We start from the raw sequence: 51845 nt of genomic DNA, 5'->3' as shown, positions 1-51845 counted from the left end.
CGTCGCTATAGAGACCGTATGGCGTCGCCCGGCCCTCTTTGTAACGGGCGCCTGCCCTACTGGTTGTATAGTAAAATGCGGGAGGGTGACGTCATGGGCTCCCCTCCAACCACATGGTAGAATGGCAGCTGTCAGTTTGGGAGGGGCCGCTGGCAGTGACGCTGGGGGGTGGGGCTTAGTTGTGTTGTGGAAGTTAGGGAGCATGATATGGAGAGGGTATGAATGGAGGCCGGGTGCTTGTTATGGTGAGTGGTCATCTGTCCTGCAGACAGCAGTGTGTGATGCTATTTATTTTATTACTAAATACTTCCTCTCTGTTACATTAAGTTTAAGCAGCCTGTGGCTCTCCATCTATTGTTGAATTGCAAACCCTAAACAGACCTACCAGCTTGTTGGGACTTGTAGTTGTACAATAGCTGGTAAGCTACAGCTTGTCTACCTGTTGACGATGATACTTCTACATATTATGACTCTAGAGCAGCAACCCTGCCCATAGACTGCTCACTATAAACCATAGTAGAAATTGTACTATGTGAGAATTTATGGGCAGCACTTTGTTTTCTATTTCATCCATTGGGGCTGCACTTTTTTAAAAAGTGTAGAAATGTTTTTATTATACCGAAGCAATGTTTACCTTGGATAAATAGGTACAACATTTGTATATCAGAAAATAATTATGTTCCTGCATCAATATAGGGTGTAAATGTATTAATTAGTAGATTGAAAATGGATCTGGTACATAGTTGTAGTTCCAGATGTATTTAGTGACTTTGTGAATACTTATCAAGAAATATGTCCACACACCTAATGGCATTGTATAAGGTCAATGTTCTTACACTCCAGTATTTATGTACCTGATAGAGGGCAATCTTGTAAGCCCCAAAACGTGTAATTTTTGTCATTTATCGGCACAATGAATATTGGAAAATCCTTTTTACCTATGTTGTAGCTGATGACATTTTTCTTCTTTAGGTGGAACTAGTACACATGTAATACTCGATTATAGGAGGTACTGAAAAAGAGAAAGTTTAGTTAACATTTGACATCTACAGAAGGGAGGGATTGAATGTGTATATTATTACATTTAACTAGAACTGACGGTCATGAAGGGCTGTAGACTATACCTACCTCTCTGCTGTTTCTTTATGTCAGGGCAGTGTGCTGACAGTATTTTTTGCTATGCAAATTATTATCAGAAATCTGTTGCTCTAATAGAAATTGCATTGTTTTCTTTAGAGCCATCTCTAATGAAATGGAATTGGATGTATCAAAATACAAAGCATTATTCACCATCACTCACTATTCTTGACAGGCAAAAAAAAAATATTAACAGTAATTAAAGATTTAGGAGTTCTGATATTCTGTACAGATTTTGTATTGTTAGTGAACAGTAGTTTTTTTGTATTATGCTGAAAAAATAGGGAATTTGTTCATGGAAATGTCTTACCAAGCAAGAGGCCTAAAGTGATGACATTGCATGAAACTTTTTTTCATAATTTATCATTTATTATGTCATACATAATCACAGCTTTAAAGTATGCTACCAATATTTATGAGCTGATTACTTATAACAACTGAAAATAATATTACATGTTCTAAATAAGTGAGTTGCTGAAAATATTTGGTAATCATGTATAATACATTTTGGGCCTGATTCATTAAGGAAAGGCTTAAATTAATGAGTAACTTTGAACATTGACAAAACCATGTTGTATTGGAGGGAGAAGTAAATGTAAAATGTAAAGATAACCGATTTATAATTGGGGTAGAGCATGTCCTAGATCAACTTTTAATGTCAGTGTAAAAATAAAGCTATTAAGTATTTGTGTCCTGCATGAAAAAGCAGCCAGTATTTTCCTTTTGTGCAAAATAACAAATTCATTTGCACCTCTTGCATTGCAACATGGTTTTGCCAAGGTTCAAAGTTCCTTTTTTTTTTTTTTTTGTTTCCTTAATGAATTGGGCCCTTTATGTTCAATAGTGTTAAAAGCGGTCTCATTTAAATAGCCTTTTAAAATGGTCTGTTATAGCTACAGTGCTCTTTTTGAGCCCTTTACTACCAGTTTTTGTACTTTATTATACATTTTATTTTGTAATTTTATGATGTCATTTATTATACATTGTGCCTCTGTTTATTTTCTGGCTTGCCTTTTATTGTATCAGTGACAGTGGGAGTGAGCACTCTCTGAGCAGAGCTCCCTTAGGTCTGACGTTAGAAGATCTTGAGCAGCCCAGTCACTGTGAGCCCAGGGAGAGTCTTCCTAAACAAAGGAACATGTTGTCACTAAATGGAGGGGATTCCCTAAGGAGAGCTCGAGATAAGGTGTGTCATTCCCTTCTTGCCACACAGTTAACTCTTAGGGGATATATTTACCAAGTGTCAGTTATGTAAAAACCGATGATACTCTGCCGTTTGCCGTCATTTTTTTCCAACAGCAATTTTATTAAAGACCAAACTCGATGGCCTTTGTCCTTAATAAAACAGCAGAGTATCATCAGTTTTACATAACTAGCACTTGATAAATGCACCCCTTGATGTACTGTACCTACCTCTGAATTAAATATATTAAGGCTTGGAAACTGTTACTTAACATTGGGTCATAATATTGATAATAATTTGGATAACCACTAACATGACAGTTTAATAACACACAAACCAGACATATAGGGGGGGTGGGGATTCTATTAGTTGCGAAGTGTCTCACGGACATTCCAGAAAAAACTTTGCAGCGGAGCGAGGAAAAATGAACGGAGATTTCTACCATAATTGCCGGCAATGTGCTCGGCGTGATGTTCGCGCGCCACATCGCCAGCAATTGAATTCCCCCCATAATATCCCTTGATGCTAGAAAACAGATGTTATACACATAGCAAACAATTCCTTATTGAGCAGAGACTTGTATCATAACACACTCGGTTCCAGCACAATCCTCACCATTTATTTATATAGCGCCACCAATTCCGCAGCGATGTACAGAGAATATTTGTCATTCACATCAGTCTCTGCCCTTTTGGAGCTTACATAGCTAGATTTACTAAGCTGCGGATTTGAAAAAGTGGGGATGTTGCCTATAGCATCCAATCAGATTCTAGCTTTCATTTATTTAGTGCTTTCTACAAAATGACAGCTAGAATCTGATTGGTTGCTATAGGCAACATCCCCACTTTTTCAATCCCGCAGCTTAGTAAATCTAGCCCCACAGTCTAAATTCCCTATCACACACACACACTAGTGGTAATTTTGATAGCAGCCAATTAACCTACCAGTATATTTTTGGAGTGTGGGAGGAAATCGAAGCACCCGGAGGAAACCCACGTAAACACAGGGAGAGCATACAAGCTTCACACAGATAAGGCCATGGTCGGGAATCAAACTCATGACCCCAGTGCTGTGAGGCAGAAGTGCTAACCACTAAGCCCCGTGCTGCCCTGTAATGTCTGATACGTGCTATTACTAACAAGTGCATTTAAAATATTATAAACAGCGTCTCTTGTATGGGATCAGCAAAGGTTCACTCTTGGGACCACTAACAGTACAATATTTTAAAGAGCTCATTAAACAAACTTAGAAGGTGCTCTCTCAATAGCAACATGCAAGTCATGTCATAAATCATCTCTAATAAAAGTGTCATTTGGATTTTAGCTGTTGTATTTCCAATTTAGATTTCATTCAAGGATTGGCATTAAATATAATAGTCAAATATAATTTTTCTCTTGTGTTTTTATATTGTTTTAAGATTGACTCACTGAGGAACCCTGAGCAAGAAAACAAGAAGTTGGGAGAGAAACTGAATTCTCTTTGGGAGCAAAATGCATCTTTGACCTCACAAAACCACTCTCTTCTGAGTAAACTAGAATCTGTGCAATTGGAACTTGCAAAATCCAAATCAAAGGTATTTCTCTAAATTACTTTTGATGTTATTTTGTTAAACTGCAATATGCTAGGTAAGAAAATATTTATATCGGTGATTCACCAAATTTACGTTTTAGGATTCTGACCACTATTGAATCCTATTACAAAATATTCAGCTGAATACCAAACCAAATGCCAACATTAGGGCTGGTTTCAGATGGAAGCTGTTGAAGGCGGAATTATTTATTTATTGTCTAAAGAAGTGACATATTCTGAAGATGATCAACAAGAGGAATAATTTGGAACTACTTGTTTTGAAAAGTTATACTGAAACTCCTCCATAGGAAACTCTGGGATTATGTCAGACAAAAGCTTCCAACTTGCTGGCTTATGTTGCTTAATTTTATTGATTGTAGTATGCAAATGAGAGGGATGGTAGAGATTGACAAGCACTGTGCTAGTGTAACGAATGGTAGCCCAAAGCCTCTGCATTGTATACATACAGCATCCTCTACAAAATTCCTTATTTGATGTAGATTCTCTATAAGGTACAGGGCTATTGGTTATGAACGCTTTGATGCTATGGTCACATAGCTTTAAACATAGTGCACCTTATGTACTAAAATGTCGAACAATGTTGATTCTGTTAATCAGAAGTTAGCAAGATTTTACTGACATGTATTTTCATTATTATCTATTTATAAATACAACAATTTTAACAGTTACTACTAAATACAATGCTCCCTCTATATGATGATCCTTTCATAACACCACCTTTCCTTACCACCTGCTATAGTCTCATACATTCAAACATATTTATTCCATTATATGCCATCTTTTATAATGCATTCCTTGCTATAGCACCAGTTTTCTATTGAAAGCTGATGTTTGTAAAGTGGGAGGTAGCAAAATAACAAACTTAGAAGTTACTGAGGACAGTTAAAGTTGCTAGTCTTAGAGAGATACAGTGTAAAAATAGTTACCAAGGAGGAGAGAGAGGTGTCTTTAAAGAGGCAGGTGTTTAGGTATCAGTTAAAGTTAAGCTGAAGTGAGTTTGATAGGGCTATAGAGAGGTCCACAGCGATGTAGCTGCGTGGGAGAAGTCCTGCAGCCATGCACAAAGTGGGTTATGAGAGGGGGAATAACATTAAGAGTTTACTAGAGTATTATAGATGGTAAATGGGTATTTATGGGTGAATTAAACATGTAGGTGGAATAGTCTTGTCACTAACAGGCCAGTAACAAGCAGGTTTCAGTATTTGAGGAAGGACATTATAAGGATCTGGTGATATTTGGCGTGAAGAAGGGACATATTCTGAAGATGGAAGAATTTGGAATTACTTGTTTGTGTATGTATTTTTTAAGTTAATAGGTATTGAAACACTGTTTATCAGGTGCGTTTTTACGGGTCTGCTCTTGGAACTCGCACGTCTAGACTTCCCGAGCTTCAGGAACAGATCGTGAGCTTGAAAGCAGAATCTGAAGTTCAGGAGAAAGCTCTGAGGTAACATGTTTGTGCTATTTTTGTATTGTGATTATATATATATGTTGAAGCATGCTTCCTTCAGGTAGTTTTGTTGCAGTAATAATGTAATTATGTATACATTTATCATACAACTTCTATTCCATGGATATTCTAACTCCAGTTTCTTACTGATTGTTTCTTAGAATTGCCGAAGATAAACTACTGGAAAGTCACTGTATAATGGCTGAAAAAGAACAAATCTTGCAAAAATTCCGAGAGGAAGTGAAAAAAATGAAAGGGGAGTTATGTGAATCTAACAAGCTATGTAAAAGGTGAGACATAAATACTAAAACGATTTTGATATTTCTTAGTAACAAGGTAAGGCTACTTTAAGCAATCACAAATCTTACCAAAAATTTTCGGACCAAAATCTATGAACATTATATGTACATTTATTTGAAAGAAGGGCCACTATTTATATGTAATTCTCTAAATTGGGCCATGTTATTATGTTGTGGCTGAGCATTTTCCATGTTTGCTACCCTTTATGGCTATGGTTGAAAAAAAAACACTATTGTTAACCTGCAAACCAGAGATAAAATGAGATGCACACATTTCCTAAAATTGCTACAATCTGGTTAGTCATTCCCCCATGCAGATGACCAATAACTCTTTAAATAAGTTTCTTAAAGGAACATTGAATCTAAAATCTAATTTGTTTTACATGAAAGAGGGTCTCATCATCATAATTATCGTTTATTTGTAAGGCGCCACAAATTCCACAGCATTGTACAGCAAGGGTATATCAATATAAAACAAATACAGTAATAATAAATAAATACAATAACTTGACATAAAAAACATAATACAGCAATACATGTAGCTAACATAGTATATAGCACAATACAGAATAGCATATGTAGTGTATAATGTAGCAGAGACATACAAACATAACCAATAGACAGGATAGAGAGGGTATAGAGGACCCTGCTCGTGAGCTTACGTTCTATATCAGGGCTGGCCACCCTGTAGCTCTCTCAGGTGTTGTGAAACTACAAGTCCCAGCATGCTTTGCCAGTCGATATCTGGCAGGGCATGCTGGGACTGCGTTATTGGCCAGGCCTGTATCTAAAGGCTCTATAAGCATTCACTTTTTCTACAATTTGAGGTCTGTTGACTATAATGTAATTTAACATTAAACATTTTAATTGTTTTATGTAAGAGTTCAATGCTAACAAATGTGATTCTTCTCATAGAGCTGAAAGACAGAGAAACGAGGCACTGCTTAATGCTGAAGAATTGACTCGAGCTTTCCAACAATACAAAAAAAATGTTGCAGAGAAGTTAGAAAGGGTAAGATATAGTAAGTTACATATAATGTTTACTTGCCACTGAAGTGGTATTTTTGTTTACATCACTTGTTTGCGCTGCAAGCCCCTATGCACCTAATTGTGTCTTGGAAAGTTTATATTTTGATTATTACTGACAAGATATTTATGTTGTCAATTATAGTGTCCTCACTCAAATCTAATTATGTTAGTATTATGTCTTTATTTCAGCTATTTACATTTCTTACGTGTTCAAACCTGTTAATGTACTGTACATTACAGGGGAACTTATTATTCATTCATTTTTTAAAGTTCCATCATATCAGCGCTATGCAATGAGGGAATTTTACACAATAGCGTAATGTAATAGAAGGTTATGGGAGTTTGGGTCAAATTAATTTAGATTCTAAAATGTGTAGGAAACTGTTAGGAGCCACGGGCAGCGCCGCAACTCACCTCTGACTCCGCCTGGCGTCCCAGCCATCTCCATGACGACCGGGACGTCACTGCCTTTAGTTGTTCCGACCGTTACAGAGCAGCCGGGCGCGCTTCTTCAAGCCTGCGGGCTGATTGATTTAGCCACTATTAATCAGTCCACTCCTGAGTGTTATTACAGGGCAAAGCCCTGATTGGCCAGCATTAGTATTTAAGGCGGGGAGGGTTTAGCCTCCCTGCCGGTTATAGCGCTTACTTACCAGTTTGCTGACCTGCTCCTGTCTTGTCTGTTGGACCCAGTTCCTGTGGATACTCTGCTATTGTATCTCCTGTTGTGACCTTCTGCCTGTACTTTGGACCCTGCCTGTTTGCCCGTGGCCCTGACCCTTTGGCCTGTACCTTGGACTCTGTTTCTTTGCCTGTGACCCTGACCCTTGGCGTGTTTACTGACTATTCTGCTTGCTTGTGACCCTTGACCTCGGCTGCCGTCTGACTCACCGCTGCCTTCTATTCAGCCTCCTGCCCTGCCGCTACGGGCCTGTATTACCAACTCACACTACGTCTGGAGTTAAGTCCTGGGGGCATCTGAGTGCCGGTGAGCGTATAAAGCTCTACGGGAAAGGAGTCTGCAATAGGTGAAGACCTCCGCCATCTGGTTAACAGAAACACAGAGCTTTAGGTGGGGCAATTCTGCCAGCAGCCAGTGGCCAATGAAATAGATGAGTAAGTGTGAGGTTAGAAGTAGATATGGGGCACTCTATTCAATGTGAGTTGCCTCGCATGTCATTTATTCCCTCCGAATGCTGGGGGAGCTATACATTTCCGTTACTCCTGAAACCATGAGCAAAAATGAACATAAACAAGCTTTATTTCCAGTTGTGACTAGCATTGCGAATCCCAGAACTGAACAGCTCCCCCAGCATTTGGCAAATGACGTGCTGAATTATATCGCCCCCAATGAGAGTTGGAGGTTGAGGAAATGGAACTTCTAGGGACACTTGTTGATTTTTAGTTTTAGAGATAATTGAATGAGATGAGTAAGCAAGTTCCATAAATGTGGAGAAATCTTGCAGTTGTAAGGCTAGGTACACACTGGAGCATCTTCATCCAATAATCGGGCAAATCAGTCGATATCCGACCATTTGATCATATATCGTGTGAGTGTGTATACCTACACGATGATCCAAAGTCGTCCCAAAGTGCCAGTCATCGTTTCATTTGGTTGGTAGTACTGTTTAATGACCAATCACCTTCCGATCCTGCAGTATGTATGCACTTGCAGTCATGGCCAAAAGTTTTGAGAATGACACAAATATTGGCTTTCACACAGTTTGCTGCCTCAGTGTTTTTAGACCTTTTTGACAGATGTTGCTATGATATACTGAAGTAAATTTACAAGCATTTCATAAGTGTCAAAGGCTTTTATTAACAATTACATTAAGTTTATGCAAAGAGTCAATATTTGCAGCGTTGACCCTTTTTTTTGAAGACCTCTGCAATTCACCCTGGCATGCTGCCAATCACCTTCTGGGCCACATACTGACTGATGGCCACTCATTCTTGCCTAATCAATGCTTGGAGTTTGTCAGAAAATGTTGGTTTTTGTTTGTCCACCCGCCTCTTGTGGATTGACCACAAGTTCTCAATGGGATTAAGGTCTGGGGAGTTTCCTGGCCATGGACCCAAAAGTTCGTTGTTTTGATGCCAGAGCCACTTTTGCCTTATGGCAAGGTGCTCCATCATGTTTGAAAAGGCATCAGTGTAATTCTTCTGTTTGCAGCGTCTTGTATCATCTAATACACTGACAGTGCACAGACACAGCAGCACTCAGACACACTGACGTACCTCAAACAGCTCCGCTCACTTGCCGACAAGTGTCAACTCAAATGACAAATGAAGAGCACCTATCGTTATAAAATCAATATAGTGTGTACATGGGAATCGGCATGCTGATAGGGACTTTTTTTTTTTTTTCTTTTTTCTGTCGTTGCTAAAATTGGTGAAACTATTGCATCTGGATAATTTTCTTGCAGTCTGTAGCTAGCCTTTGTGGGGAGAGGCAATAATAAGTAAAGAGGTTAGTAGAAGAGGGTGAGAGTTCATCTTTAATGCTAAATATTTTGTGTGTTTGTTTTAGATTCAGGCAGAAGGAGAGCTGCTTAACAAGAACTTCCAATACTGTGAAAAAGAGCGTCTGGAATCACAGGAAAAATGTACAAAGCTGGAAACCGAACTTGGAAATGCGAGAGAGCATTTAAGGTACAATCATGCTGGTAGCAGTCAGCATTACTGCCAGATATCGGTGACCGTTTGTAGCAATTTCAGTGAACTGTAGTGGAAAAATATAGATTTATTGCTACAGATAGAATATATTTGAAATACTTTCTTTTCCCACTCTAGGAACTTGATATCTGAAAAGACTGATGAACAAGAGAAGCAGAAATGTAATGAAATGAAAAATACAGAGCTTATATCACTTCTCACCCAGTCTAATCAGAGAGTTCTCAGACTTGAGAGTGAACTTGAAAATAAAGAGAAAGTGCTTGAAGAAAACAGAAGCCTTGTACATGAGACTAAGGAATTAAAACAGCGCCTGGCTGAAATCGAAGACCTCAAGAAAATTATACCATGTGGGTCTGAGTCTGGTGGCGTCAGGCCAGTGTCACAATTAAAGGTAAAACCAATTCACGATTTGTGGAGTAAGAACAGGCATGGGGTTAGTTTTCCTGGCCAACTGCTTTCTGTTATCTAGAATCTATCTCCTTTCAGAGTTCTACTGTCCATCTAAATAAGATTTGAGGGTAAATGTATCAAGCTGAGATTTTTTTCAGCGATTTCAAATTGCTCGAGATCACCAGCGATTTTATGCGCACAGTCACCATATGTATTCACCTGTGATTTTGACATTCCAAAATCCGATCACTGGCGATGTGTGTCGATTTTAAAACACCTAGCAGGGTTTAGTCAACCTTGCCGGCGATTCAGCAGAGGCAGAACCTCGCCGGCGATTGAGCTTAAGAAAAAAAAAAAGCATGTTGTTAGAGCTATCTGGCCATTCTTAACGTTACAGGAGGCACAATACATGTTTTAATTATGAGGGTAATCATGATTTCTTGTTTAGAGAGGGCTAAACTTATTATTATAAGTGTTGCCACATCAGAAAATCACATCAGACTGAAATTTGGCCCACTAATTTATTTATAAAATAATTTGGCCACGTAAGATAATTAATTAATAGTTTTGCCCCTCTAAACAACAAATCATGATTACCCTCTTCATTAAAACTTGTATTATGCCTTCTGTTATATTAACATTGGCCAGCAGTGGAAAGTTGATGTGTTTGCTAATCTTGTCTAGCCAAAGCATTGTGTTGATTCTGGCGTTTTTTCACAGCAATCTTGGGCGAGTTTACAAAATCCCAGCTTCAGACATATAGTGACGAGGATTTGTAGCATGTCGATTTTGGTTACCTCACTTTACTGGCGATTTACGATCAACTCGCACTTCCACACATTGTCGGCACAAAAAGGCAGATCACAGCTTGATACATTTTGCCCTTGATATGCTCTCCCTGGGTCTTGACCCGATATTTTCCGCTCCGTGGCTGACAGGTGGCCTCGGATTCCTTAGCGATAGAACTCGCTTGTCTACATTTCCTACATTTTTCAATCTCCAAACCTCCCAAAAATTTTTGGGGTATTTAAAAGAATATAATGCTAGCAGTGCAGGTATTTCTAGCTTAATGTTGGCTGTTCACATAATTTCTCTCACATTCAGCTCTTCAGAATTGGTCAGTCTATACCAGTGTTGGCTAACCTATGACACTCCAGGTATTGTGAAACTACAAAGCCCAGCATGCTTTGTCAATATATAACAGCTTATTGCTGGAAGGGTATGCTGGGACTTGTAGTTTCACAACACCTGGAGTGTCACAGGTTAGCCAACACTGATCTATACTCTGCACATATTTGTGCTGTATAATAAGTATTATGTAGTCACAACAAGCACTGTTTATCTCAGTGCTGTTATCTTGGTGGTTTCAGCTCTCTCTGATTCTACTCATAAGTGATATTCTGCAGTTGGTTACATTGTCTGTAATTGTATTGATATATCTAACAAATACACCTAACCTTCTAATGAGAGGTCTTCACACGTGTATTTTATGCTGTTTTGTTGTTAACATTATCTTTTTATGTACTTGGAATCACAGTATCACCAGACAACTCTTCAGTTTAAAAAAGATAATGTTTTGGAAGATGTAAACAAATCTGATCTGGATGACAGCAGATTGCTCATCATGGAACTAAGGTACCTCTATATATACACATGTAAACTGTGCTAAACCTGCAGATGTAGTTATGAAAACAAATGGAGACTCGTTTTACTTGTCTTTTAGGGCACAACTGTCGGTGAAAGAAGCAGAAAATAGAGAAGTTCAAGCTAAGCTTTTGAGTGCATATAGCGGGGACGCACTTGATTCAGAACCAGTAAAATTAAGCTTCCAGCAAATAGGTAATTGTGCTATATTTATGTGAATATTTCCCTGCACCAATCTTTTATAATTTACTTAATCAGGAGGTTTGACCAGCAGTTACAATTCTTAACATCCTATAGTAGTTTGTAGAGTTTCCTTGATACCATTTTTTTCTTTGCAACTTTCATTTGAACTTTATCCACGTTAAAATAAAGTATATTTGTGTGTGTATGTATGTATGTGTGTATTGTTATGTTCATTTCATCGCTACCAATGTGATTATTGTGGTTCCAACGCACAAAGAGATGTAATTGCAAAACATAGCAGGATTTACAGCAAGCCATTATGACGCATAAAAAGGTATAACAATAACACAAAGTATAAAAACCGAATACATTACATTTTCGCTAGCGCTTCACCTGGGCCCAGGTCCATGTAGTCTGCAGTCAGGGAGGTAGAGGATTTACAATGACCCAGTAGCTTGCTTATATGCAGTCTCAGTTAACAAAAATCACTGATTATGTCACTATGTACACAGATAACAATTAGAGAGGTCTTCATTGGTCCAGGGTTAACGATGCTCCAGTTGTCTGCTGGTCATAGGTCTGTTCATTTGATCATCAACAAAGGGTGGGGGAGCTATTTCCCTCAGCTGTTGTCTACATGTCTTCCCACCAAATAACCAGTTTAAACTGACCCAAAAGCAAAATACTTTTGAGTACTAATCTCATATTGCTTATAACTTGCGACCGCTAGATGCGATCAATACTTGTCGAAACTGGGTTAATGCAGGTGAAATAAGCTTTAATATGAGACTAAATTCTTTACCTTTTAGGGGACCTGAACCATTAATACCTTTTGCTACTATTATTATTATTATCTTTAACTTATAAGGCGCCACAAAGGGTCCGCAGCGCCGTACATTACATATGCAGAAAACAGAGAACCAAGATACAACATGATACAGAAAGAACACAAATATATACAAACACAGGTAACAAGGTAAAGCAAATCGGATTATTTCTAGGACAGATAGTGAAAATGATGGTAGAAATCAGTGAGAAGTAGGCCGAAGCTTAGGAAAACAGGGCTAGGGAAGCAGGCCAAGAGGTACAGAGGGTGATGGAATAGTAGAAGGAGCACACAAGGAAAGAGGGCCCTGCTCCTGAGAGCTTACATCCTAAAGGGAAGGGGGAGACACAAATAGGGTGGTACTAACTGGGGGAGAGAGCCAGGACAAGGGAGTTAGGAGGAGGACTGATAGACTTGAATAAAGAAATGAGTCTTAAGGGCACGCTTGTATGAATAATCTCTAAAACATATTACTGCGACTGTAAATGTGTGTTGTCAATCCGTGCGATTGTGTCATTACATGTGGCGTACCGATCGCAATCGCACGGTAAAACAATATTAGTCAATCTAGTTTACTTCATCCAATAATTTGACTTTCACAGTGTGTGTGTGTGTGTGTGTATATATATTATGAACACTGCAAACTACACCTCCCACCGTGCAGCAGGAGAAGGCTCACATGACACTCTGGTCCTAATTGGCTTTGAAGTATCAGGTGACAGATGGAGCGATTTAGCATAGCAGCTACTCGGCTCCACCACAGCACAAAGCAGGGTGGAGAGTAGAAGCATGGTGGACAGATAAGAAAACCCTTCAGGTTGCAATTACCTACAGACACACAGGTGGGAGCCCACATCATAGCCCTAATTATCCATGCTGTGTCATATCCTCTCCTGCCTAGGTTCTGATCCTGTCTGCACTACCGTTAGCGGGTACATTATGTTCAAGTGAAATAAAAGTACAGTACAAAATTAATCACAAGTTATTAGCCATGTTTAATTTTTTCCCTTTTATCTAAATCACAATTAATTGTAAACTATTACAATCAGTTTTATCATTATCAAGATGTATATATTGGTTATAATTGCTGCTAAGGTAAAAATTAATTTACAACCATTACGATAATTGGCCTGAAAAAGTGCCTGTTGCAGGCTTATGGCAGTAAGGTTTTGTTTTGTTTTTTATTTTATTTATTCCAAAATCAAGCGTTTGGTAACCACCCCTCTAGAAATCCTTTGTTTGCCCCTGTACAGGACATTGTAGTGAAAACCAAGTTAGAAGAGGAAATACAAATCTATTTTGTGACTGACAGAGATCTTTCTGCCAAATGTATGGTAAAAGGCTTTCTTATTACCCATAGTGCCTGGCTTATCTGTAAGGTGCACAATAATTACCATGGGCATCTCCAGAATACATTTCCAATAGCTGTTGCAAGATAATATGAGTTCAGCAATAAATATTTCAGGTTGCTGGTGAAATGAAGCGCAGAAATAAGTCTATGCTTTCTACCATTTATTATATAGCACAAGGTTTTAGAGACTACCAAGAGCAGTTTTGACTAACCTGTGACACTCCAGGTGTTTGTGAAACTACAAGTCCCAGCATACCCTTCCAGCAATAAGCTGCTATATATTGGCAAAGCATGCTGGGACTTGTAGTTTCACAACACCTGGAGTGTCACAGGTTAGCCAACACTGAGCTAGCGTGTTAAATTCATACCGTTTTTGGAGAAGGAGCAGGTCTCCCCACAGGAGGATATATCAGAGGCCAGGTTAAGTTCCTGGATAAAGGAGAAACATTCTGGAAAGAATACTTGTAGGACAAGAGTTTAATACTTGTCCCATATTGGTTTTGAATTGTTGAATATTTTCATTTCACTACAGAAGCAGAGAAATACCTGCATCTAGAGACTGTAGGCAAACAGTTAGAAGCAGAGAATGAGAGACTGACTGACGCCATGAAAGAACTGCAGAGGAAGCTTGGTAAAGCTCAAGCTGAAACTACCAAAACCAAACTCTCTATGGCGCAGAGAACCAATCAGTTTCAGCTCATCCAGGAAGAGCTGCTGGAGAAAGCTTCCAAAACAACCAAACTAGAGCAGGAAGTAAGTAGTAAGTAGTAAGTAGTAAGTATAGATCATACATACATCACTCATGTATGTCACAATAGCCGTCCTGAAATCTAATGTATTTATCCGCAAGTACTTATATAAATAGTGTATATGTGTGTAAATGTATATATGTGTGTGTGTGTGTGTATATGTATATATATATATATATATATATATATGTGTGTGTGTGTGTATATATATATATATATATATATATATATATATATATATATATATATATATATATATATATATATATGTGTGTGTGTGTATATATATATATATATATATATATATATATATATATATATATGTGTGTGTGTATATATATATATATATATATATATATATATATTACACGCACACACATATATTACACACACACACACACACATTATACACACACACAGTTTTATTATAGAATGCTGGTTGGCAAGGGACAAGAGGAGCACTGGGACTGCATTGTGGGTGCTGGACATGTAATGGTCATACATGCAATTTTTATAACCTTGACATCTCAAACAATTTTAATTGTATCAAAGGAAAAACCATCTAAATACTTCACTTAATAATTCCCAGTATTGCATATTGCAAACTAGTAAGATACATGCATTCATTGTGCACATGCTGTTGGCATCATTTGTGTAAAAGGTAAGTCCACCTATATTTGTGAGAAGCCTCCTTCCTTTTTTTTATCTTTTTTATTCTTTTTTACCATATGGTCAGTCCAAAAAACTCTTTCAAATCTGTATATTGCTAGAAAATGTATGAATGTGTCATTTAAAAACACTACTTGGATGCCTTTGCTCTCAATGCCAGTAGCTAATCCAATACAATATGGCAGCTACCACGTACAGTAAATGCCAAGCTGTGACCTATGCACATATATTTTGCTTTCTGTGATCTTCCACAAAGTAAATCCTTGTTATAAGGTATATGTTTTGGGCCTCATTTAGTATGTAGTAAATCAGTCTAGAAGGTGCAATTCAGAAAAAACATGTTTATAATAGGTTAAAATCAAGATAAAGGAAGTATGTAGTGACAAATGTGTTACCTCTCCTCTGCCTGGCTGAGGAAGACAGGTTTCACTTGGCAAACAGCAGAAGCCATTATAATAATTATTATTGTTTATTTAGCGCCAATCATATAATGCCGCCTCCCTTTCCCATTGGTACTTCCCATCTAAATTCCCTAACACATACACACGTCCATTTTGACAAGACAGTTCACCTACTCTTATGTGGGACTGTGGGAGGAAACCCGCTCAAACACAGGGAGAACATACAAACTCCACACAGATAGGGCTCTGGGCGGAATCAAACTCATGACCCCAGCGCATTGCTAACCACTGTGCCACCTTGGTTCACATTACAGCCTAGACCGTGTTACATGTCAGTGCAGCGGGGATGTTACAATGTAAATAGTTAATGTACCCTGTGACATTTTACGTACAGTATTTTTAGAAACTTATAGAAATACTGTGATTTTGGAAATATATTTGCAGATGACAAAGAAATCTTTGAAAATGACCTCGCTCCAGAGACTGTTGGAAGAGAAGACTCAGGCTTACGCGTCCGCTGCAGATAGGAATGCAGAGCTAGAACAGGAGCTCATGGTAAATCTTATTTTCTGCCGACAGATGCTTTTTGTGAAAAATAATTGTACTTTCAGAAAGAAAGGGTCATTTATTTATGCCTAGTGTCACCATTTTCATCAATCTGACCACCATAGTACTTGCCGGAAGTATTGGGTTTTCATGATATTTTTTCATATTTTCCAGGATTTTAAATCTCAAATACATCACTTGGAAGAAAGCATTAGTAAAGAACACAGAGAGGTGCATTTGGCATTTGAAAAATCTAAAAATATCCACCTCATTCAGCACAATGAACTCTTGAAACAGATTGAGCAGGTAAGATCATCAGACGGGTCATTGTAAATGATGAGATTAATCTGAAAGTGTCTTTGTCATAATAGCTTCATGTAATGTTATATCAGAATGAATACTTGGCTAACACAGCCAGCTCTGCTTCCTCTTAGCTAGGTGCAGTCAATCAGGGAAAGGCTGGTAACATTTGGCCTTGAGTCAGGTTCCAGTAAGTGGTTCATAGTTCAGCAGCCCTTTCCCAGCATTCAGTGCGTCCTTTACAGCACATAACCAAGAATCTCGTTGAACCTGAAAATTATTTAAAAATAGTTGATGCATTCCATTGATAACACCAGATCCTCTAGTTTTAAATTCTCCTTTATGAAAGAACCAATTGCATTAAATGAAACCTTGATCATTACATCTAATTATGACCAGTCATATTGCTAGCATTATTTGTGTATTCTATCTTGTTATCTGTGTGTAAATATAGACACATCATATTCTGTATATTTCTCTGTCCTCCACTTTGGGGACACTGCTAGCTGGGGCTATAGAGTGCTGCCACTTAGTTTGAATACTTGGAAGCTGTTTATAACAGAAGCTCCTCCCCTTTTATACCCCTCCACCAACTGCTTCTCATTTTTCTTATAGTGGTGTTCTCTGAGAACACTGCTTAGTCTCTGAAGCGGGTCTTTAGGCACTGCTTCTTCTACCACCTCCACATCCAGATGGTAAGACTCTCACTGAGGTCACCTGGTCATCTGTGTTTGATCAGTAACCGGGGACCCGATTATCATCATTGCTGAGCGATTCCATTCTCTTTGCATTCTGTTCAACAGTCTGCACTCTGGGAGCTATGGCATCTGACATTACAGCCCCAGTCTATTCTTATTACAGACTGAGACAGGGCTTACATTGATCACCCCTGGTTGCTGCGTCCTGCATTAGAAGCACAGTGTAGGACCTGCGGTGACCGGGGTGAGGTGGGGGATACTATTGATTTTAACCCCACACAATAGGCAAAAAAGGCAGTGGAACCTGTCCTATCAGGACAATGTCATGTTTGTACTGGGCCAGTGGGAGCAGGTGCTTATCTTCAGCACTTGTCACCGCCTCCTAACTAGATTAGATGTATCAACTTTCACATTTTGTATTAAAAACTGCATTTCATCTAAGATGCTGGCGCTGGTCTTTGGAGTGTGTGCTTCAGTGATTGTATTGTCAGTTTTCCTGTCAATGTACTAAATTTGTGTATTGTTGAATTTTCCATTGTTTGTTTCTGCACCAGGGCTTTCCCCATTCCGCTGTTGTGTAGTTGCAATTTATATTTACAATAGTATTTAGTTATTGTCTGTAAGTTCACTTTCCTTTTTTTAGACTGGGTTCTACAGCTATTCTTCCTGTTGTTCATCTGCTATCCTGTCAGATAAGGGATACAGTTCCAAATGTAAGTCTGCTAGAGGAAAATCCGTTCTATACTTTACCTGCTCCAAATACCAGGCAAAATTACCTAATGGATGGGGGAGTCTTGTGAGGCTGAGGACCACGGTTCAATCACGACTGGGGGTGGGATACAGTCGAAATGGCGGAACCGGCCTGGGTGAAGTTGACAGCCCAATCCATCGCAGAGCTAAGCTGCTCGCCATGTTTCCTCAGGAGGTAAGTGACAGAGGTCCTCCTGTCCCCCCTCAGGGCCCAAGCAGCTTATCCCCATTCATGGTGTTTTCCCAGGGGTCACCAGAAGCAGTGGTACAGGAACTATCTTGGAAATATCTGTTCAGGTGTAAGTGTCCTGTTCACTGGAGAGAATACTTCGATCTTCTTCAGCTCAGGAGCCTTGCAAGTGCCATGGCTCAGCCCAGGTTCAGTCTTTTGGGGTCTCCGAATCTGAATTTTCTTTTGAGGATGAAGGTGAGATCGCAGACTGCTCAGATTTTGGGGACCAAACAAAGGTTGGTTCCGCAAACAGACAGCGCAGCGGTGAGCTAGTATTAACTATACGACCCTTAATATTCAGGACCTTGAGAAACTGGAAGCTCCGGAGTTTTCTTTATTTAAGAAGATAAAGCGCTACACAATTTATTTTCTCTCTTCTCTCCGATTATCTGAGCTTTTGAGAGAAGCCTGGTAAAAATGTGACAGGAAGTTTCAAGTTCCTTGCAAGTTTCAGGTTAACTATTCCCTCCCTGAGGATTACAATGAGACGTTCCACCCAAGGTGGCTGCCCCCAATTGCACTTCCTTCCAAATTTCTCTGCAGTTCCGATTCCAAATGCTACTTCTTTAAATGACGGCGTAGATTGGTTGGAAGTGCGAGTTTATTTTAAGATCCATTTTTGTTGGATTCTTGGTGAATGCCTTTATGGTCCTGTTGAACAGTCCACTGATTTATCGTTTCCCACTGATTGCCATGCTAGCTCAGGTATTAAAGGAGGCCTAGAGGGTGGGTGTCCATTAATTTATAGCCAAGGTAACTCAAGTAATTCTAGACTTACCTTGGCAGACTGTAAAGGCAAGGCTGTTGAAGCCATGATCCATAGGGGGAAGGGTCTTTCAGAGGGGGTCATTCAAACCATGTTTAAAGCCAGTTTCTGCAAAAAACTACCACAGAGTGCGGATTGCTTGCATTTCTTGGTCAGAGGTAAATGTGTACACACTGCTTCCTTTAACTTGGCGCTCCTCCTGTCCTCCTTGCAGAATGGTCTGGACAGCTACCTTGGACTAGCTTCCCTTAAGGTCCAGGTTTCAACCCTGTCATTAATTTCAAAAGAAATTGGGTATTATTCTGTAAATTCATATGTCCTTGCAAGGGGTTCTACATGTCCAGCCACCTTACGTTCCAGCTCATTAAGACCTAAATTTGGTTCTCTCAGCCCTGCAGCAAACACTGTTTGAGCCTTTTAGATTCGGTTGATTTCATACCTTACATGAAAAGTCACAATCTTACTGGACATTCCCTGAGCAAAAAGAGTAGCTGCATTGGCCGCCCTATCTTGAAGGTCACCAATTCTTTTTTTTTTTTTTTTTTATAGCATACCGAACCTTCCTTCCAACCCAAGGTGGTGTCAAAATTTCACTTGAACTAAGACGTTGTTATACCCGCTCTAGACCAGAACTCATCCTCGGGAGGTTAAGTCACTGCAGAGAGGTTGACCAGTGACAAAAGAATACATTGCCAGATGGATTAAGGTTATGATTTGGCAGGCCTATATTTCTGCAGGGAAGCCTCTTCCTGAGAATGTTACAGCTCATTCTATGCGTAACCTGTCTTCCGTCCATACTTCTGCAAAATTCTACTTGTTAAATGTATTTGTATCCAAAGAATCTAGCTGTGGACAAAAAGTTTTGCGCACAGCTGCACCTGAGCGTACACTCCCCTAGGGGCAGTTTTGGAACATCCCCAAGGTAGCAGTGTCCCCCAAAGTGGAATAAAGAGACAGAGGATTTTTATACTTGCATTAAATCAATTTTCCGGACTCCATTTTTGGGGACACTGCATTCCTGTCCCTTTTACACTCTGTTTTCTTGATTCAGTTTCGTTTCCATTAGAAAATGGTAATTGTTTGTTTGGTTCTTCTGTTCTATCCATTGGCGCTTTGTTATTATTATTATTATTATTATTATTATTATTTATTTATATAGCACCACTAATTCCGCAGTGCTGTACAGAGAACTTACTCACATCAGTCCCTGCCCCATTAGTGCTTACAGTCTAAATTCCCCAATACACACACACAGACAGACACACAGACTAGGGTCAATTTGTTAGCAGCCTATTAACCTACCAGTATGTTTTTGGAGTGTGGGAGGAAACCGGAGCACCCGGAGGAAACCCACACATACATGGGGAGAACATACAAACTCCACACAGATAAGGCCATGTTTGGGAATTGAACTCATGACCCCAGTGCTGTGAAGCAGAAGTGCTAACCACTTAGCCACCGTGCTGCCCCGTGCTGTTTTGTTAGTTTAAAAAAAAAAAAAAAGAGAAACTTTTGGTGGAGGGGGGAGAGCTTCACTTTCAAACAGTTTTCAAGAATTCATACTAAGTTCCCTCAAATGGAATTAGAAAAATGGATTTAACGCAAGCAAAAAAATCCTCTTATTTGTAACATAGTCTGCATTAAACTCCTATCACCGTGCTACCTTTACCACAGTTACTTGATGCCACTGTCCTGCAGTTATGACCTTTAGAGTAGCAGAAACATGAAATGACTAATAACATGTTTGTTTAAGGTATTTTAAAATAATATATAATTAAAGGCTAATTATCTTAAACTATACGCCTATCAAATTGTTATTTATTTAATGAAAAGTCATACATAGTTTATTTATTTTGGCAAATACAGAGTGTACCTGATGTCAGCATTGTACTGAGCATTTATTCATGTTGCCAGGTAAAAGCATCGCTGTTCATGAGGCCAGTGGTGTAACACTCAGGCTTCAAAGTCCCAATTCCAGCATCCTCACACTCTCATCCCAAAACCATATATACTGTATGTGATTGAGGGTGGAGAGGTCAAGTCGTTGGAGCATGCACTATAGTGTTTTTATGGCATGGGCCCTTGCAGACACAACATGGTTAATGTATGCCAGTGTGGGAGATTGCTGTCATTAGCACGTCACTCCTGTGATGTCACGTGGCTTTAGCTCTCAGTGTGAATAGTCTTCTGATAGATGTATTGATAAAGGAGCAGCGCAGGAGCCTTATGCACTCATTCCCGTACAGCCATTCCAGGTCCCAGCACTGAGACCTGATGTTACTTATTTTGCTCACCTTCCCTCATGTTAGTAATGTGATCTCTATTTTTGATGTTTTGATACTTGCAGCTCCAGTGTCAGCTGGAAATGAAGAACCTTCAAGTAGCTGAACATGAGTTTACCATAAAGACCCTGCAAGAAGACACTGTATCAACACAGCAGCAGCTTGAATCTCTGGATAACTTGCTGATAGAGACAAGAAGGGTACATTCAGTATCTCTTTTCCAGGCTGTGACATTATATTGTTGAGCTAGGCTAGGTACACACTAGAGGATTTACAGCCAATTCACGGGCCAATCACCTAATAAATGACCGCTCAGCCACATACTGCATTAGTGTGTATACTTACACGATGAACAACAGTCGTTCCAAAGTGCAGATTGTAGTTCCATTTGGTTGGTCATAGTGGTTAATAATCTTCCGATCTTGTATTGTGTATGCATTCATGATCATGATCTCCATAGAGTCTTCAGAGTAATGTTTTTTTCAGCCGATGCCGGCAATGAACATGTCCTGGGGACTAAATGTAGAGAGTGCTGTAGATGGAATAATTTGCTCGTTCCGAGACTGAATATTTAGTTTCAGAGTCACAGAAGCTAATGACATGTGGATAGCTATAACAAGGTGGTTAATCAGTGTGACAGGAATGTGCTATCATTTTCTAAACGACTATAGGACCAGTTGAAGAGCACAGATCTGAAAGTAAACCGTCTGTAGTGTGCCCGACCGGTCGTAGGTACAATCGTTGTAGATAAAAGATTGGTCGGAAACTTCTCCAGTGTGTATCTAGCCTTAGGGTTTGATTCAATAAATGGCCAAAAACTGTAACCACATTTTTCACAACTTAACTGTACATCTGTCCCTCTGTAACACTGAAGGAATATATATATCTTGTTGTTCTCATGGAGCACTGGACGTTGGACCTCCTCCTACTTTCCAGACATAAGACATCCAATCAAAGGAAAACATAATGGGAATCCATAATTACTCCCCAGTGCTCCACGACACCATGCCAAGAATCAACTTTCTCCTAAGTGGAGAACCTTTGTGTTTGTAGCGCACATGAGTAAAGCAGATATGTGAATTGTAGCTATATATATATATATATATTTGTTCTTGTTGTTATTTTTTACATATTAGGAGCACACAACATTCACTTACACCAGGGTTTCCCAAACCCAGTCCTCAGGGCTCCCCAACAGTGCAGGTTTTCCATATCTCCTTGCTGGAGCACAGGTGTATTCATTACTGACTGACACATTGTAACAGATCCACAGGTGGTCCTAATTATGTCACATGTGATCCGGAAAACCTGCCCTGTTGGGGAGCCCTGAGGACTGGGTTTGGGAAACCCTGACTTACATTGATTGTGCAACAATTTGGCATAAGCAGATTGTAATTATGAATATGAGTAAAGGACATAATGCAATGGGATCTACCAGCAGTGTACATTTATCATATATGTAGCTGTTTGAGTGGTAGGATAAATGTATTCTTAACATCACAAATAGCATAATAAATTTGTAATATTTTATTACAGTTCTTCTCAATAATTATTATTATACATTATTTTTGTTTTTTGGCAAGTTTATTCTTCTAAAGTCTCTGTTGCCTAATTAAAGAAATGTAATCCTTTGCCCTTCACTGATTTTTCTGCACTCTGTGTCTTCACAGTTCATCCTCACCTTTCTCATTACTATTTCTCATTCTGCCTTATTGTCTATTATTACTGACGTGTGTCTCTTTTATATAAAGGAAATGGACCTTCAAACAAAAATTACAGCAGATGCAATGAAAGTACTTGAGAAGCAAGTGGAGGATGAAACTGCAAAGGTGAGTTATGTATATACAGTAGTGTACTGTAGAAATAACACCATATTCATATTTGCAGCACATTACTGCCCCTTGTGGCAGCTATCAGATGTTTTCATGTTGTGTGAACTCAATAAGTTGATCCTAATTGTATGTATCTGATTTACAGGTGAGACAGCTTGAAACAGCCCTAGTGGTATGCAAAGAAGAACTGGGGTTGTATTTACAACAGCTAGAAGACAACAGGAAACACTTTGAAAATCAGGTCAAGAAAAAAGCAGAAGAGGTAAATATTATTAAAATGATCACATGATTTACTTTCGGTTGTTATGAGTACATTGAATTCATGTGTTTCTTGCTACCTGAGTTGTGAATCAAATCTACATAATTTTTGCATTAATTATGTATAGTATTTGTTTAGAAAAAACATTTTTATTATTAAACACAATTTTTATATTTCACATTTGACTGTTGGGTGTTTATGGTTTTTTTGGTTTTTTTTCTTTATTTCACTTTAACTCGGCAGGGCAAGCAGTATTTCCTCTCTTGCCCATAAAAAAATGCTAATCATCTATAATAAAAACACGATACTACCCAAAACTAAATGTTTTTGTTTTTGGTGTCATTCAAAGAGTTAACATAAAAGATTGTACTTACTGTCGATTCTCAGTTTGGCAGAAACACCATGTGACCGTTACAGCAGTCATGGACCAATCTCTGCACTCCTTTGTCCTCTTACAACTCAGCCTGTTTGAAACAGTCAGAGTGGATGTTGATGCCAGTGGAAAGTTCACAGCGTTTAAAACAGTCTGAGCAGTAAGAGGAGAGGTGAGGGTAATTTTGGGACCAAAACAGCCATTGGGGTCCTTTCTGATCTGACAGCTTATCCACAGAAAGTACAAGTTTATTTTTATTTTTTTTAAATTAACTCATTGGGTGCTAACAAACTTAATTTCTTGTTTTGCTAAGATTTGTTCTTTAAATTGTATTTGCAGAATAATATTTTACTGTATATTTAAGAAATAAATATACTAGATATAAACCCAACTTACATGGCTGTAAAGTATCTTCAAAGATCCCCCACATGTTCAGCTCTCTGTATGTATACGTGTCTCCCCTTACAAGAATACTTGTTACTTGTTGCCTATTCAGTAACTGACTAGAAGGAATACGTAGAAGGTTGTTACATCTAATCATTGTTCTTTTGCAATCCTTCAAGGTTCTGCTTTTGCAAAAGGAAATCAAATTAAAGACTCAAAGCCTTCAGGACACCAATGAAGAAAATCTGCTTTTGCAGCAAACCCTTCAACAGCAGCAGCAGATGTTACAGCAGGGGAACGCACGTATCGGGGACCTAGAGGAAACCCAGGGAGAGCTAGAGAAACAGGTGCATTACTTGTCCTCATGAAGCCTTTGTTGTCACTTGTATCACACTGCTTCATTCTGGTACTTTTAAAATGGGTTAAGAAGAGAAAGCTTCAGGTAGTCCGCTGCTACAAGAAGAGTTCACTATGGATTACTACAGTATGAATAGTGTGAGCCAAGAGCTTAAATAGGAAATAAAGTTGTTATTTTAGATTAAAATTTATCAAAGGCTAAGTTGATTGAACATGAAAGAACTGGGGGTAAATGTATCAAGCTGCGAGTTACTGGCGGGTTTGAGAAGTGTAGATGTTGCCTATAGCAACCAATCAGATTCTAGGTGTCATTTTGTAGAATGTACTAAATAAATAACTAGAATGTGATTGGTTGCTATAGGCAACATCTCCACTTTTTAAACCCGCTGGAAATCCTGCAGCTTGATAACTTCAGGGGGTAAATTTTTCATATGTAATTAAATATGTCCACCTATATGCAGCAGGTGGCCATGTTAGGAGGGAGGTACTTCTGTAACTAAACAATGCCTCAGACTATATGTGCAGAAATGTGCTGTACGCATTGGTTAATTCATGGGAAAGACCAGTCATGGCAACACAGCACAAATGACAGTAGTCTCAGCTGTTAGAATTCCACCAGATCCCATTAGGACACAGTCTGTAATGGAGTGTGGCTGAAATACTGTATTTTGTATTAGAGCTGCAGTGCAAAGTCATTTTAATACTGAACAATGAATATTACTTTCTTGTTTCATATTTGGAAACATCTATTTCGGGTTTAGTGGTCCTCTAACCTTAATATATATCTAACCTCTAACCTTAATATATATATTTATTTCAACAATTGTAAAAATAGTACACACCATAAAATGTATAAACAATGTAAAATAATATCAATCAAACCTAAAATGTGTGATGGTTACATAAGCCGTAATCATCCATATATATGTAAACCCCACTAAAATAATACCATGACATTTAAATAAAAAAATGACTAGGTATGAACCCAAAACCATTAATAATAGAAATTCACTCAGCAGATGACAAGTGGCTGAATACAACACTGTCCCTCCTAAATGGTGTTATTAAGTATAGAAAGTGTTATATAAAGTTATATATATATATATCTCTATCTATCTACTATATAAAAGCCTAGTGGCATGTGTGGGGGGAAAAAAAAACCAAGCTGCAGCGCCACCTGCTGGGCAGAGTTATACACTGACCTATATATTTCTTGAAGGAGAAGTGACAGTTGGGAGTGGTTGGTGGTTGCCGGGGGTGACAGTGAGGAGTTTTTAACACCTTAAGTAGCTTGATGAAGGATGTGGCGATGAAGATGAAGGATGAGGTGATGGAGAAAAATGATGAGGTGGTGACATGTGGACAAAACCACGTTAAAAAAGGGCGCTTGCGTCGGGAAGTAACGCTCTTCCCCTGAGGAGGCCTGGGCTAGGCCCAAATGCATGACAAGAACCTTTTTAACACCTTAAGTAGCTTGATTTGACTAGAATGCATGAGTATCATGCACGGGTTAACGTGTGTGTGTGTGTGTGTGTGTGTGTGTATGTATGTATGTATGTGTGTATATATATATATATATATATATATATATATATATATATATATATATATATATGTATGTGTATGTATGTATGTATGTATGTATAGATTTTTTCAATGTGCTAGGTTAACGTTTACAAAAGACTTGGAAAAAAGTGTTGTAGAGCTTAGGAAATTGTCCCACAAATCTAGAGGACAACTTGACATTTTGGAGCGTATTTATTTAGATCCCTATAAAATGACCTTAAATTATAGTTGGCAGCAGTAAGTTTAAAGCTCTTGGCTAATTTCCTCTTGGTAGTCGTCCAGCCCTGCTTTGGAAAACATTGTTTATTGAATTATTCAAAGTAACTTGCTTGGACTTTTTTTATTATAGAGCAGGGCTTTGTACATTTTGAACTAGTCATCCACTTTAAAGTACTTTAACTGATCGTTTCACCATTACTGTAGGTGTCCAAACTGGAATTTAAACTTGAGAAACACAAATCAACTTCTCAAGGAGAAATAAGAGCAGCAGAGGGTAAACTTCAGGCAACCAATCAAGAGTTAGCTTGCAAATCTCATCAAGTTCATGAGTTAAGCAAAACTCTCAAGTAAGTGCGCAATATATGTGTGACGAAATGAGTTTGATAACACTTTAACAAGCCTGCCCCTCGTTTCTTGCATAATGTGGATTATAGCAAGTACTTTTTATAGCACTTGCTTTTGTTCCCCAGCGCAACAGAATACCACTGCAGTGACTAATTACATGTGGATAAGGGAACATTGTAGCTCATTGTAAATATGTATATTATTTATTGTATCTTGTGGATATTGCATGGAAGCTGTTAGTCATTGTCCTTAAAGTGAAACCAGGTGGGTGATGGGTAAGGATCAGTATGCAGGATACAGGTGAGGGGGAAGGCCAATTAGTATCCATTGTTCGCAACATGACTAGTTCAGACATTTTGTCTAGAGCCCAGCAGGATACAGGTGAGGGAGAAGGCCAATTAGTATCCATTGTTCTCAACATGACTAGTTCAGACATTTTGTCTAGAGCCCAGCAGGGGACTTTCTGTGGAAGTACAGCTCATCTCCAATCCCCCTCCAACCCCCTGATACAGCACCCACCAATGGTTAAGAAGGATACACCCAGGGGTTTGCCCAGGGAGGGGAAAACACTGTGGAAATTAGACCCTAGATATAAGGAGCCGCTCCGGGGGGTGGGGGGAGATTTCATTCATGGAAGGTGCAGTGTAGCTGGTTTTGTGTTTTCATTCTCTATCAATGGACTACAGCTGTAGCTAAGAGAAGAACTCATGGGTCTTTATGTCAGGACATCCAGGTGACTGTAGCTCTTTAAGCTAGTGGGTAAGGGACAGATGATGTGATAAACCTGCCTGGGATTTATTTACTGTGGGTAGATAATATTCTAGTGTTGTTTTTATTACAATAAATGTACTGTTGTACTTTTCTAACTGCATGTGCCTGAGTGATTAATAAGAACCTTAGAAAGTACTGGGTAGGCTTCCCTGGCCTAGGAAGGCACCCGTGGGTGGCCAGCCAGAGTGAAGTGGGTAGAATTGGGCCAGAAAACCCGATATCTTCACAATATGTATTATGTGCATGCTGTATGTTGGGTAGTTATGGGTTATAGAATACATGATTGCTGAACATAAGCATAAATGTCTTTATATAAATGAGCACTAGCTCACAGAAGCCATTATATAAGCGTGCACTCAGCAAAGGCCAGCGGTGCTCCTCGCACAAAATTGAGGTTTCAAAGGAAGAATGATCGTGCAAAGAGTCGTGATTTAGATGACCAAGTGTTTTATACAAAATGCATGATGCTTTTCTAAAAAATGTACAATAACATCTGAGCCCCAAGTGCATCTAAGGAAGTTATTGAACTCCCATCACTAAATCCAACATAGTAATTTAAGATATGTGTGAATATAATATAGTACAGTGAGATAATTGTCTTAGTCAAAAAGAATTCAACTAGTCTCACTGAAAACAAGCACCTAAAATAAAATGCCAAATTAATACTAACTGGCAAATGTAATAAGATGAGATATGCAGATTTTTTTGTAGAAAGCCAGCGCATAAGTGTTAAAGCAAATCGTGTGATCGGCTCAGGGAGGGAATGATGCACTGTATGACATGTACCGCGGGAAGCCAGTGAGAGAGGGGGTGTGTGACAAGGATTTAGGCTTTCAGTTATACATTGACAGCCACAAATGGCTGAATCATTTTTTTAGTTTACTACAAAATGGGAAAAAAGGTGTAAGTTTATGTGAACTTTTGTGCATTAAGAGCTGGGACAATGCCAAATAATCACACGACTGCATCACCCTAACGAATGTCCCCTGCAACATTTGCATCATGTTTAAAGTTACAGATGACATGAGCACTGCGCTATGTGACTGTACAATTGTGCTATGCCTGTTATTTATCTATCTCTTTGTATCATAATGTAGAGCCACACTGTACAATCATTTATCTTGTGTTCTAGTCAGATGAAATGTGAATTTGAGCTGTGCAAAGAAAGCTTGAGCCAAGCGGAAGGACGGCTGTTGTCTGTTACTGTTGATGGAGAATCAAAAAACAGCAAAATGAGTCAATTGGAATTGACTTTACAGAAAACACAAATCGAATTGGATGACAAAGCTCAGCTCGGTAAGACCCGAGATGACATTATCCTTTAATATTTTTAAATTAAGCTTTCAACCTAGGACTTGTGTATCGATATAATTCTAATAGTTATAAGTACAAGTGTACTGTAAGTCTAAATTTGTTATGAGTGTTTCTGTTGTGAGTATTGTAAAACCAGTTGTCTCAATGCTAAGAGTATCGGTGTATTTCTCTTTTCAGTGGCTGTTTTACAAGAGCGAGTTCTTGGTGCTGAGAAACTGCTCAGTAATAAAGGAGAAATGGAACTGGAGCTGCAGCGCCTGCGTGAGGAATTGCAGGAGAATGTGAGACATGTTGAAGAACTGCAAGAGACGCTCGCAAAGACCCATCTGTCTGTGGAAGAGAAACAAGGGATGATACAGGCTCTTACAGAGGAACTAAGGTGGGTAACTGCAGCAACAACCAGTCATTACTTGTAGAATGACCTTAAACGTGGTGGATACATGAAATGTTTATAAAACTGTAGTAGCACATTTATGCTGGTGGCATTCCTGTCTCCATGGTAGGAGGCTCCACAAAGAGGTGTACTGAGTGTGGCAACCTATGCTGGTCACCTGCTCTGAAACGGCCACAGTCATGCAGGGATCTCTTCTTGTGTATGGGAGCCAGTGGTATGTGCCATCGGTGTCGCAGGCACCAGGTCTTCATTCTTCAAGGTTCTCTTGCTGCATTATAACATGTTGTTATTTACTCCTGGACCTCTGTCATGGAGGCAGTGATCCAATGGGTTCCCGCTGTTGCACACTTCTGCTGATAGTAGCAAATATAGTTCCCAGTATCAGCTCACCTATTGAAATGGGACCACTGACTAGCTTCTTATAGTCGTTACAGGGAGAATTAAATGGTGGGAGCATGACTAATTGTGTGACACTCCTGTACCATAGAGTTGTTTGAGCGTGTCTCTCTTGCACTCTTTTTTTTTTTTTTTTTTTCTTTCTCTTATGGGATGAACCTGTGGTTCTCTGGATTACGATTTCCAATTTTATGTAGAACTTTTTGTTTGCTTTTTGTGCTCAGAAAGGAACTGCCATTTGGTGCATGACCATCTGTGCTCCCTGCTAGTAGATGGGATCACTGGCCACCTAGTTATAGTGGCTACTGGGAGAGCGCTGGTGGGAAGCAATGCTTTGGAATGATGGACACATGACTGATCATGTGACCCCCCCCTGAATCAGTGACTTGTTTGAGTGTGTCTCCTTTGCACTCTCTTCTTATTGGGGCTGATTACCGCTTCCAGTCACTCCTGGCAGTTGTTTGCTTTCCCCTCTTGCAGAAGAACTGTCATTCGAAGTTTGGTCCGTGACCATCTGATACGACATCACTGCTGGCAGACAGTCGTTTCTATTCCTCTGTGCTAGAGATTGAGCTGCCTGTCACTGTTGTCCTTACTGTTTACACCCACTCTTTGGTTGTCCATCTCCTTTAATTTCTTTTCCATTTATATCTTTACTTATTCAAATTGCAGAACATGCAAGAAGGAACTGGAAGAGAGAGACCTTGAGCTGCTTGACATGGACCAGGCCCTAAAGGACAGAAACTGGGAGCTAAAACAAAGAGCCGCACAAGTGAGTATTTTACTATCTCATTTATTATCTATAAAAGATGTCAACAGTTTTTCTCTGCATTTCGTACAAACGCAGTACAGTACACAGTGATAAATAAAACAGACCCAATCTATTACCAATCACACAGAAGTTGACATGACATCTACACACCTATGCTTATAGCATCATACCTGATCATCTCATCTAGCATTCTGCTATGTAATACAATAAATGACATTAGTATTTGAGTAAAGGACAGAAGAGCATCCTCGCACATCCATCACATGACCTTACCCTATTCAAATAAATTAGTTTCTCTAATTTTTGTCTACATAGTAGACAAATATTATGAGTATTTATGACATATTGTAATCACCAAAGCATTGTTTTATGTTCTTTCTAATCATATTTTAAAATCTTATATATAAAAATCATTGGTCTGTTTGTCGGGTCGGTCATGCCTTCGGACACCCCTGCACCGATTGGGACGAAACCAGCGCGAGGTGGTCCAGTTGAGTCCTGGCCAGGTTTTAGGGGGTTTAGGGTCCCGGTCGGACCTCCTGTTGGTGTACGATAGGCTGAACTTTGACCCGGGGAGCCTGTTCTGGGCCTTCCACTGGATAGCTTTGGTTTGTTTGTCTGTCCAGTTATACATTTAGACACCCCTGCACTGATTGGCATGAAATCAATGGTAGGTGGTTCAGTTGGATCCTGGCCAAGTTAAAGGAGGTTTCGGGTCCAGATCGGATCTCCCGTTGGTCTGCGCTGGGCAGAACCTTGATCCGTGGAGCCTGTTCTGGGCCTTCCACTGGATGGATTTGGATGACATTGTCACGTCTTTCACTGCTACTGACTGGTGTTGGCGCGACTAAACTGAGAGGCGCGGAGTCTAACGCACTTCCGTTGTTCACCAGGGACCCCTGCAAGGAAGTGTGGACTTTGCAGCGTGAAGTGCGCAGGTCGCGGTTCTCCCAGATAGTCACCAGTGCAATAAAAGAAGCGTAGTCAGGCAGGCCGAGTCGGAAACCAAATAGCGCAGTACCACGGAGATGAGGCAAAGAATAGTCGGGGACGGTCCAGGGGTCAAATACCAAACGAGCAGCGAAGTACAGAAGGGAGATCCGGAAGAGTAGTCAAAATCGAGCCAAGTATACACAGATAGCCAGACACAGGGACTGCAGAGAGCTGAAGTATTAGAGCCAATACTCTGGCCCCTACATGGTGCCAGAGGGAGACTTAAATACCTGGAGGGAGGAAATGCAGGGAGGGAACTTCCGGCGATCAGCCCAGCTGATCGTCGGGGATGCGTTCCCGTTGCTAGGGAACCAAGCTGGCAGTGCGCATGCGCGCGCCGCGGTCATGACCCGATGTCCCGTTGCTAGGCAATGGGACAGGAAGTAGCAGCAGAGGGCGTCCGTCTCCGGCACCCGTGGGAGGTGCGGAGACGGCACCTGACAGACATTTAATATAAAAACGACACTGGGTAGCCACCTCATGGGTGAGCTGGAAGAGCTGCTAAGCTGCTAATTATATTTAAAAGGTTGACCGTTACATCCAGCTCATTGATAACTTAATAACTTGAAGATTTAAACCTGAGCAACGCCGAGTACTTCAGCTAGTGCAATTTAGACCTTTCATGTGGGATGGGATACGGCATGCCTGCTAAAGCCTTCTGTAATAAATAATAAACTACCCATGTACGAAACCTGCAGTATAAAGCAGAAGTATGCGGCCGTCATAAAGCTCATGGAGAGCTAATATTTTTGGTTACTCCATTTCTTTGATATTCTTTATGAAATTCAATGTTTTACTTGCTGTTGTAGCTGACTCAGTTGGACATGAGTATTCGGGAACACAAAGGAGAATTGCAGCAGAAAATTAATCAGCTGGAAAGTGCCTTAAAGAAGTCAGAATTGGAAACAGACGGTCATATTAAACAGGTTAGAGTCCCTGCTTTATAACACTCGTATAGTTCACAGTCTTATATTATATCATTATTACTTTGAGAAAATGCCTAGTTGCATAGAATGGGATTGTGATTTTAAACCAAATCCACAGTTTAATCTAGCTACCTTTTATATTTGATAGTTTACAGCCATTTCTTCATTGCATTGGCCACCAAAATCGACACTCATGTAATTACCGAATTCACAGACATTTAAGTGAAATTAACCATTTTGTGACCCCAACACATGGCACAATTTCAGACAAAAATTTCTTTCCTATGAGAATTCCTGAGAAGCACATCTGTGATATAGTAGAAGGTTGGAGGTAGGGACAGTTCCACCAATATTTACAGATTAGACATTATCACCAAAAGGTCAAAGCTCAGTTATCATCTAGGCCTCCCACTGTGTTTGAGTATCTATGCCTTTCTGGGCCGTCTTCAAAGGGTCTCATTTCCACACTATACGATGCCTTACTTCCCATTTCCACAGAGGTCAAGGATTGGTTCCAGACACAGTGGGAGATGGACTTGGGAAAGTCTCTAGAACCAGAAGAATGGTCGAACATTTACGAGTGGACAGCGCGTTGTTCCATAAATGTCCGTATTAAAGAAAACGCTAATAAATTGCTCCATAGGTTGTACTATGTACCTTCTAGGTTCACACTATATATCCACAAACAAACCCTACATGTTGGAGAAATTGTGGCCTCGCTGGCACCTTTATACATATTTGGTGGGACTGTCCCAGGATACGCCCATACTGTACTTACACTAGCTACAGCAGTCTTCAACACCCCCATACCCTCTGATCCTAGACATGTGCTACTGCCCTTACCTCTCCCAGACCTCCCTACACATACCCATAAGCTCTTCCGGCATATAATCAGCGCGGCTACTTGTCAGATAGCTGCTTCCTGGAAAAATCCCACACCCCCTACTCTCCAAATGGTCTGTGGTCAGGTTTGGCATACCTACCAGATGGAGCACATCACCAGTGTGCTGAGCGGCTCCTCCATGTCTTATCACAAGGTCTGGTCTCCCTGGGCTTCATACCATAATCAACCCCTGCGCTTCAATGCTAGTAGAGTCCGGTCCTTTATTGGAACTATCAGATTTGACCATTCCTTCTTGTTAAAGGCTTGAACGCCTTCTCCCTTCCCACAGTCCTTCTAATTCTCTTTTCTTCCCCCCTCTTACCCTGCACCATTCCTTATTCCCCCTCCCTTCTTTATTTTTCTTTTTTTCTTTCTGTTTTCTCTCTACTTTGTTTATATGGTTCAAAAATAAAAACATCTTCATGGTACTAGTTTAAAATGCAGGTAAATTTATATTGTAAAAGCACTGTGAGAGAGTGTTGTATATCATGTTTATGTATATGTACATACACTGTCTTTCTAATGTACCTTTCGAGAATTTTTGTAACATTGTTCAAGATAAGGTGTTATTAATAAAATGTATTTAAAAAAAAAAAAAAAAGGTTGGAGGTATGTACAAGCGACTTTATATCCGTATGTTAGATTGTAATTTGTTTTCCTCACACTGAACAATATTCAGGCATTTGGATAAATTACAATCAATCTGGATCAGAGAATGTGTAGCTTATATAGACAGTAGTAGCAGCACTATAAAACTAGAAGTCTGTTAAAGCTATCCACCCAGCCTCCATGTAAACTATCATCATCAACATTTATTTATATAGCGCCAGCAGATTCCGTAACGCTTTACAATTGGGAACATACAGTAATCAAACAATACTGGGTAATACGTACAGATAAGAAGGCCCTGCTCACAAGCTTACAATCTATGGGTAAACTATTGTTATTTAGTTTGTTTCCATTGTATTTTGTGCCATTAATGACAATGATATGACATATATTATAAAGGTGTACGTTGTATGTCTCAGCCCAGCAGTTAAGTATTACTTTGTGTTACTGCTCTGTGACATCATCTCATTGTCCCAACATTCTTACCTGAACCTAGCTCAGTAACCAGTGCCAGCAGACCTAATACCTAATGCAGATGTTCCTGTTTGTTCTTGTATAGCAACAACCACATCTTGTGGGTATAGGAATAATTATTCTCTACTATTCAAACAGCAACATTTTTACAAACGATTTTTACAGATTTCATCCCTTGATGAAAAGTTACAAGAAACAAGGGAGCAGCTTCGGGAACAAGATTTTGGGTTACTTCAGAAAGATCAATATATAAATCAATTACAAAAGGAAATTGAGAAAAAACTGCTAGCAGTAACTGAAATGGAACAGGTACGTGGTATATGGGTATTAAAATAGTTTAATGTTGTTAAAAATGGAGAGTACCAGATTATATTCTGTCACAAAGATTCATTTTGTTCTGCCATTTATATGATGTTGTGAACTTGTACGCCTTGCTGGGACCAGGTTGGTTTTACTCATTTGATTACCTGCTATTTATGACCCATCCTGGAATAATTTGGCATTGGGACAGTTTTAATTAAATAGATACCGTTGTTGTATTTGTTACTATCTCTGCCATTGGCTGGGTGTATAAACCTTCACAACATGACATATGCTGTCTATCCCCCATGTTATAAACTCTGCAGATCAAGCTGCTGGATCACCATTTACAGCAAGATTGGCCAATGGGTCTTACAGGCTCACCTGTTTTCCCAAAATAGTGGTGTCAACTACCCCCACTACTGTAAGCTTTGGCTGTTTAGGTTACTGGCTTACAAATACCGGGGTGTTACAGGTCTTTTATTCTTGAACAACATAATGGCTTATACACTGATTATTACTACTCTAATTGTCGGAACCGGGTTCTGCTCTTCAGATACTTTGAAAATCACCCAAGCCTAAGAATAAAGTGTAGTGTAGCATATTTCCACTAGTTGTTTTTCCATGTGCTCTGTAAAATATATGTACATTGACCTGCAGTGGAGTAGCTCATATATGAGTTTAATTACAATGGCTCTGATACAAAACATACTTTGTTGTTTTCTAATCCCCCGCTAAAAATCGCCCTTTGTCCGGAACTCTCAATCTCTGTCTCAGTGGATGGAGTTGAGGAATATATAGCATTGGGGTGGATACTGTGGGTAATACTCATTTGTAGTACTGCTCTCTAATCTAGTTTACTTTGCAGAAAACATTAGGGTGTCCTCTCTAATAACTCTCTATCTAACAGCTCTATCTACCCTTCCTTATGACATTGCGGGCTAATCATTTCAAATTGGGAACAAATCTATTTCCCCTCAGACCGTTACAGCCTGAGGAGTTTGTAGTCTTTAAAAAAAACCTCTTACTCTCTGGATGAATTAGATCACATGGCCAATGGTTTTGTTACACATATAGGGGGGAATTCAATTGGCCACGTTAGTCTCGAAAGTAACGCGGCCTGTGCACTATTACCATTACTGCTATTTACTTTCGAGAGTAACGCGGCCAAATGACTCCCGCCCCCCCATAATGTACCTTAATTGTGAGACATCTGTGACATTGAATATACTCCAGTGTGTCTCTCCTCACCCCCCTATGGGAGGAGAAATCCGCAATGTTACATCACAGCAGCGTCCCTTGGCAACCATTCTGCAGGCACTCCGTGGCTAATTGAATACTTTGCTTACAGAAATATAAAACGCATATTAATGTAAATATTAAGAGATGACTGTATATAATCATTTCAATTCTGCAGGAATTCCCCTTTTTAAGTGTATAACGGTGATGCTAAATTTCAGAGCAGCAGATAGCTCGTCTATAGAGTCATTGTTTATCCCTCAATCCATTTATTATCTCCCAAAAACATCTGTCAGTTGTTTTCATGTGTGATGATTATCTCACTATATAACTGCTTGAGGGTGTGACCTAATAGGAGGTGGGCCTGACATCATCAGAGGAACATCTAATCATGTCCATCTGAAAAAATCTAAAATCAGACTAGGAGGGGGGGCTTCCATCACAAACTCCTTCTGTTCAGAAAACCGAATACCAGCCAAATATTTATACCAATCCTGCCCAGAGCACCCCTTCAGTGTGTCTTACCTTCACAGATAATCATATTTATTCACCAGAGTTACATGATATCACCTTTCATGTGTTCCCCCAGTTGAGAGAGTCAGCTGTATAATGGCTATTCCTCCTGTCTCTATATACAGTCACATCCATGTTCATATGTTCTGTTTTGCAATATGTTATTGTTTAGACTTCATCATCTATTTATATAGCGCCACTGATTCCGCAGCGCTGTACAGAGAACTCACTCACATCAGTCCCTGCCACATTGGAGCTTACAGTCTAAATTCCCTAACAACACATACACAGACCGAGAGAGAGACTAGGGTCAGTTTGATAGCAGACAATTAACCTACCAGTATGTTTTTTGGAGTGTGGGAGGAAACCAGAGCACTTGGAGGTAACCCACGTAAACACGGGGAGAACATACAAACTCCACACAGATAAGGCCATGGTCGGGAATCAAACTCATGACCCCAGTGCTGTGAGGCAGAAGTGATAACCACTGAGCCACCGTGCTACCCTTCAGTATTTGTTGAATAGATAACATTCATTCCATGTGCATGTTGCCATAATGCACATATTTTCTTTGTACTTTTCAGGAAAAAATATTTTATTTTCTGAATAAAATATATGCAAATATATATACAAACCGTTTTGTATCTTAGTCTTCTGCCACAACAACAAAACAGGGGTTATATTAGTTGTGCCAGTTTCACTACGTGTCTTTATCTTTGTCTTCTTCTGCTATATATTATGTCACCATTGCCCTCTGCTATGCTCCTTGTATTATATATAATTGTAGCCAGAAATCATCTCTGTGTCATATCATAGGGCAATAAAATGAAATAACGTTCTAGAACTGAAGCCGTCTAAAGACAGACGGATGGGTAGATCGATGATGGATACATGTAAAATGGCACCTGTAAACATTGGGCTTGTGTACATTTGTTTTTAGTAAACTGCATTACACGTACAAGAATATTTGCATGTGTGTTATCTAGTATTCAAAACTCCATGCCTGAGTTTACTTAGTGACATCAAAAGTGGGCAAGTTTAAAAATAGCACTAATATGTATTTATAGTATTGAACTATTGTCTGTGCTTAAAATAGTTTGAGTAAAACATAGTAATGAAAAATGACATACACTATCCTTTCAAGGTATTGAAATTAATAAAATAAAGCAATGCATATTAAATAAAGCAGTGAGTGGTTCTTGCCATGGGTGCATAATATTTATATTAAAACATAGGTGCCTTTTATAAATACATTTTTCCCCAAGCTGTGTTAAATTCATGATTTCAAGTTTCAGAGCATCAGGCAACATTTTAGAAATATCTGTAAATGTCATGGCAATGCCTGTACAAACCAATAAATTGATATCATCTGATGGTTGAAAGAAAACCCCTTTTAAAAAAAAAAACTCCAATTGTATACAAAAGTCTATAAATACAGTTCTTAAATCAGGTATTGGAAACAGCCAAGTGAACTCACATTGGTTGCACAATCTCCATCACTCTGAACTGAACGCTGTCTTGTTGTCTTCTGAGCCAGTTATAATTCGTGAAAATTCTTTGATTCTTTTGTCCATTGTTATTGACATATGGAGCAGTTTAGTTATTCACCAAGTAATCAACTTGTGAAAATAGAGCCTAAAAATAAGCATGTTTTTATTTCAGAACTCTTTGTAAGAGGAAATGATCACACAAAGGAAAGAGATATGGATACATTGTAGCAATTTTCACAAATTTTACCTTCAGCACTGTGGTTTCTATACCTAAAGAATGAACATTTTATGATTACAGAAATCATTGTCTTGTTTTTTAAGTTGCATGATACATAAAATCGGTGGTAATCGTTTTCACGATTACCGCTAGTCCGACATCGACAAGCCCTACAAATAAAAAACGAATTTCTGCAAAACCGATTGTAAAATAAACAGAACTACCTTGAAGCCGACGCTGCAGATCTCCGATTGGATGACCATGCTGAAACCAAGGTATTCCGATTGGAGAAGTGTAACGGCACTGCAGGCTGACGTCATCACGACGTCTGTCAATAGAAATTTAAAGCGGCAATGTGGGGACCCCTAAGGTTAAGTGTTTAAACACTTAACCTGACATTGCCGCTTTAAATTTCTATTGACAGACGTCGCGATGACGTCGGCCTGCAGTGCTGAACACTTCTCCAATCGGAATAACTTGGCGTCAGCATGGTCATCCAATCGGAGATCTGCAGCGTCGGCTTCAAGGTAAGACTGTTTATTTTACAATCGGTTTTGCAGAAATACGTTTTTTATTTGTAGGGCTTGTCGATGTCGGATTTTTCCTCATTGATCAAGCGTACCCATCCCACATAAAATATGCTTTCTTATCAAGCTGACACATAGGGTACCTGTTTATTTTAGACTGTGAAAGAGCAACAGAACTGCATCTCAGAGCAGAGGCAAGAGGGCAAGGATCTAGGCCAACAAGTACAGCTGGCACGAGAGGGCATGCAGGTCACTCACCTCAAACTCGTGGAGACCCGACAGCAGCTGGCTGAGGCTCAGAAAGAATCAGACAGGCTTACACGTAAGCTGGAGGAAATGGATCTTTTTTCCAGAGAAAAGGTAACAGACGTTCCCAGCAGGGGGATTCCTCAACTACTTTTGATTGTTGCTTTTTAACTGAAGCATTGTCTCATCATATGTAAAGGGTAAATCATACAACGTTTCTCATGTTAATGTATTGTGTATGCCCCCATCCCTGCCAATAAGAATGTGTTGCTTTTACAATTCTTTTTGTGTCATCTGATCCACCCTCTTATTTGTTTCTCTCTGCAAGGCAGATTCAACAAGTATAGAGAAGGTGCTGGCTCACTGTTGGCTGTGATTTCTGTAATATCACCATAGCAAATAGAAAATGATTGAACTATTTACTTATTCTTCTGTCTGGGAAAAGCATCAAAAAAATGTTGACCCTGACAGAGAAGTGAAACTTCCAAATATGTGACTGAAATGGTAAATTATACTGTATTTATAAGTGGGGCTTCTTGTCGGTTATAATTTTTTATAAACCTATACAGCACAGTAAATGCAGACAAAGAAACTTCTGGGTCATATTAATTTCAAACAGTCGAGGCGCAGCCCAAAATCATTTTGGAGCTGTGCACCTCAACTTGCTGAAATACTTTTCTTGCACTAGCAAGTACATTTCTAGATACACTTTGAATAATGTACAAGAAAAACTTCACTCACACACACACAACTGTGTCACTGGTCATTAAACCATACATGAGACTAAAGTGAACAGTGTTGTAGGAGAAAAACTGAAAAGTTTTATTTAATGAAAGGGGAGAGTTTCAAACTGGTAGTATACCTCTCAACATGTCTGTCTCCATCAGCGGGACATGGGGCGCAACTACGGCAAAATGGGGGATTTGGCCACATCGCACCCGGGGCGTTGCCAGTCCCAAGAGGGCTGCCTAGCGCTGTAAAGAACTAGGCTGCCCATTACATATTTCCATTCCCCCAACATTTGCACCTGCAGGACAAACATGTCCTCTGACGGGACAGGGCGACAGAGTCCTAAATTCGGGAGTGTCCCACTGAAATAGGATGTTGGATTTTGAGGTGACATTTACACTTAGTGCACCGCTTTCGATTTTTCTGCCACACTGCATTCATATGCACACGTCTAGTTTTATGAAGGTATCTCCAAAAGCGGCAGGCGGGTGTACACGTTGAAGTCCACCCGACCATCTACATGCCCAAGTTCAGAACCAAGGTGGTTTGTGGTGCACATCCAGTGCATTTTATTTTTACATTCATTGTTTTTATATCTGGACTTTGGTACTGTATATTGTTCCAAAACAAATGTTCTGTTTTTTGTTTTTTCCTCTTTTTTTTTTTTCCTCTTTTTTTTTTTTTTTTTTTTTTTTAATTGTTCCAGAATCTCATGCTTTGTTTGTGCAAGAGCAAAGCACATCTTTTATTTCTCACTTGGTAATAGCTCTTGCTCCGTTCACTGAGCGTGAGTGCTGCAGACTGTCTGAGCTATTAATAACACTATCACCTAAACCTAAATAGATGATACAGTTGCCTGTTTTGCAGCATGTAGAAAAGGATTGTAGACTATAGTGATGTGCCATGTGTAGCCACTAAATAATCACCACTACACTAATGAATGATCTGATCAAACGCAAAGAAATGAAGTCTTCTGCGTTGTCCGCTAGCATGGAAGGTCATTTGCCATCGTAAGAAAAAGGTCACCTTCTAACCATGCCACCTGAGCTAAGTACAGGACAGCCGCTGTGACCTAATTATGCAGTGGGCTGGGTTTGATGTAATTTCATAATAATAAGGACTTGAGGGGTAACATGTATCTTAGCAGTTAATGCTTTTTTTTCCTTTTTCTTTTTTTGACATAAGAGGAACTACAAATCCTTGTTTTATATTTCCAGCTGCAGCACTTGAAACAAGGTTTGGATGATGCACAAGATACAATTTGCAATTTGAAAACAGAGTTAGAAGCCAGAAATGAGGTGATCAAAGCGACCAATGAAGTTCTGATCCTGAAGGTGAACTACATTTATTGGAATAAATATCTGTATAGCTACATGTCGGTGTTCTAAATTAGAAACGTCTTTTGGGGATAAGGAAATAGGTTGGTTAAACATAGTGCCCCCCATGCTGCTTCTTCAGAAACATATTTCTTAGGATATCTGCTAAAAAGAGTGCATATAATATATATGTATGTGTGTATATGTATGTATGTATGTATGTATGTATGTGTGTGTACATATATATATATATATATATATATATATATATATATATATATATGTATATATATATATATATGTATGTATGTATATGTATATATATATATATGTATGTATGTATGTGTATATATGTGTGTATATATATATATATATATATATATATATATGTGTATATATATATATATATATATATATATATATATATATATATATATATATATATATATATATATATATGTTAACCCGTGCATGATACTCATGCATTCTAGTCAAATCAAGCTACTTAAGGTGTTAAAAAGGTTCTTGTCAGGCATTTGGGCCTAGCCCAGGCCTCCTCAGGGGAAGAGCGTTACTTCCCGACGCAAGCGCCCTTTTTTAACATGGTTTTGTCCACATGTCACCACCTCATCATTTTTCTCCATTACCTCATCCTTCATCTTCATCGCCACATCCTTCATCAAGCTACTTAAGGTGTTAAAAACTCCCCACTGTCACCCCCGGCAACCACCAACCACTCCCAACTGTCACTTCTCCCTCAAGAAATATATAGGTCAGTGTATAACTCAGCAGGTGGCGGTGCAGCTTGGTTTTGTTTTTTTTTTCATACACGCCACTAGGCATTTATATAGTAGATAGATATATATAGATATAGATATATATATATATATATAGATATAGATATAGATATAGATATAGATATATAGATATATATATATATAAATTTATTTTTTATTATTATTATATGATTTTTTTTTTCCCATTGTAGGACAGTTTAGAATGTCTTCCTCCTTTTTAAATGTGTGAAATTACGTTTTTATTAGCTATTAGCTATTGCTATAAAACTGCAGAAAACGAAGCAGATCTATCCTTTTACTTAAAGTGCTTTGTGACCATTCTTGCTACCTAAAACAATTAACTCATCTTGTCTCATGATCATCACAGCCCTGGGATATATCCGCTAATACTTTGCTGTTCATTACATTTATTTGTCTGAAGTGGCATGATTTTTCTTCCTCTTATCCTATGATTTGCCATGGGGTATACAGTGATACAATTTCATGCTTATCCAAGAGGTGGTTTCTGTTCCATGCTAGAGAGCAGAGACCTATTCAGTCAGCTTCACCATCATGATTGGTGCAGGCTGGCTGCAGAAACTCCTCCCATAGTTCCAATGTTCTTAGTTATATACAAATAACCCAGAAGCCACAACCCAGGCAGAAGAAGAAACACATTCTCTGGTAGTAGTTTTATGCCAAAGTAACCAAAGCATACAATATTTTACAGCTTCGTCCCTTTCTTAAGTAACGAGGTAGGGGCTGAGGCCCCCCAAATATTGTGTATTCTGGCTGCTTATATGAAAGAATGTTTTTTCTTATTTTCCAGGTCACGAGCATTAGAATTGCTCCTTGTAAAGTTTAGGCTCTCATACAAATATTCTTAAATCCAGCCTTTAATTTAGGAATTTCTGACTTTCTATGCTTTTGTGAAAACTGCTTTTCATTAAAGGCGTTGTTCACTTTCGAGCAACCTGTGCTTTTTAGGAACAGACTCCCATGTACCTCTCGTGTGGGGCTCCATTTCCCCACTACCCACCTTTTCTGAATCACAGACTGATGTATCATCACTGACAGCCAGGAGAGAGCAGGAGATGCAAACTGGAGTATATTTACTACACTGCGGGTTTGAAAAAGTGTAGATGTTGCCTATAGCAACCAATCAGATTCTAGTTATCATTTATTTAGTACATTCTAAAAAATGACAGCTAGAATCTGATTGGTTGCTATAGGCAACATCTCCACTTTTTCAAACCCACAGTTTAGTAAATACACCCCTAAGTATGTATATTGTTAGAAGACACGCTAATACACTTGCCATACACCACCATACGAACTACCTGAATAGCTGGGAAATGTTCAGTCTGACAGTGCCAGCTGTCAGACAGTGATGATACTAGGCCAGTGTTGGCTAACCTGTGACACTCCAGGTGTTGTGAAACTACAAGTCCCAGCATACTTTGCCAATATATAGCAGCTTATTGCTGGAAGGGTATGCTGGGACTTGTAGTTTCACAACACCTGGAGTGTCACAGGTTAGCCAACACTGTACTAGGCCAAATTCTGACAAGCTATTGAGGAGGTTACACACAATATGGTTGCATGGGGGTGTCTCTGAATAGAAGCAGTGGACAAACCTTTCGTATAAGATGATATAGGAGATATTTGATCCAAAAAACATTGTAGTCCGTGAAAGACCCACTAGTCTCTCAAACTTTTTTTATTGTGTTTTTTTTGCTAAGTAAAGTTGTTATTTTGTTTCTCTTTTGTTGATTGAATAAGAGTGTTGACTATATGTCCAGTTCTTAATGTATTAGCAATACATTATTTGTTGTGAATGTTATTATGAAAATATATATAATTATTTTTTCTTTTTCTCTTTGGTCTTGCTGTAGGAATCTGAGTTGACCAGATTAAAAGCTCGTATATCAGGATATGAGAGATCACTGGTGCTCAAACAACACTCAAACACAGTCTCTGTGTCTTCGGATTTATTTAGTGACTACCGTGAACCAGAGTCATGCAACCTTACAGACACCTCAGGCTTGAACTGGAAGATACATGGCTCTATAAGTGACGTAGGCCTTAAGGACATTCATCCAATAGATTTCCATAAGCATGTGATGGAGGACACAAAGAACTTGGTTCTGCTCAATTCCCCACTAGCAATGAGTACCACTGACCAAGTTCACCATTTGCCATCAGACAGTGTGAGTGACACGTCATTCAATCCTCTAGAGTATGCGATTGATGATGACTGTGATAGGACATCTGACTGTCCTGATCTCGGTACCCTCAGTTGCATGTTAAAATATATTAAACAGGAGATGAAATTATCAGAAGCCTCAGAGGCACGTTGCCAAGGCAAGAATACGGGGATTGATGATGGATGCCAAGACCAACAGGTTTGTCTTTATTTCATCTTATTTTATCTCCTCCATTTGCATTACTACTTTAAGGACCATTTTGTGCACTGAACAAAGTCATTATAAAGATGCTCAGGGGTGATTTTCTCTTGTGTGGGTTGCGGACAGCAGACTCCCGCTATTTAGTTAGTTGGGGAGGAGGGAGGTGTACAGTGATATCCTTAGTATTTATGGCATCACCTTTAATGATTATTTTACAGTGAACCAGCTGCATAAAGCATAGCGTATGATTGTCCCATGATGCTGTTGTATTTTGTTACCTAAAACATACAAGGTGAAACTGCTTATGAAAATCCGTGGTGATAATCTGTGACACATAACCAATGTGATAAGTATCTGCAAACTTACATACCAGTCTGTAATGTACTGTGGTCAGTGTTCTATAATCTTTAAATAATGGGTGTTAAAGAGCTTTACTATTCTGGGCCTGCACAGACCTTCTCAAAGTATCTGTGTGAATCACTTAATGTATCAAAACAGGATGGCTGTGATTGCTGCAGCTGATGTTAAAACTGCCTATATGTGTCTTAAAAGACACAAATTAATTTTTTTTTTGTTTGTGTGGATAGCACATGGGAAAATTATAAATTAGTTTTTTTTTTTTTATTTCGCCCCTTCATGATATTTTTCATGCTATGGGTGTAGGTAGCCTGGTGTCACTTCTCTGTTAAAGGCCACACCCTGTTAAAGAACCCAATTGGTTCAGGTGTAGTGTAGGTTTTATTTCAGAGGGAGTGGATCACAGAGAGGAAGATGGTGAGCCGAATACTTTTTGTACTAGTTTTGTTGGGTAAGGTCTTCAGAAAATGTAGTCCGAGACCTGCAGAACCTTTTAGAGAATTTACAGGGTGTGAATACGAATCAATGTACATTTCCTTATGTAGCTCTTTTACGTTATGTACGTTGAGGAGGAGACTCCTTTGGTGTAAGTGCACTCTAAGGCTACATCCAGAGGGGTGTTTTGGTTTCTTTGTTCATATCTCGTATTTGAATCACTTTGACACTAAAATAAAGAATAAGGACTGCTGTAATTTCCACCATGCCCGATAATGATCGTATCACTCGTAGTAGAATCGTTCTAGGACAGGCTTGGCTAACCTGTGGCACTCTGTGTTTTGAAACTACCAGTCCCAGCATACCCTTACAGCAATAAGCTGCTATATATTGGCAAAGCATGCTGGGGCTTGTAGTTTCACAACACCTGGAGTGTCACAGGTTACCCAAGCCTGTTCTAGGGCATCACAATTGTTTTAAGCCCACACATGCTGCAATAATAGGCCAGTTACCCAATCAGCACCATTACTCTGCACTCTACTAACATTAAAAACAACTTGCTGATAGTGAAAATGACATCAGTTGTGGTCGGCCCTTAGTTAATATGGCTACTTTATCTCTTTTTAGTTTGGCTTCTTTAAATAACTAATGTCTCCTCCTCTCTTTTCAGGACTAGGTGTCACGACCTATGAGCCTGGCTGACATCGCCGTGCCTGTATATGTGTTGTTATATTTGAATATGTTCATATTTATTTGTGAAAATGTAAGTTTATTGTAATTTATATTTGTGGATTTTTTTATTTTATAAGTTTGATATGCATTGTTTATAATAGTATATTTTTTCATGAAAATCATGTTAACTTGAAATAAAGATGTTCAATAATTGCATTGTCTCTTTGTCCAAAGTTTTCCATCAGGGGACTTCCTCTGAAGAGTAGCTTAAAAATCACAATACATAAGAAAGCTACTTATGCGTTATGCAGTGTGATTAGTTATAAGCCTCAATCTTTGCTCTGAATAATTCCATCCTATTAAGAAATGTGTTGTATGGCCACGTGGATCCAAGTCATGTGGAATGTGAAATAAAGACTTTGTTGTTACAGAAAATGCTTTGGGGATAAAACATATAATGACAAGTAAAGATTTAATATTAGCTGTATTCATTTTTTTTTATTTTTATTTTTTTTAAATTGTGGTATTTTCTTTTCTTTCTTTTTTTTATATCTAGCACAGTGGTTAGACTTGCTGCCTTACAATACAGGGGCTGTGGGTTCGGTTCCGACAAGGGCACTATCTGTGTTTTCTGGGTTTCTTCCTACAGGCTGAAAACCTAGTGGTAGGATACTTAGCTGTGGATGTTTGTGTGGAAGGGAACATACTGTAAATAGGGCAAGGGCTGGTGTGAAGATCATTATTGCACAATCCAACCTACAGCCTCATAATAACAAATACATGTTTTATATGTATGAAATAAAACCTACACTCCCAGAAGACAGTAGTCAGGACCACAGGCAGGAATGATCCTTTGCAGCCTACAGCTCTGTTGAAAAATGCAAACGGTGCAACTGGTTACATAGATTAACGGGAACTTAAACCTCAGTTACTTCTTGTTTGCATACTAAAGAGATAAAACAGTTACAGCCCCCGCGTGTTTTATGCTTCCAAAGAGCAAGTGCTGCTGGGAATTCATAACTTCATTCAATGGTTTCAAAACAAATGAAGATACTTCTTCAGAAATTTTTGAAAAATCTTTGCTTATTGATTTTATCTGTTTTATGTTGAAAATCCACATTCTCAGCTTGTAATAGATAAAGGAAGAGTAAGACCTATTGAAGCCAGAGCAAGACATTGATAAACTGTAACCTTATCATCTGGTATGAGAACAGAAGTTGGCAAATGTCCGTTATTTTCAGGCCTATGTGTTAGGAGCCGTGGCGGCCACGGGCACCGCCGCGTCTCATCTCTTACCCCGCTGAGCGTCCCGGCCGTCTCCTTAGTGACCAGGACGTCACTTCCGGTAGCTGGTCCGACCGTTGCCAGGACAATGGCCGGACGCCGATCCCCTGCACAACGCGCCCTGGCAAACTGGACAACTGGGCGCAGGCGCTGAAATCTCTCCAGCCTGTGGGCTGATTAATGTGGCTATTGATTAATTAATCCTGGCATGTGTATTGTTACAGGGCTTAGCCCTGATTGGTTACTCTATGTATTTAAGGCAGTGAGGACTGTGCCTCACTGCCGGTTATAGCGTTTCTGACCCAGTCTTGCTAACCTGCTCCTGTGTGCTGTACCCTGTCCTGTGGATACTCTGTTGGATTCTCTGGGGCATATTCAATTCCGATCCAGCCGCAAACCTAATCCGCGGTACCGCAATAATGTGGATTTTCATTCGCAGCTGCGTACGAAAATACGCGTTATTGCGATACCGTATTACCGGCAGTAGTGTGCATTTTCCGCAGTAACGCGAGTTACCGCGGATCGGATCGGAATTGAATATGCCCCTCTGTGTATGACCCCTGCTTGGACTTTGGACTCTGCCTGTTTGCTCGTGACCCTGACCCTTTGGCCTGTACCTTGGATTCTGCTACCTTGCCTGTGACCCTTGACCTCGGCTACCATTTGACTATCCGCTGCTTTCTACCCAGTCTCCTGGCCTGCCGCTGTGGTCCTGCATTACCAACCCACACTACACCTGGAGCTAAGTCCTGGGGCCATCTGAGTACCGGTGAGCGCAACTAGCTCTAAGGGAAATGCGGCTGTTATAGGTGAAAACCTCCGTCACCTAGTTCTGTGGGTTGGTGATCAGACCAGCAGCCCTAACACTATGTACCTCTTTAGGTCGGCACTTTAAGCAACGCTTTCCGTAAACTCTTGGAAGTTGGCGCTCATAGTTAGCTGCTTCTTTTTTCTGGTACGCAGAATTGTTTAACAATATTGTCAAATGAATCAGGTTTAGCTATAACATAAAAAAGGACCCATTAGATTTAAAACCCTATCAAGATCAGATAAAATGAAAACGTTTGTTAAATGTAAGCGATTGTCCATATTGTTTAATATATTGACAAGGAACTTTTCTTTTGTATTCTTAAACTTAAGTTCTGCTGAACTTCATTATAATCTCTGTTATATCATCTACAGTCCTTGGAGACATTTGAGACAATACATCTGCAAGATGTCTTTAATTTTTTCTAGTAAAAGGTTTACAGAATTCTGTTTCCCAAGCTGAACCAAGAAATGTACATCTTCAGTTTGAAATACCGTGCTGGCTTTATTAATTAATTCAAGCTGATCCTTAAGGCAGTAAAGAATGACAATGAAACCGTATTCAGAACAGTATTTAAACAATCCAGGGCTTGGTGTGTTGCACAATGATTTTTGGTAGCCACAAAGTCTGAGCGCTAGTAAAACTGCATCATAACGTTCATGTTGGCTTCTACAGCCCTTGCAATGAAAAATGAACCAATATGGGTAACACGCTTGTAGCTTTTTTTTACCTACACCATTGTGTCTTCCTATCATCCCAGTTGCAATGTCAGTAGCAAGAACTAGAACTTTCTTGCACGTGGTGAAAACACCAATCATTTCTGGTGAACATTACTCCTAAATTGGCCCAGAAACATGTTTTTGTGTTGCCATTATTATAGTGCACTAAATTAACTATAGATTCATCAATTAAAGAATTACTTAGGCTTTTCTTTAATTCATTATCAATAACCATGACAAGAATTTCTGATAGCGCTAATTCCATCTCGGAAAGAGTTTGATGATGAAGGTTTAAATGTGTTTTCATTTGGTGACATATTTTCCTAATTGTTTCATTAACATCATTTATTTAAATTGTGATTGAGGCATTTCTTCTTCTGCTGTTGTATACAATGCTTTAAAGCTGCCACCTCTCCACTACTGACTTTACACAATATATTTTTGTTTTATTGAGGATATTGGTGCTTTATTTTCCACTGTCTCTTCATGACGCACAAAGGTAGACAGCAGTAAGTTCACACCACCACTTGTTGCCATGACTACTTTTTTTTTTTATACTGAAGCCACAAAAATCCACGTAAGCCTGTCACTTAAATGTAGCTTCATTTTATTTCTGCAAGAGGTTACTGTAGCGCTTCAGTCACTTTCACTATTGTATTCTCTTGACAAGGGACATTACCCTATTCTTCAGAGGTCATTATTGTTTATTTCTTAGAAGCTGGACAGTCATCTTACAGATAATAACAGTGACATGAATACAATTTAGCATGCCTCCATGGATGGTCATGAGCTAGCAGTAGTAGCAGGAGATAGGAAACGGCTTAAGACGTGACAACAAGGTTATACGAGGGAGGCAGACATGAGGCATAAGAAGGATAGGATCCTGCCCATGAGAACTTACATTCTAGAGGTAGGAGGTAATGACAGGAAGTAGGTGCAAATGGGGACAATAGTGGGTGTGATGAATGAATGAGGCTAAAGGGTTTAGGGGATAGGCTATGCCAGCCTGAAGAGGTGAGTTACAAGCCATCGTTTGAAGGCTGGGGGAGAGTCTGGTAGGGAGAGGCAAGGAGTTTCATACGTGGAGACCAGCGTGGGAGAAGTCGTGGAAGTGGGAGGAGGTAATGAGAAGGGAAGAGTGTTGTAGGTTGGAGGCGGGGTGGATGTGCAGCTTGTGACTCTGATATAGATGGATGACCTTGTATGTTAGGGTGAGTAGTTTGAACCTAATTCTTGAGCCAAAGGGGAGCAAGTGAAAGGATTTATAGAGAGGGACGGTGGATGAGGAGCGGTGGGAGAGGAAGGGAGGACTTGTTGCAGCACTCAGGATGGCTTGCAGAAGGGAAAGTCCATGCTTTAAGTAAAGTACTTACACAAGCTCAACCCTAACCAAAAAAAGAGTACAATCGTTTTTTTATGTCCAGACTACAAATTAAATATATCGATTTTTATTTTTTTGGGTTTTACATCTGCGGTGGTGCTTAATTACCAGTCACATTGTGACCCGTTATGATGCACACTAACTGTGTGCACTGCTCCATCTGTGGCAGTCCATAGTGGACATTAGGCAGCGCATGTGGCAGAGCCGCGCCTGGGAGAGTACATATAACAGGAAGGCATGCACAAGTCATTAAACTGAAGTCACATCAAGCCTTAAAACCTGTTCAGATAAATGGGTAAACTCTTAGGGGGGAACTCAAGTCACCACAAAGTGCCTCAGCACACATTACCGGTTATTACAGTAGAGAAATCTCTGCTTATCTATGAGATGAGAGCAAAAAGGAGCAGATATTTCAGCCCAAACAGTGCAGTGGAGTCATCGCTCAAGGCTCTTATGGAACCTTGCTGTAAATGTATATCCCTCCATAGAAGGGGTTTGTGTTCATCCATTCCTTTTAAGCAATAGGACAAACATTTAAATCATTGTAATCATTTTTACCTGTAGCAAATGATAATGTTTCGTAAAAACTCATAAACTTAGAGTTCTGAAATGTAAAACTCATGAAAAATTCTTCATTAGCTGAATAAAATGGAACAATTAAACTAATTTAAAAGGGTATGTACACGGACATTAAAACATTAGCTGAATACAAATGGAACCAATGTCCTGAACCTGTTACATTCAATATACACTCTTTGGGCATTTTAGGTAGGTACACCTGTTTGTTAATGCAAATATCTAATCAGTTAATCATGTGGCAGCAACTCAATGCATAAAAACATGCAGACATGGTCAAGAGGTTCAATTGTTCTTCAAACCAAACACCACAATAGAGAAGAAATGTTATCTAAGTAACTTTGACTGTGTGATCATCATCGTTTATTTATATAGTGCCACTAATTCCGCAGCACTGTGCAGAGAACCCACTAACATCAATCCCTGCCCCAATAGAGCTTACAGTCTAAATTCCCTAATATACACACACAGAGGGAGAGACTACGGTCAATTTGATAGCAGCCAATTAGACTACTAGTATGTTTGTAGGATTGTGGGAGGATTCCAGAGCAACTGGAGAAAACCCACGCAAACACAGGGAGAACATACAAGGTCCACACAGATAAGGCCATGGTCAGGAATTGAAATCATGTACTACAATGGCCTCCACAGTCACCAGATCTCAATCCAATAGAGCACCTTTGAGCTGTGGTAGAATGGAAGATTTGCACCATGAATGCAGGACCGTCTTTCCAACTGGGCACAATGGGCAGGGGCCCAGCGGGAAAGGGGGCCCAAGACAGCAAGACAGGACTGCTGTAAAAAAACAAAAAATGTATCTTTTGCGGTCACCCGACCGTTCAGGTCAGGTGGTCAGGTGGCGATCCGGCTCCCTCCTTGGTCCCCTCTTCCGTGCTGTGCTCGCAGTGAATGTCGGGCGTGATGTCGCGACATTCACTGCGAGCACAGCACGAAGGAGCGCAGGACAGAGACACTCAGCGAGGAAAAAAGAAGAGAAGGGGATCGAACTTAAGGTAAGGGGGCCCCTATATATATATATATATATATATATATATATATATATATATATATATATAAAGTGATTATATAATCACTTTTTTTTTACATATTATATATATATATATATATATATAAAATCACTTTCTACTTTTTTACACACATATATATGAGCGCCGACTGGTTCGTTGGGGGGGGGAGCTAGATAGTTTAAAACAAAAAAAAACAAAAAAAATCAAACATACTCATGAGATCGCGCCGCCGGCATCTCTCCTCTGTGCACAGTTCACACTGAATGTCGTCACACCCGACATTAATGGGTGCTCTTTTGTTTGTGGGGTGATGGTGGGGCAATATAATGGTGGGGACTATTTAAGATGAGGTGGTTTGGGGGCTACTGAATGTGGGGGTGAGTTTGGAGAGAATGAGGTCTCTACTAAATGTGACTATGAATTATTTAATGGCAGTGATGGTTGCGGGAAATAGGTATATTTATGAGATGTAATTACTATTAATTTATTGCTGGGGCTGTTTGGAGGGAGGGAAATAGCTTATTTATTAAATGGGAATACTATTTATTTTAATGTGGCTGGAGGAAGGCCTAATTATTACTCGTGGGTGATATTGATTTAACGCTAAGGCTGGTTGGAATTTTCTAAATGTACCCATTTTTTTTTCCAAATAGGGCCCCCCAACATTCCAGGATCCAGACAAGCTGCAACTAAAGAAAGTAGCAGCAACAGGTGGTGAAAGTGAGTAGAACAGGTAGGACAGTGTGTGAAATGTTGTGATTATAGTGGGAAAATCCCGATTTTTGGTGACTGTTCTGCCCAATGTA

General features: G+C 39.4%; 1 protein-coding gene across 1 annotated transcript; it reads left to right on the top strand.

Moving 5' to 3' along the window:
* Positions 1–2196: 2196 nt before the first annotated feature.
* Positions 2197–45412, top strand: CCDC18 (coiled-coil domain containing 18). Its single transcript, XM_075182357.1, has 26 exons — positions 2197–2323; positions 3738–3893; positions 5248–5357; positions 5522–5650; positions 6575–6671; positions 9219–9340; positions 9482–9755; positions 11292–11389; positions 11478–11593; positions 14291–14511; positions 16022–16132; positions 16298–16429; positions 21217–21351; positions 22903–22980; positions 23129–23245; positions 24179–24346; positions 26346–26488; positions 28390–28553; positions 28749–28950; positions 30034–30133; positions 31936–32052; positions 34184–34327; positions 38461–38664; positions 40497–40613; positions 43267–43776; positions 45242–45412. Exons 1-26 carry the CDS (start codon positions 2276–2278, stop codon positions 45245–45247), a joined length of 3819 nt encoding a protein of 1272 aa, XP_075038458.1. The 5' UTR covers positions 2197–2275; the 3' UTR covers positions 45248–45412.
* The last annotated feature ends 6433 nt before the right edge of the window (positions 45413–51845 follow it).

The sequence above is a fragment of the Mixophyes fleayi genome, chromosome 8 (genome assembly GCF_038048845.1).
Source record: "Mixophyes fleayi isolate aMixFle1 chromosome 8, aMixFle1.hap1, whole genome shotgun sequence".
NCBI lineage: Eukaryota > Metazoa > Chordata > Amphibia > Anura > Limnodynastidae > Mixophyes > Mixophyes fleayi.
This window is presented reverse-complemented; position numbering and strand designations above follow the sequence as displayed.

Coding starts and splice junctions, on each gene's coding strand:
- CCDC18 (XM_075182357.1), top strand. CDS start 2,276: ATGTTGTCACTAAATGGAGGGGATTCCCTAAGGAGAGCTCGAGATAAG. Junction 23,246..24,178: donor TCAAGAAAAAAGCAGAAGAG/GTAAATATTATT, acceptor CAATCCTTCAAG/GTTCTGCTTTTGCAAAAGGA. Junction 24,347..26,345: donor AGGGAGAGCTAGAGAAACAG/GTGCATTACTTG, acceptor CCATTACTGTAG/GTGTCCAAACTGGAATTTAA.